This window comes from Pieris brassicae, chromosome 12 (assembly GCF_905147105.1).
Source record: "Pieris brassicae chromosome 12, ilPieBrab1.1, whole genome shotgun sequence".
Taxonomy (NCBI): domain Eukaryota; kingdom Metazoa; phylum Arthropoda; class Insecta; order Lepidoptera; family Pieridae; genus Pieris; species Pieris brassicae.
In genome coordinates, this window is record NC_059676.1 from 3439471 (window position 1) to 3511559 (window position 72089).

General features: G+C 32.7%; 1 protein-coding gene across 2 annotated transcripts; it reads right to left on the reverse strand.

Moving 5' to 3' along the window:
• Positions 1-4059: 4059 nt before the first annotated feature.
• LOC123717497 (Down syndrome cell adhesion molecule-like protein Dscam2) lies at positions 4060-43835 on the reverse strand. Of its 2 annotated transcripts, none has more exons than XM_045673507.1 (34): positions 43705-43835; positions 41608-41815; positions 31953-32098; positions 28496-28654; positions 28062-28190; positions 27697-27802; positions 26907-27111; positions 26478-26697; positions 26024-26171; positions 25590-25756; positions 25138-25228; positions 24523-24701; positions 23929-24074; positions 23201-23336; positions 22635-22754; positions 21844-22029; positions 21340-21484; positions 19638-19795; positions 18877-19111; positions 18471-18610; positions 15885-15955; positions 15513-15756; positions 13698-13879; positions 13064-13187; positions 11667-11796; positions 10985-11169; positions 10441-10617; positions 9845-10074; positions 7629-7941; positions 7188-7416; positions 5954-6057; positions 4893-5030; positions 4538-4609; positions 4060-4197 (listed from the first exon to the last, which is right to left on the reverse strand). In XM_045673507.1, exons 1-34 carry the CDS (start codon positions 43733-43735, stop codon positions 4169-4171), a joined length of 5283 nt encoding a protein of 1760 aa, XP_045529463.1. In that variant the 5' UTR covers positions 43736-43835; the 3' UTR covers positions 4060-4168. The 2 variants fall into 2 exon arrangements, with proteins under 2 accessions (XP_045529463.1, XP_045529464.1); XM_045673508.1 differs by having other exon boundaries at positions 4131-4194.
• Positions 43836-72089: the final 28254 nt, after the last annotated feature.

Genomic DNA, 72089 nt, shown 5'->3' on the forward strand with positions numbered 1-72089 from the left:
GTCAGATTTGTCGTGAAGCGGTAACGATTGTACACTTTCAAATGTAAATAGATGTCACAGATATCTTTAAAATAATTTCTATAAGTAGTAGATTCTTATTATATTAGTAACATGTTAGAATGTAGGCACGTTCCTTAAGCGTAGGTAGTGTGTTCGGTCCCCGTCTCTGCATGTGTTTATTTTGTAGATGGGCGGAATTCATACTTATTCCGTCATTCGATCAGTCAAACGTCTATGGCCCAAAAAAGCAAGTTGAAATCGAATATAAGACTTCCAAAGCTATCCATTAACCCACAAAGTAAATAAGTAACCTATAAATTATGTAACAATACGCCTGAGGCCTTAAAATACATCTGTGTTCCATTACGTCAACAAAAATAACACAGTCATGCGTCAGCCAAAGCCTTATTTATATCCTTCTCGTTAAAGATCGCATTATACAGTTATTTTTGCTATTTGATATTCCATTTCAATTCCTGGATAAGACGAGGTATGGAAAACAGATATTCAAATACGGTAATTTCCTTTTATATTTTTGAATAGCATTTTTTCATTCAAAAAATATGAACATGAACATCTAGCTTAGTATTTAAGTGACAATACCAAGTGATCATATTTATAAGTATATGAGATTTATTGTGGATTTTCACTAAATTAATATTCTTAAATTGATAAGTATTGATTAGAAAATTCCTAACTAATTCGCCCGCAGGAAAATGATGCCGATGTATGAGAGTTAAGAAATAGACAGTTTACATGTCCACTACATCTCCTGGTTATATGTCATGTCTGAATAAAATTCATCCGCTTTAATCGAATCGGTGGGATAAATTATAAAATATCCCTCGGGCAGCATTTATATGAGCGTTCGTATGAGGGAACAAACTTTTGTACGGTTTTCGCCAATATATAGGATTCTTGAGTGTTGGAATTAGAAAAAATTAACCCTAGTTTAATAACTTATGTACATCTCTAGTTTATGTTGGCAACCCTAACACATCACTGTTTGTAATAGTCTATGATAAAAATTCTCTCAGAATAAAACTACGTTGTCTAAAACCAAATTCGTTATTTTTCATTTAAATCATCATTGATGAACTTTAAGTCATTATATGTATATATGTAAATTGACGATTATTGTTGAATATGACGCTAAATTTACTACAAACCACCATAATTCGCCAGTTATGCCGTGAGCGGAATATTTCGTAATATAAAGACATCTATATAAATTTGGTTTCTAAGTAACACCGTTCAAATCATTCTACTATGCCTAAATTTCAAAAGATGGAATGCTGTACTGCAGTGCGCCATTAGTAAAACAATTTTACAGCTTTCCCACATGTTGCAGTTAATGTGATTCCAGTGTTCAGAGTACGCGTCTAACACGTTGTAATGGAATCCTTTTACGAATATGAAAGTATAACATAGAAAATTCTATGAGTAATGCATTTTTAAATACCAATGCACATGCTTGCATTTATTTATTCAGACTTACCTTATACAAAAAATACATATAAAAAAACAGGTTACAAAAGCAACGAGCGGCCTTATCGCTAACAAGCGATTTCTTCCAGGCAACCCTAAATGGAACAATACAAAAAAGACAACAATAACTAAAAAGAAAACAAAACAAACTTGTAACGCTAACTTAAATAACTAACTTAAATAAAGTAAAATCTAAAAAAACAAAAAGAAACTTATAATCATATATACAAACAAAAATGTACAAGCTAATCCAAGGGTTAACTGAGTCACAATTAATATATATAATTATAGGTTGGGGAAAAAGCTTCTTCGCAGTTTTTAAGAAAATACACAACATTTTTTAATATAGTTTATTTACATTTAACCGAAGTATGTAGGTACCATTTTGTTCGATCACTTTTTGCCATCTTATAGGTAGGGACATGATCCCATTGATATAGAAATATTGGGGGCTTCTGATCAAAATACCGACAATTGGTTTTGGCAATCCTCTCGTGATATTAACCTAACAATGCCTAAAGAATTCTGATGAGACCGAAACAGGTGGTCCATTTTATCCGTAATAGGGCGGGCGACCAGAGCGACGTGCATCTTTGACATTAAAATTTCCGGATTGAAAATGCTTAAACTAAATTTGTGCTACTCTCACAGACACTGCACTAGGTCAATGCACATTGCATTTTCGGCTTCACATTCGCGGCTTGCATTGCATTTTTACCTTTTTTGTAGTAAAATTTTAAAATGTATCGAATTTCTTCGAGATCCACTCATCTTGATAGTACGAAAAGTAAATAAAAATCACACATTTTCTTAATTTGAATTTGGAATTATCTTCTTTAAAATGTAAACTTTTAATGCTACTAAAACCAGCCAGATACAAATAGCCAAAAGTAGAATTTACGAAGCAGGAGAAAAATTATCAAAAAGAAGAATTTAAAATAAATTTAAAGACTGAGCTCGTCTGATATAAATTGGTAAGAAATTCCATAGCAGGAACATTTGCACATTAAATAATTGCAGAGTAATGCTTGGATGAGAAGTTTCATTTTAAAATATTTAGGCAGACGAGAGACAGACCTAGTTCATAGACTGTGCCCCACATTTCAATTAGTCATAGCTAGAATTGATTATAACCTTCAATACATTACCATTGTAATTATAAATGACAAAACTATCATAACAGAAGGATCAGTGCTTTAGTAAGACAGAGTTATTAATTATCACTGTTTTTCTCATGATTACAAGAGTAAGTTTATAGGTCAGCCAAGCGCGTTAGGGAAAAATTATAAGAGTTTTTTTTTCTATTGTTAGTGACGTTTTTTCTACAAACATAGAATAAGGCGAAAGATTATTTTTTATCTTGTTCCGCCAAATAAGTATAACTTCTAACACGTGTACATAAGTATACACACCATTTTTTATTTTATATATTTTATAAATAAAACAAAATAAAACTGTTGTTAGCAAAACCAAGTAAGCCCCGTCAACCTTAAAATTGGAAGTCGAGACTTAGAGTAAGACTGTTTCTCTAACGTGATTGTTTTTTTGACATACGGAAGTCATACTTACGGTATGCGTGACCGTTATTCTAAGATCATAAACAATCCGTTACACTACAAGATTTGGTCAAATGACCTTCAAAGGAGTTTGTTTTATGCTATCAAATAAGCTTCAGTTGCATTAAATATGTATCTTATAATAAAGGATAGGAAATCTAATTGGATAACTTGGTGTATTATAATAGCATCTAGAAAACTATATAGATGCAATTTAATGCATGATGAATGATGCAACCAATGAGATATTTATTTGTTTACTCGTAGTGCGAGTTACTCCGATGTCGTTGAACATTGTAACCGCTGACACGTTTGTGCGTCCTAAAAATTAATAACTAATAGCGTGATACATGAACTGACTTGACTAATGTTATATATGTGGAATTTAAAGTGTATTTTTAATATTAAAAACCAGTAAGGACGTTAGTAACAAGACAAAACAATTCTCATATGAGAATTTTCCTCACAGTGTTGAAGATTCCTTCAAGCTCTTAACTCATGGTGGTGAACCCTTAGGTTTGACGGTGCAAAGATCTCGCAATCATTTATATTTTTAACTATTTATGATATAGGATTACGACTGTATGGCTATATATATGGCTCACATCATTAGTCGTTCAAATTTAACGTAAGCACAATTACTGCAATTTATCCCCCCCACCCCTTTGGTCAGCAAAAGTAAGTAAAACTCTGAAACATAATAGTAAACGTATTAATTTTTGTAGGAATCCTTGAAAATGCATTTTATTTTTAAGCATAGACAATATAGGTAAGGGCATTAAAGAAACGTATCAGATTTAGCCTAGTAGACTACAATTGGGACTGCTGATGGCAACGTGAATCTCGTTCGTATATATACATATTAAGTTCCTCATGTATATAAAATACATTTTTTGTAATGTGAAATCAAGTTCATTAAACATTAAATGTTATGTGTTATCTCATTTGTTACATATTTGTGTATATAACATATTTCACAATGTGTGGATAGCAAATTGGACAAAATGAAACAAAATTTAATAGAAATAGATAATATAATTGTAAAAAAATTGTATACATATTAATATGTATAACAGAATTCGCTAAGTTGACTAGATATTTTCTAAATATTCGGCAGTGTGTCCTCAACTCCCCGAGTCTTGTGAACAACCTGCTAACAAAAGATAGGCCTTATATTGCATATAACACTATTTATTTAAAAAAAAACCCTATATTGGTATCTGCAATTATTTGTGTTTATTATTATTTTTCATAATTAAAAACCATGTATTACATAATAGGTTGAAAAATTATGATCAGCTAGAGTACTTCCTCAGACGAGTGGGCCCGAACGTGGCTGGCACATAAATGTCATCTTAGATATTTTACTATCAAATCCAATTGAATCAAAGCGAGCGCTCACCTCACTCGTTGACTATAAAGAAGATTTGTATTATTTATGTGATTTTAATGAAAAATTACGCTTATTAATTTAAAATGTATTTGAATCTTACCATGATCAGTGCAATAATGTCGTCTGCGCCTGCGCCTTCGTTGTGCTTCATAAGCGTCCAAACATGTTTCTTCTATATTAGGTAAGATAGTTAGCCATCAATAGGGGTTATTATCGTTAAATATAATAAAAAATAATTAAACGAAAAGTTGTTAAATAATAATTTTGATATAATCAAATTATGAACGACCTTTTATATCCAGCAAGAAAATATCGTTTGGAAATGAACTTGAGTCATAAAGGTTAAATACCATGTATGTGGTACCACCACGTACCACCTTTTTTCTAATTTACTTGTAAAAACGTATTGGCAAAAATATTGTATGGCAGCTTTATTCTTATAAACTTATTCTTACCGTCAGTGCTGTGTGGTGGCGGTGCCGCATCATCGTCATGACGAGCCAGGGCTCGCAGTTGCAAAGTGTATGCTCTAGAACCCGGTCCTACACCCTCACCACCCGCGAAGGTTGCATATGGACTTATCTCGTAAACATCTGTGTAATACTCAAGCTGTTACTATGAAACTTACAAAAGCATTACCAATTCCGACGGAGCAGGGTGGATCTTTATAAGATCGCACAACTAAGTTAATGATTGTCGTACAGAACTTTTTAGAGTTGTGTTGGTCGAGTTTATAAACACTTACAGCTTTATAAAACTATATTTAAAAGAAAACTTACACTGTCATTTAACTAACCAATTTAACAAATTAAAACGAAAAAAAAGTGTTTTCTGTAATCATATAAAGAATTTCCGGCTTATACAGATTCAAACTACACTGTCTAGTTACAATCTGTTGAAAACAAATATAGAAATTCAGACAACTGATTAATTATACCAGTATAATGAAGTCAAATCAATTATTCCAATTAGATCACCTAAAATGGCCCTTTTGAACGTTTAATAAAATATAAAGATGATTCTAAAAGGTAGTTTTGTATGGAGTATAATGGGCAAGAAACTCCAATCTTACTCTTTTAAAATAGGATTTACAATATCAAAACAATGTACTCCTAGAATAAAACTACTATACAGGTCAATTATTGAATCGTGAGTATACATGTTCCTCACATATTTACAAATATCGAAACCGTAGAATATTATGCATTAAAGAGTAATAAAATACAATAAAACAGTGTGTGAAATAAAAGTAAAAAATTACAGTTTTTAGTATTATAAAATAAAAAAATATATAAAATTAGATGATACTGTTAAGAATAATTGGGAACAAATACTAAAGTACTGATAATCAAATTTTCTCTAATTATAAATTTGTGTATGATTGTGAATGAATGTAACAGAGATTAACTGCTTTAAAAGTGAACATTTGTTGTTTATTAAAAAAGACGTATATGTAAGTCCTCTTTTGCCAAACCATTTATTAAAAGTTTAACATTGCATATATTGTATGAGTTACCTGGAGGATCGGGAAGTAGTTTGGGTGTAGAATGCGGCGGTCTGTACGTGCCACAAGCTGTCTTGTCGGCACTTGTCGTCACCCGAGGCATGGCACCATCCGTCCTATGCAATAAATCTTACGTTAAATTGCAAGATCTAAATTAAACGTACTTTGCTGTTTACATAAAACAATAATTTCACTGAAGATGTCTTAAATACATTCACTAATAATGTTCATAAACATTAGTAAATTTTTCATTAATAGGAGCTTATAAGAAAGTTGTACAAAATATAAATAAAACGGCGTAACACGTAAAAAATTTGTACATATTATAATAATTTCTATTTTGCTAAGTCTGATCTAAGATAACAGATGAGAAAACCGAATTCTCGTTTTCATTTTTTAAAATTGAAAAGACGACTTCCCAATCGGATTCAGTTTTAACACCAGCACTCGTACTCTGTAACTTTAAATGGCGATGCTGAATTTAATGTTGAGTTGTATGTAACGGATATTAAGAGAACTGAATATTTATATCGAAAATGTACACAAAAACGTAGGAATCTGTATCACTACTGTCATAGAGTACCAAAGCTATAAAAAGCTCGGTATGAACTCACACATACGTTGATTGTGAGACGATATGAAATAATAATTAACATTCAATAAAAATAAAATCCGTTTATTCTGCTTGGAAATAATGTACGTTCTAATATTCGGTTTCCGAGAAACTCATTTTGAAAATGTAATAACCATCATCACAAAGGGACCAAGTTGTTGTTGTCATGGTAACATCGAAAATTGGAGACCTTCCAATTAACTTATTATTTGCTGTAATTTACTGAATTGGAAAAAATATTTGACAAAAATAAATACGCGAAATCTTATTACGATTTCTGTAATATTTTATATTTCTCGGTTGTAATTTATTATAGTGAATGTCTCAGTATCACCAGTATAATACGCAAATCTAGTAGTAGTAGTTGCGACATTATATCTTAGTTTTAAGTATCGTCTTATACTCTATAGGGGTAGGCCTAATTCATAAATTTGTCTGATTGCTCTTTTAACTAAAGTACTTTTTCCGTCAAACATCACAGGATTAAAAACAGGTTTATATTATATGCAGTTAAACTCGATATTAAAACTTGCAAATGTTGTTTTTTTGGTTGGATGTATATTTTTATTCGGACATATCATAAAAATAATTGACATATTTTTTCTAATATAGTATATGAAAAATCTAGCAAACCTTTTTCTTCTGAGCAAAATAGCAAGTATTGTCAGTGCCGCTACGGAGAGAGCCGCACACAGAGCGAGCAATAAAGCCAATTCACCAGCTGTAGCGGGAAATGGCGCGTCTACCTCTTCTGCGTAATCTCCTTCTGGTGGACTTGTAGTGAATTCATAGACTTCCCGAGTCCAGCCAGCTTCGTTCGAAGCACGGGCTGCCACACGGTAACGTGATCCCGGAGAAAGGCCTGGTAAATGAAAATTACTATGAACATTATATTTTCTAATCTTCATTACTTTTTAATAGAAAATTTTAACCTAAATATCTTTAACACCTAGCGTTAAAAAAAAACCTGTAATTACAGTCCATATTCCGACATACTACTGTTAGTTGTTTGAGTCCTGAAAAATTATAAATTAAGCAGACATAAAAATGCTATGCACCAAAGAATTTACTCACCTCCCAATATGACTTCACCACCAACTGGTACATCCCTCGCTCCTGCCACACCTGACCCAGCCCACTCCAGTTTCAAGGCCACAGGACCACACCCTCCATCAGACCACATGCTGGTATCAAACTGCGCATGTGTAGCATTGCACCTGATCCATCTATTATCGGGTGGGGATACAGGAGGACCCCCAGAGGTCCGGATGGAAATCTCAGTGCCGGGTGGACCACCGGCCGAGCCATATGCCCGGTATGCTGACCCACATCGAAGGCCGGAAAGAATGGCTGGACCAGGACTCACAGTTTGCACCCTCCATTCGCCCTGTTATTGGTAACTTATTATGGCAACTATTCTTTTGAATAACGTATAACCCTATATATTTTTACCATGAAAAAGTCATAGTTTGCGGCGAGCTTTGGTCATCAAATCAAACACCTTAAGTCTTAATTTAACTATTTAAAAAAATTACATTCGACAAATATTGTTATTATTTTTTTACATCATTTATCAATCTATTATTACTTTGAATGAACCAGTCATGGTTAACTTATATATTGTCTTCTATAACTCCAAAAGCTAATATTTAAAGAATTAATCCTAATGTAAAAGACAGGAAATTATGTTGTCAATGTCAGATGAAGTGAAGAGAGTATTTTAAGGAAGCCAAAGTACTAAAGATGCTTCGTATGACATTATTTCAAGTATCAATTCGAGCCGTTTCAAAACGAAACTTACAAAGTACACAGTAAAATAAACATTTTATAGTCAAGAATAAAATTAGAGAAATAAAAAGATTACGTTGTACTAAATTATTTCTTAATAAGATACAATTTCTCAGTCTCTTGAGAAGATTATTCAAATTGACTGAAAGTAGGGCAGAACTACATTTTAAGATTCTTGTCTTTATGCAAATCCAATTGATGCATTAGTAACGACAACTAGTATTATGAGTGCTATAATTCCCAAAGACGGACAAAATTTCTAGTTTTTGTTCATAAATATACAAAATAAAAAAAAATTTTGTTTGGTTATATCATAAGCCTGCTGTCATTGGGAAAGCATGATGTACTTTGTTTTTTTTCAAATACCTCGAGAAGTACCACTTTATGATATATTAATCATCTTATCATACACATGACTTGACTGACTTAATGTCCTATAACCCCTAGGTGGGGCAGAGGGCTTCCACAGTGAGTCTCCATCGCGTTCGGTCTTGAGCCTCGTGTTTCACCTCGCTCCAAGTCTTTCCGGCTCTCTTTGCCTCGTCCGCAACTGTTCGGCGCCAGGTTTGTTTGGGACGGCCACGCTTCCGCTTTCCTTGCGGATTCCAATCAAGCGCCTGCTTGGGAATATGATTGAGGGGATCTCATTTGGGAGGGGATTCGGAGTGTATGGCCTATCCAATTCCATTTGCGTCGCTTGACCTGCTGGCTGATCGGGGTTTCTCGACAGCGCTCCCAAAGTTGCTCGTTAGAGATCTTTTCAGGCCAGTAGATGTTCAGAATACGGCGAAGACAGCGGTTAACGAAGACTTGGAGTCGGTGCGAGATGTGTTTGGTGACCTTCCACGTTTCACACCCATAGAGCAGCACAGATTTGACGTTGGATCCGAATATTTTAACCTTGATTCGACGCGTCAACATCCGTGACTGCCATATAGGCCGAAGTTGTGCAAAGGTTGCTCTGGCCTTGGCAATGCGCGAAGTGATGGCCTCTTCTGTACCTCCAGTTTCAGACACGACGCTTTCGAGGTAAACAAATTGTTGAACGCTTTCTATGTCCTCTGCACCCACCCGCATAATATTTTTACATTTTCATGTGTATGAACACATGAAAATGTAAAAATATTATTTTATCTTTCTTCTTCTTTTTAAACACGGTCTTTTTAAGCATTTACCATTAAAAATTATGTGCACGTTATGTGATGAATATGACTGTGAAGATTTGTTATAACTGTACTCAATAAAGCCCCATATTAGAGAATTTAACATACCTACTAACATAACTACATACCACTTGAAACGACAACTTATTCCGAATTTTGATATACCCATAACGTAAGTAACATGCCAACGGTTTCATTAACAAACTAAATATATTCAACGATATATTTATTACATAATTATCAAATCTATAAAGTCTTATTCGCTAAAGGCGTAATAGTAGGTTGAAAATTTACAGATGGACAATAAATTTACGGATATAAGACATGAAGGAAAATAACCTCAGGTGCAGCAAGCCTCCAATGCAGTGTATGCTCTTTAGGGATGGCATGTCCTGGCACTCTTGGAGAAGCTCTGATCTCCAGTTCTAGCTCTCGAGACCTGGCTTCAATAAGTGCCAACCCTGGTGGAGACGGGGGTCGTAAGACAAAAACCCGCCACGTCACTGAGTCTGACCCATGGGGGTTCTCTGCTACGCATGTGTAATTGTCGGCGTGTTGGAGTTCCAGGTCTAAAAATATATTTTTAAGAAATCTTTGATACTGTAGATAGTAGAATAATAGGACTGATTTTTGTTTGCCTTATTCTATGAGTGGTATGCCGTGTTCCCAATAATTTGTTTTTAAAGATGTGTGCTTTTGCTCGCTTTGATTACAATAAAAAAAATTGGGGTTTCGACTACGAGAAGATCGGCATATAAAATAAACTTACTATAAATTAAGATCTAATATAGCTGCCTAGACAGGTTAAAAATAGTTTTCATATATATTCTGTAAAGTTTTTGGTTAATATTAAAGTAAATTTGTCCCTTTGTATGGCATTAAAATTAGAATTAATACTAATGAAAATTATCTTAAGACAACGTATAGTTGCTTACTCCTTATCATCAAAGCATCTCCATCCAAATGGAATGGTGTTCGAATGTGAAGTGGACTTCCACCACGGAGCCATCGCTTGGAAGGAGGAGGGACTCCGCCCACAACACAACGAAGCGATAGGGCACTTCCCGCTGTTCCTGCAGCTACTCCACCGAACGATGAGATTCGGGCTGGAGCTAAATCGCATAATGTTTAGTACAATAACTAAATTGAAATTAAACAAAGCTTCATGAAGGACACTTTTATTTATACGTTTTTCAAAAATCATGAAAAATATAAGTTGACTTGAGTTGTGACACAGATAATGTTTAAGTTGTCTTTATGGTTTCATTGAAAGAATTTACGTAACGTAAACACTGAATCTTTTTACAAAAGATTCGTAGCTGCAAATAGACTGACTTAAGACTAAGGAGTAAAACATTACGAGTACGAGTACATTCAGTACAACATTCGTGTCACAATATATATAACGGCAAAAACCTTATCAGCATTATATGCAAGGGTGTTCCTACATTGTCTTCTGATACTTTTGTTTTTACTAACCCAAAGCAGTCGTCTGACACTCTACCACAGTGGAGGTAGGTCCCTCTCCAGCACCTGTGGCAGCTCTAACCCAGGCTTCATATGTTCTTCCTGAACGTAAACCTCTTAATGTCTTCATACATTCCACCGGTGACCCTTCACTCTCCGTACACGAGTTCACTCGGGTTAAGTTCGCTTCTTGGGACCTTGTTGAAAAAAAAAAGATGTTTTTTAAATTGATAAATGAGACCTTTCTTTATTCAGATAACCTTTAAACAATACGTTTTTATTAGAGCGATTAAATTATTAATTTAACAACATACATTTTTATATATGTTCTTTATGCATAATTTATGTTAGTTGTTGAATTACTCTTTATGACTAAATTTTTTAACATACTTGTACAATATTCAAAAAAGTTTGTGGTTCTGTTATCTTAATGTAAGGTGGTTATAGTTATATAAATTATCATGTACTAGGTTATGTTTAGTTACAGTAAATAAAATATTCATAGATTTCCTTATGTTTATGGTATGGTACTTTAAGGCTTAGTATGTCAATATGTGTAGTAGAGCTTTAAATGTGGTTTGCCGAAAATGAATGTGTCTAATTTTTTAATAAACTTTTAATGTTTATTATTAATTTATTAAAATAGATGCGTGATTCGACTCTATGGTGATTTTGTGTATGCGGCGTTCCTTACCCTGCCAGATCCTTGAAATAGAGCGAGTAGTGTGTCAGCCTTCCATTTGGTTCTACGGGAGGAAGCCAGGAAGCGCGAAGAGCTCTCTCACTTAGAGCAATCAGCTTGATGCCACTCGGTGCACTTGGTACTACGAGTATTAATTACATTGCTCCAATTATAATATATACAATTACATTGTATAATAATTATTTATGTAATTACGAATATGACGTACCGATATCTTTGAGGACGACAACTAACAAAGACAATTCAGTTCAATGATACTTCATTTCTCAAAGAACAAAATTCACTAAGTGAGAAAATTTAGAGTAGGTTAGTTATGTACATCATGTTATGAAATTATTTGAAGATAAGCTATATAAAATAAAAATAATACTTGCTAACAATCTGTACAATATTTTTTACTGTACAGGTAGGTCGCCTGTTCGTTACAACGGGTTGTATGACTAATTGTAATAATTCGTTAGGCGTCCATACATAAAAACAAATGCTAGCAGTGACTTTTTATGTTTTGTAAATACATATTTGTTCTATTAATTTATATTGAACTTTTACAACACAATTGTGTGTGTCTATAAAAATCTGTTTGGTATTGTATAGATTGTTTTATCTAATTATATGTTGTTTTAAAAAAAAAAATTAAATTTATAAAAAGGTTTTTTAAACTGGATTGCAATTTACTAAATATTTGTGCACCTTGATACATTATATTAAGTTTTCCGTAATTAGCCCTTGGTTGTATCAAACATAATTGATCAATATTTCGTTATTAATATTTTGTATCTAGTTTTTTAAGGATAAATTTATATGAATTAATTTTAATGTTTTTAATGATTAAGTTGTGTGTTGTATGTGAATGATTATAGTCTAAAATACATTTTGAAACATCGTGCTCAACTCGCTTAAAAACTTTTTCATAGTTGAGAGTTTCATAATATATGCTGCTTTGTTTCTGGCGATAATTGCTTTAATTCTAGATATATTTGTTTGTGGTCCGGCATTGCAGAATCAATAATATCTAAGTAAAAGTTATGTTCCTTTATGTTGGTCGATACGTGGTTTATTATTATTATGGTAGGAAATGTTTCGCGGGTGCAGTAGGATAAATCCACTTGATTATGAATCCATTTTCATTAATCGTCTCTGTATAATTTACTGTAGTATGATCTTTTTTTAGAAATAAATCAATAATAAACAACAATTTCTGGGTCCAATGGAATGATGTGTTTTGTTAATGTTAATTTGTATTGTTAAACTCGGAGCCCAGGAAGTTTCTGTTGTATAATATAACCACAAATCCGCTTTTGAATAGCTTATAACTTAGTATAATAATTGTAACAAAATTATTTTTGTTTTTTAATTAATTTAATTATTTAAATTGTAGTGCTTCTTACCGTCTTCATCAGTCCTACAGATTTGTGCTGGAGATAAGAGGCCGTCTCCCGCAGCATTGTGTGCACGGACTCTTATGTCGTATTCAGCAAATGGCGTAAGGCGAGACACTGTTGTTTCTTCGCCCTATTATATATACATTGAATGTTATATGTATGTAAATAAAACAATTATTTTTATTCTTATGGTTTAAATTTATGAATGTCAAATAATGACGTTTTAATCTTAACGAGTAATTTTTTTCATCTTATATATAATCGCGTAATTAAAGTATATTACCAATTATATTTATAGGTATATATAAGTTTTTCATATATTTTTATTTTACTTATTAATAAGTGTTGGTACATAATTAGAATAGGCTAAAATCTAATAGGTTTAGATATCACATATAATGTGTACTACTAAAGTGTAAATCGACAACCATGTACCTAGCATTGCAAATGCTTCGATATGATGAAGCTGAACGTGACTCTACAAGAGCTAAGTTTAAGATACAGATATTTTCATTAAAATTAATGAGATTTATTTTAAATTTTGTTTTTTAATCTGTGTCGCTTGCGATGCAATGCAACACGTCAATTTTATAATTACTTATTAATATAAGCATATTCTTTTTTTTAATTTAAATCATACCTGAACACGTAACTGTGCATCCTGCACTGGCTGTAATGGATCGGCATCGCGCCGTGTGTATTGTAGAGTGTAGTGAGTGATAAGCCCGCCCCTTGATTCGAGGGCGGGCGGCCGCCATGACACGCGAAGCGATGTGGAACCACTTGAAACGCATGCTAGGCCTTCTGGACTTCCATTTGGGGCTATTAAATATATTAAAAAATATATTTCTTTAATCCAAATAAATCGTGGATAAGCTTCCCGACTCTATACGATTAGCTATCTCTCTATCATTTTTTTAAACTCTTCTGCATAAACATTTCATAACCTTATCCTAGCCTGATCAATCGTGACTTATGTAATTCTTGTTTCTCCTTTTCCTTTGTATTTCATCGCCATTCATGAAAACGATTTTTAGCTTCTGATTAGCTTTTTAGTTTGTTTTTTTTTGTATTACTTTAGATTAAGGTTCTATATATTATTTTATATTTCATTTGGTAATGCACTTTTAGCACTTTACTCATCATTTTTCGTTTTTTACTAAGGATTTCTCTTACTAGGGTGGACTGCAAGAGATCGCATGTTTGCGATAAGGCCCCATATATTTTTTTATGTATTGTGATTTTTTAATGCAACGAAGTGTGAATAAATAAATAAATCTGTAAAGAGCAGTAACTTGGTAGCTTTCGATTTAGACAGAAGAGGCTATGATTCATTTGGAATCTCGAAGTAACTGTACTTGGACATTACAACAATCATTTAAAAAAATCCTATTATATTATATTATGCAATTCTAAAATTCGGTATTTATAATTAAGTAATATTACCAACGTCACTTATTCTTTTTAGCCTACTACGAGGTTTTTATTCTTACATCAAATATTACGTTTAAACCTATTTCAATATATCTCTAGCAAGCTAAATATATATTATTATATTTGTTAAAATAGAATAATAGCTAAATTTAAACGTGAACTTTGGCATTTGGTTTGAGTATAAGTGACTAGGATCATAAATAACTTAGCAAGAATTCAAGTCACGCTTGGAATCTGACATCTTCCAAGACAGTTTCCGTTTAAACAGAGCCAAAGTGGAAAATGTAGAGAACTATCAGTTACAAAGTAATTATGAAGCTGTCTCGACCTTTATAGAAGTATGAAGATGTTCGGTTATGAAACTATCTAACTTGTTTCTGATAATATACATTTAAATTTGACTTTATCAGGGCTAAATAATTTTATAATATATATAATAAAGGATTTTTTAATATCAACATTATTTTATTTGGTTAATGTCACTCACGTGTACTTATTTGAGGTTTAAGTTTTTACAAAAATGGGTTTTTGGTATTCTGGAAATAAAGTATATATATATTTTTTTAGTATTTTACTTCGGAGTTACAATTGGTGATATATTCCCAAATTTATAAAGCGGGGTATCCAGAGTATATCACTAAATTCCAATACTCATATATTGGTATAACAATTCATGAAAGAAACAATTTAATGTTTAAAAATAAAAGTGCTATCAATTTGTTCCGAATCGTTTGACCTGGATCGAAAAAGCCACGGTCCAATTAAGCCATTTTGCATTTTGATAGGAAAATTTATGACGCACGTATCATGTCTCTGACGTAGATATATTGACGAGGAAATAATACGGGACTTTTTGTATTACCGAGTTCATCATTTTTTATTGTCTCAGAGATTTATGGTCCAGAAATTTGGTGCTATGCAAAACCAACACAAATATATTTTACATAACATGTTTTAATTAAATTTAGATAAGAAATAAGTTACAAATGATATTCAGTTATGCGTAAAAATATACACTTACGTGATTCCAAAGAATGTCGATAGTGCGGTTGTGATGTCGGCCCATTCCCCGCTGCGTTATATGCTCTGACTGTAACACAGTATCGTGTAGCGGGTTTCAGGCCTCGTATCGTCGTACTTGTCGCATCAGAACTCGCTCCACTTTCTGAAGCATTCTCCATACTGCCTTTGCCTTCTTCCGATGCCTCCCACCATCGAACAGTGTAGCCTAGTAACGTACCATGCCAGGATTCACGCGGTGGAGGCTGTGAGTGTACACGCGGTGAACAGGTAAACTAATATAATATCTATATTATATTAATATTTAACGAGTAAAATAAATTGTACAAAAGAAATTAAGAGTATACTACAAAGGTAGAATAAACATGCAAACCTGCCAAGTGACGAGTAGCTCTCGAGCGCGGAGGGCTCTCAGTGATATGTCCCGTGGCACTCCTCCAGGCGCTACAGATTTAAAATTTTGTTGTTACGTCAAAACCAGTTGTTATTGATAGCTTGGAAAATTTAATATGAAATATTTCCTAAAAAGTATCCCAACAAAATAACAGGTATTGCTTAGATAATTCCTCAAAATTTGATAAACGGCGCTTATTACTTCCTTAAATTTATCAAATGTTTTCAAGATTCACTTTAAAGCATTGCGTCTATATTACTTGTTTATTTTAAGGAATTGATTTGTAATCTGTATGCTATTATCACCTGATGAATACGATACTAAACACGGAAAGGATTTTATATAGTTCAGACGTCTTCGAGATGGTCAACATATCACAAACAAATGATTCCGTTAAATTGAAACTCTTCTTTTTAAGATCGTTAATATAATGAAATTTATTTCAAAGTTTTAATGAGTTATATGAATAAGTTACGCTCCTAATCAGATAGTTCGGATTTAACCTTCAGAAAATCTGAAATTCTTCTTCTTTCAATTTGTACAGAAATCTACCTCTTTCAAGTAAATCCTTTCAACTTAAACTCTTAGCTAATTAGTGAGAAATTTTAAAAGCGTTATGAACGCTTATACCTTGAACTTTTATTTATATTAACTCTAAATAACCATTCATAAGCTGTTTATATTTAAAATTAAATGCATATATTTTTATCACTTATTAGTCCCATATTTTATGAATATGATTGTAGGTAAAGATGTTTATAAAATTAAAAATATAACAGGAAAGATATAACATTAATTCTCAATTTTAGGTATAAAATATAGAAACTCCTTTAATGTCTCCTAAAAAAAAAATCGGATTTTTTTAAAAACGAATGAGACGGTCTTTTGATATACATACAAAACAAATGCACCCTCTTCTAGGTACATCGCATTCAGAATAACTCCTTTGACTAGCTAACGGTCATCGTCAAGGTTAATAAGTATTTAATAATAAATCCATAGCAAAGAACGTGCTATTTCGTATTTAAAGATAAAAATTTGTTCTTGGTAATTTTGAATACTTGTATATACCCCCTCATACAAAGACTTTTTATTTGTAATCACATTATATAACTGTTCTAAATGATTTTATTATCTAATGGAAAATGGAAAACTAAGATTGTAATTGAAACAATTGTGACGTCATTGAATTACCTGCCACGAGAGAAATTTTAATTAACACAATTTAGAAAATATACGAATTTAAAAAAAAAATTAATTTTTTAATTTATATCTCAGGGATAAGCCGCCAGATGTTAAGTAGTGTTGGCCTAGTGGCTTCAGCGTGTGACTCTCAATCCTGAGGTCGTAGGTTCGATCCACGGCTGTGCACCATTGGACTTTCTTTCTATGTGCATTAAACTTTTCGCTCGAACGGAGCACCGTGAGGAAACCGGCTTGTCTTAGACTCAAAACATCGACAGCGTGTGTCGAAGGCTGATCACCTTCTTGCCTATTAGATTAACAATAATCATGAAAAAAAATACAAAAATCTGAGGCCTAGATTTAAAAAGGTTGTAGCGTCATTGATTTATTTTTTATTTAAACCGCCAGTTGTTCTATAAAAATATACAAAATCCCATTTGCAACTGAAGTGGCCAGAGGCTTTAATCATTGTATACTTTAGTGCCCGTCTAAGCTTCCCACTTGTTGGTGTCAAAGAAAAATAAAATCGTACCAAATCTGTTTACTTTTATCTTCACTAGCAAATGGTGATATAAATCGGAGAAAAGGTTTTACAAAGAAAACGTTTTTGGTGAAATTTTATCGCTTTTTTGTATATTTGAAGCGTTTTTTATTGATTTAAACGTTACAATGATTTTGTACAAAATACATGTTCATGGTCTGTTAAATAGAAGACCATTTAAATATGAAATATGAATATATTATAAATTATTAGCTGCTCCCGCGAACTTCGTTTCTCCTTACTGTGATTTTACTTAGCCTATCTTTTTAATACTATACCAACATGGAACATTTGGACAGTATTTGGAATGAAAACTTATTAGGTTTTTCTGTGAATATGTTTCTCTATATAAACCTCAAGTGCAAGTCATTATTTTCTAATAAACAAATAAAATATAGAGGTTAATAGTAGAGGGGTGAATATTAAGGGTTGTATGTATTTTTGTATGTTGTAATATAAAAAAAAATATATTTTATCCAAAAATATAAAAACATTTTTTTGGGGTGTACCCCGTAAATGTAATAAAGTGAGGTTTGTAATATAAATAGTAGCCGATTCTCAGACTTACTGAATATATAATAGGAGTATGGGAACGAACATTGTGACACGGTAATTTTATATATATTCATTTTTCAATATGATACATATTCAAAAATTGCATTACGAAAATAACTTTTTTAAAATACATTGTCTATTACTTTACTCAACGAAAAATAAATAAAAATTTATCAGTTTTAGTTTACCCATATTTATTATTATGTTAATTATATCTATAACTTCACACTAAGATGTACAATGGTCCGTAGCTCTACTACGGCGTAGCGCTAAGCTCTACATACCTTCTTCTCTAGTAGTAAATTGTAGAGGTGTTGTGAAAGGGGAAGCTCCGACATCGTTGTGGGCGGCTATTCGTAGCACGTAGCGAGTATCAGGATATAATCCGGACACTAATGCCCCTGCTCGACTTGGCCCTTCTGACCTGAGAATGATGTAGTGCTTTAGTTTATATTTTCAGAATAATATGCTAAACAGGTATTTATATTATAGAATCATATATATTTATATTGTTATTAATTAATGCACTCTAAAAAAGTATGTAAGTTGTTATGACATTTTAGTAAATATAAAGAAAACAGCCTTTTTAAACTATTTAAAAATCACTATAGAAACTATGACATAAATATATTAGTCACGGAATTGAAATCCGTAGAGCATTAACATATTCATAAGCTTGAGCAAACTTACGCGACATGAAGCAAATCCGAATTAGCTAGCGTTATGTTGAGGACTTCAAGTGAGTCCCACGTTTCGAGAGCGGGAAGCGGAGCGTTTAGCGGAGCATTTGTGAGGTCGCGAGCGAGGGAGCGGTACTGTAGTGAATAATGAGATACTATGGCACCGCGCGTCACACGCCATGTTATGCGGGCCTTTCGCGACCAGACCTCTGATATGCGGACTTCTTCGGGAACACTTGGACGTTCTTGATACCAAAAATAAACCAGTTAAAATGTCAATAGTGTTATTTTGACGTTCAGTTTTTATATATTTATATATATACAAATACAATTTTTGCCTTGTTTTGGTCGTGAAAAAATTGCTTGTGAAATATAACTATTTGTTTAATAGTTATTTAAAAATCGATTAATTATATATAATTATGTTTTAATAATAATTCTTATTAAGATTTAACTACTAGCGTAATAAAGATCGTTATTGGCTAAATAAAATAACAAATAACTGTTAAGAAAACACTTTTTAAACGGATTGAAGCTATGCATTATTATTATAAACTTATAATTATTTACATAGTTTTAAATTTGAATTATTCCGACGTTTCACCGTGACCACGTGACCACCACCACGCTGTAAAGCACGCAATGGTTTCTTAACAGTTATTTGTCATTTTATTTAGATTTAAAAGTGTTTCCTTAATGTGTAAAAGCCATGTTAACAAAAGACAAAATGACCGTACCGTGAATTTAATATGTTTATTTTTAAGGCTGTACCTTTTACAAATAGTCTGAAGACCAGTTCATCGGTGCCATACAAGTTCCTGGCGAGGCATCGATAGTCGCCCGCATGTTCGGGCCCAGCGTGAGTGATCGTTATCTCGGACATCATTGCACCGTTACCCAAATCGCGCATCTCTACGCCTCCTGAACCACTACGATAAGCAATGTTTAGATTTATACACCTTATTGACATTATATTATATAGCAGTGTTGGCCTAGTAGCTTCAGCGTGTGACTCTCATCCCTGAGGTCGTAGGTTCGATCCTCGGCTGTGCACCAATGGATTTTCTTTCTATGTGCGCCCTTAACATTTGCTCGAACGGTGAAGGAAAACATCGTGAGGAAACCAGCTTGCCTTAGACCCAAAAAGTCGACGGTGTGCGTCAGGCACAGAAGGCCGATGACCTACTTGCCTATTAGTTTAACAAATGATCATTAAACAGATACAAAAATCTGAGGCCAAAAACTAAAAAGTTTGTAGCGCCATTGATTTATTTATTAACATTATATTTTTAAAGGAGGACATTGTGAGATAGTTAGACCAACAAATAATAATATGCTACTAGACTGGTTGGAAGTTGTAAAAGGAAGGTCTTCTGAGAGTAAATTCTTCTATCCTTCTATTATAACTGAAGCTTCTTTTATTTTATTGCCATATTAAATTTATACTAAATTAAGTTTGGTAGTAACTACTAAAGAGTTGACCTAGGGGCTTAAGCGTGTAAATCTCGAGCTTGTGGTCGTGAGTCCAATCAAATCTTAAGGTAAAGGCAAACATTGCAAGCGAAAATCGAAATTTAAAAAAAAATATATCAAAGAACAAATACATACTTTGGCCAAGACATATTATGTAATAAATATTAATTTTATGATTGATAATTATAATTAAGAAATAATTAAAGTCCAAAACATTATTCCCAAAGTATATTTACGTCTGACGTAAACTATAACGTATTAAAGTACCATTAATGTTGACAGAAAGAAAGAAAAATCTTACGGCAAATGATCTAAAATAGTTTAAAGGCAAAGTACGCTTAGATAATGTTATTAAACGTGGGTAAAGTACTGTTGTACTGTTGTAAGTAAAGTAGTGTGTGTGTAGGAGTTGCACCTGCGTCTCACTTAAATTTTCAAAGCTTCGGCCGTTAGGTTAGGTAGAAATTAGGTCATATCCGTCGCCTGACACTAACCCTCTTAACCACAAAATTCATCACTAGTGTACCGGCTCTAAACTATATTTAAACCTAAGCTAGTACTTTACGTAGGAGATTCTAAGATTTTAATGACATTATTTGATAACTGAAATACCTTGTGTATACGCTGATAACACAACACAATTTATAATTATTTACAGAAACTGAAAGTCAACAAACACAATTGGTACTTGCTTCTAATTTTTATGTAATTTACCTTTGGTTTCTCTTAAATTGATCTATGTTTATTTATTATTGTAATATTTCAGTAATAAAAAAAAAATAAGAATTTCACTCATAATTTTATTTTTCCTGCATAATGATGAACAATGAAAAAACTCGTTTTCTGTATTACAACAAAACGAAATATTACATAAACTTTTTTAAAAACCTATATGATAGTGTTATGTTTAGACCTTTCTATTTAAAATATTACACTATTATTATATTATTAACAAATATTTACAATTTACTACATATTAATTACAATACAAGATTCTTACTGTAAAGCAAGTGGTCGGGAGTCGTGTGTCCAATGTACGTGGATCTCGGGTTCCCCTCTGACACTACAAGTGAGTCTCGCTGGAGTGCCGCGCACTACCCACTGTGACTCCCCAGTCCCACTGCCTCGGCTTAGCTTGGGTGGTTCTGTAATATTTAGCTATCAATAACCAGGCCGATCATGATCTATATTTGCACCTTTATATTAAAAACAAAACGAAAAGGACAAGAAAGCTGAAAATAAAATATTATAAACTGCATCTTAAAAATCTAATCTGTCATATATCCTAAAATAAAGTTATTCTATGGACACTATATCTATCGTCGTCATTTGTTGTATCAGGCTACAACAAATGCTTGTATGATACCGTGAATACCTGGATTCAATAATGCAATTGAATTTGACACATATGTTTGTTAAAAAACAACATACATACAAACATTATATGTAACATAACATTAAAATCATCAAAATTATTAACTATTTGTGCGTATGTAAAGTATACCTCTAACATCCAAAAAGAACACATGATGAAGAAAAGAATGCTGGACTCTAGCAGTACACCTGTACCACCCCTCGTGGTCTGGAGTTGCAGCACGTAGCCACACCGTACCATCCGAGAGAATTGATCCTTCACTAAGCTCATTAGTTTCTGACTGACCCCATAGGATGTGCCGCCAGTTTTCGCTATCTACATATAAAAAACAAGTATTCATCAGTTTCTAATTAACGCCACGAGTCGTATATTAATTAAATTTATAGATCCTAATCCTTGGGATTGATTAGCTTGAGTTCAAACAATTTGTAAGACTCAAAACTTGACAATTAAAAAGAGTGGCGGAGAGTTTCTTGCCAGTTCTTCTGGCCCGCTCTACGCCCTTAACTTGCGAACTGGTAGTAAATGTAAATTTAGATATTTTCTGTTGACATTCCTAAGTGTACTTGGTTACCTATATTATGAATAAAGTTATTCTGAGTTTGAGTTTGAATGGAACTAAATATATGACTTTCAGATGTATCGATATCTGCACCTGAATACCTTTTGAAATATATAACGGGGCTTAATTTAATTGTTTCTTAATAAAATAAATTATTATAACAAAAATGTCAAAAATAAAACTTCATCAAGTAAACGTAACAATATAAATAATATAATTATTATATAATTATTATTAATATAACGCGTTGCAGTAACAACTCTTTTCCATAAACAATCGAAACAATTAGTATGAATAGTGTTAGACTTAATGGATGTTTTGATATTTATAACGATTTAATATTTTATACAGAACATACCAGTAGAAAATTCCCAAGATATTCTCGGCTGTGGTTGTCCCTTGGCGGAGCATGGTAGTAGAACAGCTGCTCCTGCCGATACTGAAGTGTTCTGTGCACGCCACACCCACAACGGTGCCTCTGTAGCGAAACTGTTTCGTTTATCATCTCATTCTTATTTTGAATTTTAGTTTTACATGCCTTTCTGTGAGTAAGAATTGGGTCAATCTAGGTTTTAACAAATGGAGCTTTTTGCTTTTGCGAACTCTGCGAACAAAAGAATGGCGCGGCAACGGAGTTATAGCCTGCACTATACCGAATCTTTTTTGACATATTCAACTTCGTCACTGTTGAAACTTTGACGGTTTCATATTTGAAAATTTTAGTTATCGGTGCTCGATACTAACAAAATAAATCACATTATAAATTGCTTTCCTCAAACGGATATAAACTCGAATTACCTCATTTACTAAACAAAAAAAAAATAGTATTTATAAAAGTGTACTTGGTTGAACGTAAGACAATATATCTGTTCTAAAAATAAGATGAAGTTTAATTAATATACTTAGATACATATTATTAAATACCTTTGACGACTAAAGCAGCCGAGTGACTAACAGTTCCAAAATCATTTGTGGCCCGACATGAGTATTCTCCACTGTGCATTGAATTTAAATCTTGTATCACCAAAATCGTGAAAAAATCCATATTTTTCTGTTCAACCTTTAAACGATAATGTAGTTACGGCTTTTATCATTGATAATAAGTAATTTATTTAACAATATTTAGATAAAATCTTGTAAGCTGGGAAATTACCCTTTTAAAAATAGTAGTAGTAATTGAATCTCTATATATATATAAAATTCTCGGGTCACAATATTCGTTTCCATACTCCTCCGAAACGGCTCGACCGATTTTTTTTTTGCATATTAAGTAAGTCTGTGAATCGGATACTATCTATATTTCAAACCCCTTGGTGATAAAAGGGTGTCCACCACATTTTTTTATTTTATATTTATTTTTTTATGATACAACATACAAAAATACATACAGCCTTTAATTGTCACCCCTATTTTTTATTATGGTAGATAGTTATTTTTATTCAACTAAAATACTGTTTCCTATAAATAATATACATGGCAAAACGACGTTTGTCGGGTCAGCTAGTATTTATATAAATTTGACTACCCTCATAGCCTAAGTTGGAGTGCATGCGAGCAAATAATTAGTTGATTCAATATAATAAAGATAAAGGACTACCTTCAAAGCTAATAATTAAATTTTTATTTGACACTAGATAAATAATTAAACTTACTTTTAAAACAGAAGGAATAGGTAAATTATCTTTATGCCATGAAAATTGGATCGGTTTATCTCCTGATACTAGACTGCACGTTGCTTGTGTGCTTCCTCCAACTTCTAATTCCTCAGGAAATTGAAAAGGAACTATTTTCGGTGGTTCTATTAAACAATTAATTAGCATTGTTATCGAGAAACTTATAGTCTCACTCATATAGTTTATAAATCTTTTACGCAATGATACTAAAATTCTGGGGTTAAATATATTTTGTGTTCCAATATCCGTCATTTTTTTTTCATAATTCAGAACTATTTATATAATATTCAGTATATAGGTACTTAAATGGTGTTTCGATTATGATGAAACTTTGAGTAAAATTATTTCAAAAGTACACTGTATTACGAGAACGAATTATATAGCCGTTGCTTATAGAAAAGTAAGAAAGTGAGGGTAGACTGAGGATAACGAACCTACCCACATAGCCTTGCAATGACTGATTATTATCGATTATTCAGAATTGTTAAACAAAAACCCTTAGATTAATAATGTATTGCTAGTTCTATTTAGAATGAAAAAGTGGGACATAAAAAAAATTGTAAGCTTACTTACTATGCACTTCGATTCGAACTGTCCGTCTAGCCAACTCCCCACTTTCGGCTCTGACTTCACATGTGTACCCTCCCCCTGTGGTACCTCTCACAGATGTCAATCTTAATAAACCTCGTTCTTCACCGGATTGTATGGGTGACTCCACTATAGAGCCATCTTCACGTCTCCATATAACTTCTCTGAAAAGTTCCTCAGCAATATAATATGCAGATATGTATGAATTATAAAATAGTGTATAAGGTTTATTCACGAGCCCCAAAAACCAAAATACCTATTTACGATTTTTGATCGACGTATATCTATAAATCAAAACTTATTATAGTTAATGGTCTTTATTTGAATCATCGCCGATTATACCTTTCAATATATAGCATGCTAGCATAGTCAATTATTCGTTTTATTGCGAAGTGAAGTAAAATGTAAATGAAGCACTATCCATACTTCCGTATTACCGTTGAATATTATTTGTTATTATTATGCAAATATCAAACAGAACAAGCTGTTGTTTTTAGTATCCACTGTTATTACTGGATACATATTAAGAAAGAAAAATGGATTAGTATTGAAGTAATACATATTTAGCTAATTATATAAATGTTTTATGTGTGTACTTACTTAATAGGATATCCAGAGTAAGGGCAATTTATTGTTACGTCAGCTTCTACTTTAACGTGCATTGGTGGTAAATATCTAATATTTGGGGGACCTGTAACAAGTCAATCGTATTATTTGCGATCCATTTACTAAGGTAATAATAAAATAAAGAAAATTCAATCTCTTTCACATAATTTCGTTTTTTGATATATAAATATTTTTTGACATATAAAACTTGCTGCTGCACTGTTCGCGTGTCCCTTGCAACATTGTATGACGTTAAAGGTATGAAAACATATTTATTTATATTTCTTTTAAACGGTCTTGACAGTGTTATATAAAATAATATATTTTTATAATTCACGAGGCAAGCGGGCAAGAAGCTCACCTGATACTCAAACTGCCAGAAGGATTTACTAATTTTTCTAATATATCTAATAACACGTTACGTATAAAATTATTATAACTTTTACCAAAAACGTTAAGCCTTGCGTAGTGCGACTGCGACCCACCAGAATTTGTTGCATTACATCCATATCTCCCACCTTCATCAGCAGTCCTAATATTTATATTTAATGTTGATATGATACTCCCCTCCTCACTCCCAGGGAGTGACTCTGCTCTTGTATTTACTGTATATCTTAAAAGGTAAGCCACAATTTAATTTATAAACGAAAATGGCCTTATGATGTACTCGATGCTATTTTAGATTATTTATTTATTTACACTTCGTTACCATATACAAATTTATACATATATATATATAAAAAAATATAAGTTACAATTAGAGATATTATGACATATTTAAAAACACATTTAATTGTTATAGATTCTTTATAATATAACGAAGTCGTATGTATATTAAATAAGTTGTATTATAAGAACGAGTTATATTTAAAATTATTACTTTTCAGGCGCTGATGGAAGCGGTATGTCATCTAAGGTCCAGAATATTCTTGGTGGTGGTATACCAGTAGCGGCACATCTTAGAGCAATGCTTTGTCCAACACGAGTTATGGCCTCACTGAACGTTGTTACCAACCTTGGAGGTCTGTCTAAAACGTAGTTAATATATATTTGGTTTGATTTAAAAAAATAGTTAATCATGAGTAAGTTTATATGTTTCGATTAGTAGAATATATTTATTATTGTGTAAGCTATGATAAATCTTTTGTTTATTGCAGCAATAATCCTCATACAAAAATTGTAATGTTTCTAGTGGGGTCTTATCTCTAGTATGTGATCAAGGCAACTTGAGTAACTATATACCTATTAATTTTTTATAGAAAAATATTAATTGATTTGAAAAAATACTGTCGCCATACAAGGTCATACCAAAAACGAACTGTGCAAAATATTACCAGCAATAATAAGTTCAGCTCCAGATACGGCTGATTCCGAGTGATCATATAATGTGCATTGGTAAAGGCCAGCGTGGTGAGATCTAACTGGTCCCAAGGTAAGCTTGGTTTGTAGAGAATGCAAGGATCTGCCTTCATGCTGCCAGCATATAGTGACCCTTCTACCTCCATTTCCGGATACCGAACAGTTAAAATGACCGGATCCTCCAGTACCTAACATCTGAAAATGGTCCGTTTTGTCCTTCTAACTATAGCTTTATATATCAATTTTCATTCTTTAAAAATCTATGTTTATTCCTATATACGATGTTTATCGTTCAATACTGGACGAGCAAATGAAGTACAATGTATACTTTTTATAGTTATATTAAATCAAAGAATTTTTTTAAATTAAATAAAATATTTTAATACTGCAAACATAATATTTACCAAAGGGTTTGGAGTAACTGTCAAACTTAACGGCTCATTTACAATCAATCTCACAATAATACGTGGTGTGCTTTCAGTGCCGGGAGAGCATGCGTATCTGCCCGCGTGATGTAATCTCACATTAGGTAATATTAATGCCCCACTACGAATTACTCCATCCCCTGACGCAGTCACCCAAACTCCACTCGGATCTTGTCGTTGCCATCTGTTATAAAAAAAAATCGGATTTCAAAGCGATTACAATACTTGCGTTGTGCTTCACTCAACGAAAACTCTTTGAAAAAGTGCGCCTCTACTGCGTACGCACAGTGTGCGCCACTGTGACATAAACACGCTAACACTCCTCTACCGCTAGCTTCACGAGATACCGAGAAATAATAATCCAATTTTTCTCTCCATACAAACCTTTCTCAGACTTCAAGGAATAGATCAATTAAATTACTTGAATTGGTCCAGCCGCGTTTGAGTTTTGCGCTTAGTGACGTATTTTGGAATTCATTTGTATATATAGTAATGTAATGTAATTATTATATATATTTACTGTTTAATTCTGAGGATTGGCTGTACATTATATGAATGCATTTTTGAGGAAACATTTTTTTTAAAGTAGTATGACGTCACATCTCTATATCTAGTTTGTAATTCATTTTTGTTATATTGCTGATTAGACTTATTTCCTAACAAACTTTAACCTTTTAGCAATTGAATATATCGGTAACTGGTTTAAATTACGATATTTAGTACAAAATAATGGATTACAACCACATTAACCAGGAAATAATATACTTACGTAATAGTATATCTGTTGATATGTCGAAATACACACGGCAAAATGGCTGTATCACCAACGCGAGCTACAATGGCATTTACTTCAACACTTTCCAACCAGCTGCTTTCTATTAAAAAAAATCTCTTTTACTCACACATTTCAATATCAAAATAATCAATTCTTTAAGTTTCACATGGAACCTTTTTACGCTACCTTGTAGCTTTATCTTAAATATTTAAAATAAAATTGATACACATGAATGAATTTATGATTTTTTTATAACTAGTTTAGTTCATTTCAATTTTGAATGATTGTGAAGTTTTTTTACGGAAATTACTGTGAGGTTTTAGTGAGCTTAACGAACACACGTAACAATTAATTCTTACCATCTGTAGTTAGTTTTGATGTAGGACTGGGTGTGTCTATCGCAATACATGAATACTCTGCCTCCACGTCAGCCTGTGTCAAATCAGACCCTAATAACAACTCTCCAGCACCTGATATCCATCTGGTATCTAAAAATAATTAAAACACATAAACAACTGAGAAAAATATTATTTTGCTAGCTGCGGTTCCTTATGAAACGGTAATTCGGATTTGTGCCTGGATAATATTATCTAAATAATGCAATAATCTAATGTAACTTTTGGTTAAATACCTTCTTCCGTCTTTAGGTTTACACAAAATGCATTAAACTTAACTAATTTACAAACAATAAATTATTACCGTTTACCTGTTTACTGACTGCCAGGCAAGGATCACAAATAAGACTACTATAGCAGCAATACTGACTCTCTTGCTCATGTGCAGTGTTACCTACCTGTTCCCATGTATCCTGTTGTAAGTGGAAGTCCATCTTGCAGCCATTTGACAGCCGTGAAACCTATCTCCAGCGACAATTCACATCGCATAACTACAGAGCCACCTAATTTCGCTGGAGTTAGCTGCATTACCGTGATAGCGAGAACACTGTCATCCACTGCGAAAACAAACATTATTTTAAACAAAAGAAAAATTTGTTTAATCTCATTCAATTATAAATATGACGGCGATGGTAGGTAGTTGGTACCAAAGGACAGCGATATCGAGTGCTAGCGGCACGTGCACCTGACGTCATCGTCCCACTACGTTTCGGGGTTTTATAAACCCGTAAGAACAAAAAAAATTGGCACGCATGTCTCTGGTTGCGTCGAGGTGCACGGACCGCAGTCTTAACCGACTGTCACCTCTCTTGTTGTATTTCGTGCTTTAATGTTCATGTCTGAGCCGATTCCGACAAATATATATTTTTTTATTATTCATTAGTTTTATAACATAACTATTACTGCGTATAGCACGCACACATAATAAAAGTTCGCGAGAAAATCAATGAATATGCTTAAAAAGTTACTCAGTATTAGAGGCAAATACCTCGCTCCTATATTTATATACTAGTATATTCTTCGTTATTCAAAAAGTTTATGATTTAAAATCAGTGACAGTCAGTTATCAGACGAGTATCAATATTAAGCAGTTCAAAACTACTCAGTGCTTTCTTTCTTTGGTGCGACACAAATGGCGCTACAACATTTTAGATCTGGCCCTCAAATTTCTGTATATTTTCCGTACTCATTGCTAATATGCAAGTTGGGGATAAAACTTCTGTGATTGACACACACCGTCGACTTTTTGGGTCTAATACATGCCGGTTACCTCACAATGTCTTCCTTCACCTTTTGGACAGCCGGGGATCGAACCTAATATCTCAAGGATATGTCATACGTTGTAACCATTAACTTTCAACCAATTTGAACTTTCTTTATTTACATTTCAATTCATCATATTCATATCATTATTATAATTAATAATATAACATGTATAATATTTTAACAAATTTACCTTTGATAAAATAAGTTACAGACAAATTAAAAGCCAGTGGCGTTTCAAGTCTTGATATTGACCTTATAAGTCTGTATATGTTTCGTAATTATTGTTTTTTTACAATAGATAAGTGACCAGGCTTCAGTGCCTGATGCCGTCAAACATTTGGGATTTAAGGCTTCCGGTTTCCTAATGATGTTTTCCTTAACTGTACAAGCGAATGGTAAATGTGCATATGGAACTAGTTCTTTGGTTCACTGACTGGGGTTCCAACCTACGACGTCTATGTACTAGGCAAACAGTGCTTTTACTGACAAAGAGGTATCTGTTCATTTACTTTAAAATACATTTTATTTTTGCTTATAGAATAATTGTTATTGAAACAAAAAATAAATCAAACGTTCCATTGTGTTTTATCATAGCAAACAATAAATCGATTCAATTGTATAGTGTTTTGTCTGGGAAGCCTCATTATTGTGTATTGACGTCGCCCAATTATTGATACCTTTTATAGAATTTTTCATGCCAATTAATCAACAAAGGCTTTATTGGCAATTTTATCAATGGTATATATTTCACGATATCCCGGTTTATTAAGAGTTTTCTTGTTCTCTCATTCACTATAATACGTAAAAACAGTTTTAAATTTGCTTTTAGGTTGATTATAGAAAGTCTTGTATTAGTATACGAAGAATGAATGCATCAAGTCACACGTACATCCATAAATAAATAAAAAATGTGTGGCGCTATAACCTTTTTAGGTCTGTCATTCGTCAATATTATAGGCAAGTAGCTACTGTACCTGACACACGCCGTCAACTTTTTGGTGTAAGGCAAGCCAGTTTTCCTCGCGATGTTTTCCTTCACCGTTCGAGCGAATGTTAAATGCGTTTATAAAATTCTATTAGCAAACGATAACTACTTAGTTTGATTGTAATTAGTCAAGTACATCTACCCGTTTTTTATGATATAGAGAGGCCATAGAAGTAGCTGCTAAAGCCCTTGGACCCCCATTTTAATGGATGCATTGCCGGCCTTGAATAGAGAGAGTAGTATCTCCCAAAAAAGCCCGTAATGGAAGTCGATTACACAGCTCGCCACTTTGTTAAAGAAAAAGCCTAGAGAAGCAGATTGAAGAATTCTTCCAGCCATCGAGGTAAAGCTGATGAAACATGGAATTATTTTGAAACTAGGCAGCAGTTCATACGATTCCTTAGAACACTCTCCAAACTACATTATGTAAAATATGCAGATGCAGAGAGATTCAGAGAGAAAATCAAGCCGTAATTAGAGATTGACAAACCAACAAGATCTCCGGAGAATTTAGTCAAAACGAAGAAGCGCTGGTATTTGGGTTTATACAGTCATTAACAAACGTTTTAGCGTTGTTTTCATGTTTAGTTGCAAAATTAATGATCTAAAGATAACTATATTTTATTTAAAGCCGTCTGAATTTAGGTAAAAAGTGAAACATTTTATGGGGTGGTAGGATTTATATATAGGACTAAAGAGGACCAGGATCGCGAATATCCGCAATCCGTCTCCACGCAACGTTAAACGATTATGTTTTCTTATTTTATAATATTAATAATCTTAAATATACTTCATTCAATTTTGGTAAGGAATAATAATTTTTATTTTAAATGTTTACCCATTTTTCAAGTTCACAGGATGCTACAAGTGTATGATAGTAATCTGGTTATGTGACCACTTGTTCAATATTTAGTGATATAAAATTACGAAGATAACATTAAAAGCTCTGAAGTTTGTTTTGAACCATTTTAAATTTTTCCTTCGTTCAAAACAAAAGACTTCACTTGTTTCTAACTTCTTGATATGCCATTTTTAATCCTTTAATTAAAAGTTTTATCCCTGTAAAAACTCGGGGCCGTGGGCTGTTTCCATTTTATTTTGTATTTCCTCGGATTGTAACTGAAAGTTAATTGGTCTAACTCGGCAAAGTCATAATTTGTTTTGCCTTTCTTCTACATTTGTATATTATAATTTTATGGTTCAAAATGTTGAAATAACTGAAATAATAAGAAGACTACGTCTATAATAATATTCTTCTACTAAATCATCTACGTAATACGTATGCATCATGGCATAGACAAGTTTCTAGAGCACAGAGGATGTAAAACATAAGATGACTTAAATTAGATTGTGATTGAACAGAATTTTGTCTAATAACGGACACACTGTAACTTTAAACTATTTATAAACAAATGAATCGTGCTATTGTTCTTTGTTTTACGTTTCACCTAAGTTTCTTTTACATTTAACCTCAGTTTAAACTGTTAACTACGTCTTAATACATACGTTTCTTTGTTCATTATTACTGTTCATTTAATAATAAAGTAAATGTCTTCATATAATGATATCTCATAAAACTTAAATAACCACTACGAGCGAATTACCTGGCTCTAAAAGAACCGGCCGAGATAGAGTGACACCAGCCCTATTGGATGCTCTACATCGAAGGAAGGCGCCGCTCCCTCCACCACCAGCATCTACCATGGACCGACGAGCACCTACTACTAATCTTCCATCGCTCAGAACATGTCTGTAATCAAAGAAAACTGTTAATTATTTATTACTTTTACCATTTTTAAAGATGACTGTTAATTATTTATTACTTTTACCATTTTTAAAGCGTTAGTCACAATATATTTGCTAAATTACAAAACAGTTATTAATACTAGTGCCTTTAGTGGGGATGGCGATCTAGACCTTGCAATGTCATGTCATTTTAGACAACATCTATTTGTCTATACTACTATGGCTTTCAGAAAAAAATACTCAGTAAAAAACGTTTTTATCAAAAAAAAACTTTGGTCACTTTTTTAAATATTTAGTGGCGTATACACTCATACAGATCTCACTTAAAGAGCTCTAAGCCGTTACACGTTTTCTTGCCCTACCACGGTTGATCGAAAAGATTCGAAGCCATTAATAACAAAAATATATAATAACGATAACAATTAATAATATTAGGTCCTTACATATGAAATTGGCGTTTTGTCGTACTGGCCACTTTGACCTCAAATACCTCCTCTTTGGTTAGGAATTTCAAAGCTATTTACTCATGTATTTGTGCTTCGATGACCGTCATTCATTTGTTTTTTTCTGTTTGCGTCACTCATGTTACAAAATGGAAAACTTAAAGTATCGCATTATTTACGAGTACGAGTTCCGCTGTGGCACTAGTGCTGCGGAAACGACTCGAAGGGTGAATGATGTGTATGGCGGTCATCTTGCAAAAGAAAACACAGTTCCATTTTGGTTCCAACGTTTTCGTTCTGGAAATTTCGACCTGCAGAACAGGAAGGCGGGTACCTCACGAATTGACTGAAGCAAACCGGCAAACGCGCTTCGACTGCTGCGTTACAATACTGAACCGGCACAATAATGAAGGTATTTTAAACCGAATCCATTACCTGTGGTGAAAAATGGATTCTTGACGATAATCGGAAGCGCTCAGCGCAAGCTAGCGGCTAAACAACCTAGGCTGGTCAATCGCTCCACGCCACTGCTACTTCACGACAACGCTAGACCACACACTGCACAACAGACGGCTACCAAATTAGAAGAGCTTCAATTGGAATAGATATAGAATAGACATCGTCCGTACTCCCCGGACCTTGCTCCAACAGATTACCATTTTTTTCGAAATTTGGACAACTTCTTGCAAGGGAACAAATTTAACCCTGATGGGGCAGTCCAAATCCTTCACAGATTTTATTGATTCCCGTCCGACTGTTTTTTTTAGTAAAGGGACCAATGAACTACCTATGAGATGGCAAAAGTGCATAGAAAACAATGGTTCATACTTTGATTAATTAAAAATATTATATTTAAAAAAATTCGACTTTTTGTTCCTCCCATACAAAACGCCAATTTCATATGTAAGGACCTAATATATAATAATAACAGTAATAATTATATTACAATTAAAGAAATTCTGTAACAATCTTAGTAGTAATAAGGTAAAATGAAATAATTGTATTATTTGTATTCATGTCTATATTAATAAAAAGCTTTTGTTAAATTTTATCTAATTTAACTTTATTTAACCAATTTCTGTGAAGTTGCATACAGTAGATCATTTTTCTAAAAATAAGTTCATGAAGAAGTTTCACTTCTTATGTGTGTACACTAGTACACGCACACATTTTTTTTTATATTTTAACGATCTGTTACGTAACGGGCCTGTTTGACCCTTAGTTCAAAAGTAGGTTTTAGATTTTAATAGTATAAGAATCTACAATAATAGATACCAGCCATAGAATACGTTATAAATTAGAAATAGGTTTTGTTATTAATTTTTGACATCTACATATAGACACAAATAGTTCGTTAACTAATATTGGAGACGGCCTGGCAAAAGTATATTTGAAATAGTATAAGTATATTATGTGAGCAAACGTTAGAAGGACATAGATCATTAAAATATATAATAATACTAACAATGCTCCGCAGTTTCGCTCGCGCAGATACCGATGTCCTGAAAAGTCCACCAAGTCGGACTATAAATATATTTATGTTATGATAAAAGTTTTATTTTACTTAGATTTCTTAATCTTTAATTACTTCCTTTATTATTTACACACTTACATTCATAATATAATCAATATACAGATTTTACTTTAAATTCGTAATATCATTTACGTGGAATGACCGACATTAGTAAATTCAAAAATACACTACAGGTAAAAATTCAAAATGCAAAACTTTATTTTATAATATTAGTGATGATTTTTTTTGTAGAACCTCAGTGTCTTAGAACATCCCTATACACAAGGATTTCCGACTCGGGATAGACCAACATACCAAAAAAACATTATTTTTGTAGATATTGATACTTTCTACAATACTGTACAACGTTTTTTTTATTCTATTATTAATAGTTTTCACAGCGCACGCGATAATAGATTCTTTTTATAGATAATTTTTACCTTCGGTTATATTACTATTTTTTTAATGTAATAAAGAATTTGTTACTCAGTTTAAGTATGGAAATATACCACCTACAAAAGCAGTACAGACATCATTTTAATTCAAGGATATCGAGTCTTCTATAAGTATATAGGAATAAAGTACCTTTTCATTTATGGGATAGCGGTATCATTATGATAATAAATATCGATTATACCCGTACTTATAAAATAACGTCAAGACAACACTGCAGAAGTAACTCGCCGTTAACCGCTATTCAAACAATACAAGAATAATAATGGGTCTATAATGATCAAACTTTTACTATTAAGAGCTAAGGTATCCCCGCAGACATTAATGTCTTACTTTCATACAATCCGTAGATTTATATACAATGAATTTATACTTTTACGTTAGCTTCCGACTTTTATTTAGGTAAGTTACACAGATTAGACTTATGTATGCTTGCAAGCCAATCCCAGAACTACGCAAAACTTTAGCTATTTCAATAGTTAATTTATTTAGTTGCATTGGTATTCCTTTAAAAAGTGCGAGGTCAACAAAAAATATCAAGAGATATAATTTTATTACGTTTTTCCCACTTAGATTACATCCTACTGCACCTTAGCCATTGGGGGATTTGGGCTGGCCAGCCACTGGCTACAGTGGTCGGGGATCCACCCTTTATTTTAAAGGAAATGCAGCACCTTCCTTCCTCCGCAAATTATAATGAATAAGCCGCAACATCCTTCTTTGCACGACACACATAATCTTTAAATAAGACACGCGAATTGAGTTCGGTGGCGGTTTTTTTTTGCAGCGGAGATGTTTAAATAAAGCTCTTTGTGGGTGGGTAACAACTAACTTTAATGGTTTAAAATATGAACTCATAACTAACACTACAAAAACAAACTTGGTTTATCTAAGGGTTCATAAATCTAAATGACACTTATGATATTGGACAGTATCGAAGACGACAATGTTAAATTACAATAAATATTGGCTTCAAGTGTAAGATGATTGTTTAATTTTAGTATACGTAACATAACTAAAGTTGGGTTATATAACTCGCGTGTCCTCACTGTCACTTATAATAAATAAATAAAACGGCAATCAAATACGAAAATCTATTGGTACACAGCTGGGATTTGAACGTACGACGTATGGTTGAGAGTTGAAACCATAATATATATTATAAACCAGTTATATAGTATAAACCAGTATTTTTCTGATTTAAATCTTAATAAATAGTACAACTTGTTTTAACAACATTTACGCGATCACTATTCGGATCAATTCCTTATATAAATGCTTTACTAGAATTATTCGATACTTCAGGCTTTAAAAGCCCAGGAAGTATTGAAGACACCTATGGGATTACAGATAATAGTTTAATACTCAACGTTGCAACAGTTATTTGACTAGTTGCCATTGAACGGATTAGTCCTGGTAGGCTTCAGTGCGTTGTACGGAAGGAAATACTACCGTTTGTAGCAATGAACTGCAGTATACTGACGTTTCATATATTAACATTTCATGTGTTCATTTGCCTGGAATTTATTTGAGAATGACCTTTGGATCTAGACGCGATTAACACTGCTCCTTAAGCCGTGCCAACAAGGGATTTATTTGTTTAGTTATTTACACCTTATTACCTTATAAAAAACAGGTTACATAAGTTATTAGGCAACGGGCGGCCTTATCGAGAACACAAAATTTGTTCCAGGTAAAAAGCTTCTTGGGGTTGTGAGTTGGTGAAATAGTAAGATTTATAAAAGAGTACGATCTTATTAGATTTACAGCAAAATGTTGTAAATCAAAAATTCTAAAACGTGTTAGCATTGTGATTAAGCAATCTATCCTAGAAGACTTTGTGCGTTCCAACTCCGGCTGGACACCATTTTTAAAAAGTTTTTAACACATACTTAAACGGCCCTACTTAAGTGAGCGCAGATCACCGATTTTCTTATGAAAAATAGATGCAAAAACGTGACAGCCCTCTCCTTATAGGCGCTAATATATTTATCTACATAAATAGTATAATAGTTGGTATAACAACGTCTGAATTCTTATATGAGTATGCAGCTATGTGTTACCATCAAGCATCATTAGACACGGCGTTAATTAAGTCAATTTAAAGTGGAGTTTCCCAGAAGTGTCCAACTTTAGCTTACCTTAGCTAAAGTCAACATTGCCGTAAAGCCGAAGCGACTAACTTTATTTACTTTAGCAACCAATTTCGAACTTTATTACAGCGAGCTTCAGTCCATTTTCCGATACAGTACAATCTGTTACCACCTATTTCATACTATCTTGAAGTTTCAAGTTAGTTACGAGTCTAGCACGCCATGTGTTGCGTTTTGTATAAACTTAGTAGACTATTTCTTTTATGATTTAAGGGTATTAACTAAAAATGGTCATTGATCATGTTTATTTATAAAGGTATAGACAATTTTGTAAATTGGTAAGAAAAATAACTTGACTTATTAAAAATAACAAGTAAATAATTATTAATTAATTAATAAAATCCATAACTAAAAATATTGTGTTGCATAGATCATTCACAATGAAACGGTTACGATATGTCGAATTGTCGATGATCTAGAATGTTTGTAAATAATGTAATTGCCTAACTAATTCTAATACTTGCTTGCATTAAAAATAACACATCCTTTTGCAAACTAGAGAACTGGTGGGGGTCCCACCTGAAGTCGATACCGATCCCTAAGAGATACAAAGTAAGTGGGTACTTCTGACTCGAAGGCCGGCCGCGCACTCACAAAAATGCGATCACTGCCTTTTTGGATATCCCATAGGCTTGTTTCAACCCCCTCCCCTTTTCTGGCGGGTTCTTTAAATTGTAAATTTTTAATTATAAATAGATTGGATATTATTCCAAAATTCAATGGATTAAATCCAAATTAGAACTAAATATTTTATGAACCAAAGCAATTTAAAATTGATTTACTTACCAATATTTGTATTATTATAAATTCATAGTTTTACGCAATTCTTGTAATTTTATAACTGTCACAAAGAAAAATATTGCCGACACGTATTTTAACAATTTGTTTCTGCTCGTTTCATAAGTCAACTGTCACCATAATCGTTTATTTCATACACGAGATCGTTTTTCTATTCAGAATACGAGAGTAAAGGAAAAAGCGCCGACCTAAATTGGTATTCGGGATTTATTTTGGTGTACTAATTCAGAAGGGCGTCTATAACCTACTGCGAATTTCATTTTCAATACTTTGTATAATTTTGATATAGACAAAGTGATTTAAATATATAAAAGAGTTGTCTTTACAAATCTCAAATTGAAAAATTATTTTCAAATCGTTAATAATTCGTATCAGGACGTTTTATTGCTACTAAAATTTTAAAATCCACGGCTGAACAATTTTGTATGACAATTTCGCAATCCATTGGGCAAATAATTTTGTTTTAGTTTTATATATTTGCTCGCATATTTTATTCTTGTAATCACTTACTGTTAAATAAAGGTTTTGTAAGTCACAAACATCAATTTAAATAAGATGCACGCCGCATTATTCCCGCCACTGTTCTAACTGAGGTCAATTGTCAACTGTCAACTAGTCATGCGACACTTCCGCCGTGTTAAATTCGTGTTTCGCAAAACGTTCATACATATTGAATTCGGGTCTTCGATTCGTGCTAAGTGTAATGAAATACCTACTTGTGATGTGTGAAACAGTTTAATGTTTAATTTGTAAAATGATAATAGAATCATGGAAATGTTTTACTTATTTTGCAAATTGTAATCTGTAATCTGTTTTGGCTTTCTGTGTTGGCTAAGTATTTTGTTTTATAATGTGTATGTTAGCTGTAAGATTATAAGTAATTAAATAATTAAATAAATAAAAAATAAAAGTGGCTTCCCTTAATTAATCGCCATTAAAATACCTCGCTGTTCTACTGAGATTAAACTTCTATTGAATTTATGAATTAAAATAAAAAAAAATACATAAAAATATATTTAAACATATCATATTGATACTGAGCCATAAAATAAACAACCTACAGTAGCACTTGTTATATTGAGGTGATATTGGTATGCAATCTATGTAATGCAAATCAGTTGAATACTCGATAAACGATCAATTCAGTTCTTATAACAGTCATAAAATACAACTCACAGTATATTCCCAATACTCGATAACAAGGGACAAAGAAACTTTGGTAAATTGTGACCGTTTCAATATTACGCCTTTCAAGTAGAAACTTTAGCACGTACCGACGCATCGAAACAACGTCAGCGAGAAACTTTGTAAATATATTCGTAAAAGCCATGGACTCACAACTTTTATGCTCGATTGTTTTTTTTTTATATTAGTCGGCATTTCATGTTTTAGCTTAAATTTTGAATCTATTTTAGGATTTCAATTAACATCTTAGAAATTCTAAAACAAGTCAAAGTAATAATCTATTCAAAATCATGAAAATTACAGTTTCTTCGTGTTCAATATTAGGACGCGACTTGGGAAACGTTTGAAGCTAGGTTATCATCGTAGTCTTTTTATACTTTAGTATCCCGCCAAACGGTTCTGCTCCCCTTGTGCGCAACTAAGCAAACATGGCAGCGTTCAGTGTTGTCATTGTAAAAAAAGTTTTAAATTTTACGATAACTTTGCCACAGTCAATGTTTAAAATTAGAGATAAATTTTTTTTAATGAAATACTATTCTAAAAAATACTATAAATAAAATCAAGAAACGTAACAACAACAAAAAAATTAATCCATAATAATGTACTGAATAAGAGCAATATAAGGCCTAAAATGTTAAACCAAAATCAAAGTTTTGGATGTTATACAATTACTTGCACCGTAAATCAAGTATTTTTGATAATTTTGTTCTGATACTTTGGATAGTTTTTCTGTTAATAACTGGCATTTACATAGTATGTAACTAAATTTCTTTAACAAAAAATTTCAAGGTTCTAATTTTTTGTTTAAGGCTTTGCTTGGATTAGTAAGGAAGAGATAATACATAAAAATATAGCATAGTTAATTTCTATTAAATAAGATGTTAAATTCTCTAAACAGTATTGAAACGTTTGCGTCAAGTTTTCGTGCTTGTGCTAAGAGTAAAGTAGATCGATGTACCAATCGTTAAAAATAACATAATACAACCGCTTTAACTTAAACTTCATCGTAAAATTGGATTGGAGAATTTTATCTACTATTCATATATAGAGGTATCGTCTAAATAGTTTGCCAAAGTACGCGTTGCTAATTGAAGCTTCATATAGGGGTAAAGTTTCAAGCTCACACACGTTCGGACACGTCCCAACTTCTGACCACTATTGGAAATTGGAAACTAGCCCAATTTATTAGCTATATGAGGAATTAGTTGTGCGCGATTAGATGACTTTGATAAACCTTAGACAGAGATAATTTTGCGACACACCGGAGAGTTGTAAACTGAATGAATCCTGCGGAGGTTTCACTTACCCTAAGTGATCAAAAACACAGGGATCCTAATCTAAATACTGATCACAAAAATCTTACATCTTCATCCAAGGAAGGACTAAAATTTACCAATTAAATAGACGCAGAAACCAGTTTACCCCGTAACAGTGTTTGGAGATATCATACATTTGAATACACATATTAGGATAGCATATCATAAAATATTTTATTTAATAATTATTCTGTTAAAAAATACTAAACTACATTTCAAATTAGTTTTACTTCAAACCAAGCCTTTGGTACAGTATTGCTATCCGAAGTCTTAGAACATGCGCTTCAAACAAAAATAACATTTTGAGGTTTACACTCAATATTATTATTTAATTATCAATGATTGTATTTAAGAGCAACAAGTTTATTCTAAATTGAGACTAATTTGTAGAAAAATGTTCACATTTTTGCATTTAAAATAACACAACCACACAAAAGATACCAAATATTAGCATAGTTACGGAAGTTTCAAACCTAATTGACCACCAAAAATGAAGGAAAACTTTTGCGGAGAAATTGGTGAATTGTTGTTACAATTTTTTTATTCTAATGAATAAATTTTTTTAACAGCAGTTTATACAATATTACCTATATATTTGCAAAGTCTAATTGCGAGCCGCCTGTCTGTCTTATATGTTCTGTTCTATTTGTGAATGAAAACAATTGTTAACAAAACACTTTTTAAGTTTATAATAATAATACATAGCTTCAATCCGTTTAAAAAGTGTTTTCTTAATGTGTAAAAGCTATGTAGAGCAAATAGAAAGAAACAAAAATGAGTCTGACTCTTGCCCTACTGGGTTGTTCTGGGACTTCAAAAAATAAACTTTAAATGATAAAATAATTTTCTAAACCGTAACTTTCACTCCATTTCAATTTCTCACTTGAATATTTGAGTTACATTTTCAAGTTAAATACCATCAAGTACCTACTCTGATTCCACGGAATTGAATGTTAACTATGCTAGACTTGTCCATAGTTCCTCTGAAAGGCCTGATCTTGGGAAACTCTATCTAACTTAGGATTGTCTGGTATTTAACTTAGGAAGTAGAACCACAGTAGATGCAATAGGTGATTTATAAAATCGACGATGTCTTCTAAGTTAAACGACAAATGACATGATCTGGTCTGATCTGATCTTTAAATGGTAATAATAATAAATACACTCTAATTATTTAAATATTTTTTTCAGTTTACAGTTTAAAAATTCATATATTATTTTATAATAAGGCCTTACATTTCAACGATCGTTTAATTACTTGAATAAGTTCTTATGTTACTCTTTCATTCAAATCGGTTTTATAATTAAAATATCAATTATTACAAACCGTAGAATAATATGCAGGACTCACAGGAGATAAGGGAATTCAGTGAAAAACAAAAAAAAAGATACAAAAAGGTATGTTTGTGGTGTGTTTTAACAAATAAAATCCGTTTTTTCATTAGGCTGTACATCGGCATAGGCATGTGCCATTCATCTCATTCAAATAACAAGCTAGCCTTCGATATACCATCTGTAAATCATCAATAGAAACAATGATCAAAAACAAGATACTTTCAATAAACTCTGATAGAAAAAATCAAAATACCTATAGAAACAGTCCCCTGCTCAGCCAGTATATTTTAAAAGAATTTGAAGAACAATATCCTTACCTTAATCCCGGTATCGTAGTAAGGACCTGTCCCTCTGCGGTGACCCAATGAATGTCTGGTGTTGGATGGCCACTCGCCCTGCATACCACATAGGCGCCCCTTGTGGCTGGCCACAGCACCCGAGGGGGTGGCTCTGTGGTAAAGTGTGGCCGCTTGTCTGTACTCGCGGCCAGACCTATTGCTAATGCCACCACAACCACCGATTGCCCTGAAATTATAATATTGAACTAGTATTGATCTCTCTGAAATTGAGTCTCAATTTGTTACGATTACATATCATAGTAGAATAATGTTCATGTTCTAAATTAAGCTATTAACAACGTTTATTGTTATCTCCCAAACATTGTAATCTCAACAAATTAAAAACCTTACCACTTTAGTTTGAAATTGGTATTCCATCAAGTAATTTTTCTTTTATTAATTAGTATTTGTGCTGTATCTTCTTAGAATTACTATTAGTTCTTCTCTTCAGTTATTTCTTTAAACTATGTAATTTCCATGTAATATATTTGATGTGTATGTGTATAATTTGTAATTTATAGTTAGTAACTTTGCATTAAGCATGAAACAATAGATTATGTCCTTTGAAAGTTATACCTATTACATGTATTAGTTTCGTGATCGTATTTTTTCGTAATTTTGATAAATACGCTACAAATTTTATTAACATACGTTATTGAGTACACGCACCACGTAAATAAATGTTTACTCACTCTCATATTACTGTATTATTACTGAAAATATTGTTAGATTTCGTAAATTTATTAAAACTAAAAATATATTATACTCGCATAATATAGACAATATTGTGATATATATTGTTAAACCTGTATAGAAAATGTCAAACGTCTCGTACTTCGATTATCTTACTGTTCTAATTTTGAATTCATTTTGTAACAAAAAAAGCGCAAAGCGCATTTCCTTTTGTGTGCTGGATTGGTCTTTATTGGCTCAGTAATATTAAGGTGCAGTTTAGCGCTAGTTCCAAATTACATAAAAACAACCGAGCCAACCTAGCGCTTTCTGGATCCCCACTTTTGCTATAGCAAGTTAACAACACTAGTTATTAAGAACAATTCAAGAGTGTTTTTGTTCTAATAATCCATTGTCTAACGATGACGAACCCTTTAAGGCTTTTGTAAGTCCACTAATACCGAACTCTGCATTTACAGATTTAAATATGTATTTTTAAATAGAAACACATGAAACTAGCCGGTAACATTAAACCAAGTTTTAATAACACCGATACTTAAACTGAAATTAACTACATAATTTCGTATCCCACTGCTGAAACTCAAAACCAAAAAATAATTAATGATATATTTTTATACATCACACTAAACGTTACTTGAACAAACAAAAGGATATAAATTAACATTTTCGTGTCCAAAATTATTTAACGTCAAAATTTGTGATTTAATAAATTAGGAAATTTATCAAAAGAAAAGTATGCCAGTTGTTTGAACATTAATTTTAATTACATGTTTTTAATTTATTACCTAATTTTAGAATCCACCATGTCTCATTAGGTAGAAAATGAATGTCATCATTTTTGGCAAGGCATTTTGGGACAAAGAACAGTTTTTGGACGAATTTATTAATCGAAGAAGCTTGAACATAAGATTCGTTAACAAACATAATAGTAGATATCTACAGATCTAGGACTAGTCAAAAGATATTCCTTGAATTATATTTCCATTGTAATTGATTGGAAATATTTTTTATTAAAATCATATTATAAAATTTTATTTAATAAGTTAGCTTACAGACTTACTAATAAACTAAATTATTTATGTGTGTTAAATTTGTTATGGTTTCAATTTTTTCTTAATAAACGAATTTTAAGTAATGTGCGGGCTTCGAGTTACCGATTCCTATTTGAGATTGTAATATGTCTGTATATGGAAAGATTTTTTTAAAGTAGAACCTTTATTAAAATTATTTTTTAACTTTAGGATTCTTTTGTCACTTATGGCTAATTTTCTAGATTAAAAAGAGATATATTACTGTGATTCTTATGACTACCCTCATGTTTATAATTTATTAATACTTATTGTATAACAATTTATGTGAATAAATAAAACTCAAAATACTAACCAATCATTCCGTTAACACTATACACATACATTCTTGTCAAGACACATTGTTCACACAGTTCTAAATTTATTTAAAGTCATAGTTCGCGTGAAGTTTTGAAACTCTGAGAATGCACGATACGTCTACGCTGTATAGAGTTCCCGCGCAGACTGGTTTCCTAGGAAGAGCGGTCCTGTGGGTGGGTATCACCCTCTCGCTAAATGATAAGGCTATTATAGGGTATTATAAGCCTCTCTAGATTGTATTAACGTAATCTTAATATAAGCGCTAAGTGATTTTTTAGTTTATTAAAACATTTACAAAAATATAAATAGCAGGATTATTCTAAATTGTTTAAAGACTACGGCCGCGTATAAACGATGAAATTCTGTCTTTATATAATTTTTTAAAGTTATAAAATAGATGGTTTTGTTGGAGTTTTTCTGTGTTGTGTTATCTTTTTAAAGCTAAGTGCTAACAATTGAAATATTATGTTTTGAAGTTAAATAAATACCATGTCGTAAAATACAGTACGCCTTGTAAATTTACATTAATATGAAGTCTTGTAAGTCTATGTATGTGTAATTAAGTGACTTGTAAAATAAGTGTAGTCAAATTTATAATAAAGATTATTTGTTTTAATAACGTTAATTTACAATAGCTATTTTGTTGAATTGTTTGTCTTCTGTTATATATATATATATACAAATAATTTTCTTAAATTTAATTTTTTTATGAAAAAAGATTTTTTTTTCTATAGAGTATAGAACAGGAAACGGGAGGCAGGCTCACTTGATGTTAAGTGATATCGACGTACATGGACATGCCAGAGAGGTCGCGAGTGCGTTGCGGAATTGGTACGCTCATTCCTTGAAGGACCCTAAGTCGAATTGTTTCGGAAATACTTCAGTGGGCAGCTGGTTCTACATAGGCGCAAAAACTGCTTTAATAACGACCAATTGTGGAACGATGGTCTAGTTGATACGCGTAGAATTTCGTATGCTGTTTTGACGTCCCACGATGAAACTTAACAGTAGGTATTAGTCCAACCTTGAACCTTTGAAAAGTTGAACCTTTTCAATGATAATTGTAATAGAACCAGAGAGACACCACATCTCTACCCAACGCCAAGGGATTGAGCCACTCAAAAAGGGATTTGTTGTCGACGATTCCGCTCTTCGATGAATCCGGTCAAGTGGAAGGAGATGGTAATGGGAAGCCCGCCCAGAGGTATGAACTTCATGTGGGACCAAATTTGCGCTTTATACAATTGCAAGCGATGGTCCGGAGAGAAGTACTGTCCTACTTTTCCGAACACATAAACCTTCTTGGGCTAATTTAGCCTTTTCCTCTAACTCACCGGGAAACTGAACGTCGTTCGATATAAGCAAGTGCAATTATGAAGCAAGTGCTACACTTTGGTTTAAAATTCTATTGTCTGAAATGACCAAATCTATTTCCTTTACACAAAGGACATTTCCACGAAAGAATAGAGAGAGCTTATTTCGAAGTTTCATTCTGATGGCAACATTTAATTGCGTTGCGAAATGGCCGACGAACGTTGAATTCAAATTGTTGCATAACCGTTATTACTGTAGCTATGACATATGATATTTTTTTACGTTTTTTTGCCTTGGGATAATTTCATATATACTTGCAAGTATTTTCAGGCATTAGATATGAGAACCTGTTTGTAAAATATTTTCAAATGGTAATCAATTCATGAAGTCATTAACATTTAAAAAATAAGAAAAGTTTCTACTAGCCTCAGCCCGAAATAAGTATTCAGCTGGAATCAAACCCGAGACACCCGCAAGACAAGACATCTCCTTGTCTTTAAATACCTACTTTATTAATATATTAAACGTACAATACTTTAAAATTATACCCTTACATATTTTATGCTAATAGAAATTAGCTGAAAGTCCATAGAGCTCAAATTTATGGAATAGATGTCGATTAGAAATGGGCATAGACAAAAACATATTTTACAAATTGGCACGTTTCCAGTTGACTAGCGTTTGGACAACTGGAAGTCATGAATATATTTTATATTCTAGTAACACTATCTAACTATAATTTCACAAAACTTTTATTTACTAATATATATTATGAGAGATAGCTTATTACTTATTATAATGTTTTGTGTATATGTATAGTTTGTGATTAAAGTGAATGTTATGTGCTAGTTTAACTCTTGATTTCCCAGCTGTCAAACATCACGGTCAAATCAAGTTACGAGAATACCTCATAAACTTGACATTATAGTCAATACAGTGATTTATTGTCAAATAGTGTTAGACTATCTGCTTCACAAAAAAATATGGGAAAACATTAGGTGATATTCAATTTTTGACAGCTGCTGCAAAATATTTTCGTTAAGGTCCCGTGCAATGAGTACGCTTTAGTTTTATTAATTTTATTGTTTCGTCATATTTATTCTTCCGTCTTGTCGAACAACATTTTAAATTTTAACGTTTCGTACATTTACGTAATATATTATGTAATAATAAACAATATTACTGAAATTAAAGCAGTTAATAAATTAAGTGATTGTAGTTTTCATACAATACCAGTAAATTGTTGCGAAGCTTTTAATTTTAGTTGAAGCACGGATAATAAAAGCAACTGAACGATAACGAGGTTTTGATTTATACCCAAATAATATAATTTCTAATTAATTTGTTTCAAATCCTGTACTACATTTTAGATTAAATTTTATTAGAGCTTTTATCATAAAATTTCACTGAATAATACAAACACAAACTATATATTACTCTTCTCACAGTGATTGCCTGGAAGAGATAGCTCGAAAGCGGCCGCCTTGCCCTCCTTATTATTTAAATATATTCACTTTTTATATTATGCGCAACGACGTCTTAATCAATAAAATAAATAAATATTAATAATTGTGTAATCTGTAATCTGACCTCGTTATTATTTATCAATAGATCTATCAGTGACAAAGTAAAATTAATTGAATTGTGAAATAACAATATTAAGACAGACCACATAACGCTTTAGATTGTTATTTCAGATTCTGTGTTTTGAATTTATAGTTATATGTGCATTTAAGGTAAGCCTAATAATAACTACAATGCTTTAAGTGTATGTGGAACAAAATAAAGAAATGTTTATACATATCTTATAAAAAAATGGGCAGTAAAAACCCTGTACTGATTTATTTTATTCTCTAGGATCATTTCATTTTAAAAGTTGGTTTTAAAATAAGGTTTGAAACCAACATATAACCCTTTTTAAAGTAAATATGTTAAAATTTCACCTTTGAAAAACTTTGTTTTTAATAATTTGATACTCTTCAAGGGCAAAATTAAAATCCTAAAAACTAGCTCTCATTTCAGATCCAATCAACCAAGGGCCTTCATTTCAGCGAGATAAAATCTCTTAGACCCTTTCAATCAGCTGGAAATTGAATTTCTAAATTAACCTTCAGATCTTTTAAAAGACTAGCTAATAATACTAAATTAAAAAAAAAAACATCCAAAGTATAATGTTCTATTTGAAAACTATCTCCAGTGGCATAAATCGAACCATTGTTGTTTTTATTTTACTTCAAACATCGATTTTTAGATTAGGGCTCATATAGATACATACTTGTATAGTCTCTACAGGAATTATCGCCCATTTGAACTACTCTTCTTTGTTATATACCTATGTGAACTAGTAAATAAGCAGTATTAATTTAATGAGGTTTATGTTACTTGTATGACTAGGACCGTAGAAAACTATAGACCGTAATTATCCAGTTATAATAATTTTAACTATAGACCTAAAGGGTGGAACCCTGACTTGTCTAATTACTTACCAATCAGCCTAATAGCTCCGTTGGCAAATATCCAGAACGATCACGCATTTTACCTTAACAATAAGCGTTGATGTTACAATTTTTGAAGTGAAACTTCTTTATCAGCGTTGGCAAAAAATTTACGGTCACATTTTTCGGTTACGCGTCACATTTTTCGTTACGCGCCATCTTTTTCTTGTACCTACCACGGTTGATTCGAAGAGTACTTTCTCCAGCGGAGTAGGGATAGCATGTCGTTTAAGCGGACTTACTCCCACCACTAGGCTTGACCGTTTTTCTATTGCACTCTTTTTTATTTCTAACACTCTATATAAGCAGTGTTGGCCTAGTGACTTTAGTGTGCGACTCTCATCTCTGAGGTCGTAGGTTCGATCTCCGGCTGTGCACCAATGGATGTTGTTTCTATGTGCGCATTTAACATTATCTCGAACGGTGAAGGAAAACATCGTGAGGAAACCGGCTTGCCTTAGACCTAAAAAAGTCGACGGCGGGTGTCAGGCACAGAAGGCTGGCATAACCTATATATATATATTTTAGTAGTCCTCGTAATTCCAGTGAATTAAAAAAAAAAGTAAGTAGTTATATCTCTTTCTTATACTTGGGTGTATGGTATTTATTTTTTTCATGTCTATGATAAAAAAAAGTATTTTGATAAACTTTATCTAATTTAACTTTATTTAACCAATTTCTGTAAAGTTGTAGATCATTTTTCGAAAAATAAGGTCATAAAGAAGTTTCACTTCCTATGTGTGTACACTAGTACACGCACACATTTTTATTATTATGTATCAAATACTCCCGAATTACAACGGTAAAGTTCTAAATACAATACCAATCCATTAGATTAAAAATACGCCTATATCTTTGTCACACTCACTATTAAGGTTTTATGCAAAAAGTAAACCTGAAATGGATCCTAAACTTTTGCATCGTTATTTCTGAGTGCAGCTGTGCGCCTCAAAAAAATGCAGGAACAATAACCTCATGTTTATTTCACAACTCTTTACTGAAGTCAGTATTTAAATTACTTATGATAATGTTACTTTTTATCCTTTACATATTATTTTAGTATAAAACGTGAATACGAAAAATATTGATATGTAGTTAACTACTGAACCGGTCTTAAACATTCTTCTACTATCATACTAAAGATGCATTTTTAGCAATTAATATTAGATTTTAAAGATAAAATATTAGCTTAATTAATTAAATATATATCTTAAGTACTACTACTTAAAATACTTAATACTTAAAATCGAACTACGATCTACGTTAATTATTAACGGGACTAATCTCGGCACGGCACGGCCTGTATTTTATAATTTAAAAAAAAGATTACCTTTATTCCATTTGCTTACCGTGGCTTGACATAAGCCTGATGACGTGGGACGATTCCCGGCGAAACAATGATTAGGTTAGGTTGATAGGCACAGATGGCCGATGAATGATCTACCCACACCCTATAGCTATGAAAAGACGCTAAAATGTGTCTGGCCCATCCCCATTAGAAAAAATGGGATAAAAATATGTAACTTGAAAATTATTCTTCGTAATTTTATTATTTCAAAAATTACTTGTTCATCACCAGAGGATAAAAACAAAAATATTGTCCCTTGAAATGAAAGTTATGCTAACATGAGAACTTAACGTATAATCTAAAAGGCAACACTATGAGTTTAACAATATTTTTCAATAATATGAGTTTAACAACGGAATCTGAATACCTTTAACAGTTTGCAAATATTTACAGTGTATGGCAGTGGCAGTGTACCTATAATGCTGGCAGCATTTTCTCGCTATATTGCGATACTTATTCTTTGAGGTTCTCTGTACTATCTATCAGGTGCCAAATAAAATCTTTAATAAGGGAGCGTATAACGTAACGAATTTGGGGGGGGGGGGGGGCTTCTTGTAAAACGTTACGATGCGGGGCGGGGAATGAATTACGCGTCATTGTTAATATTATTTTCGAGTTTCCAGTACTTTAAACCACATATTGATAAGTTTTAGGTACAAAGAGTCACTGGGGGGTCGACATGAAAGGTTCTACTATTGGGTACAGGAACGTTACGGCGCGTTTTATGGGGGGGGGGGGGTCAAGAATCTTCAAGAATTGCGTGACGTAATACTTGAACGCTCCCTAAGCGCCTGTGCACTTGAACTCCACGGCCCCAGCCGTTTAATATTTAATTGTATTATTCCAAATGTAAGATTATACAATAATATATTTTTACGAATAGATAAATAACTTGATTAATGACAACAAAAATTCATGTTAGTAATAGGTTTCATTATAGTAGTATATTACCAAAACAGTGACGCGAACCACATACAGCTTCCATATTTTGGGCCAAAGCATGGCGGATTCCTCACAATATTTTCTTGCACCGTAACGACTAACGAGTTTTAATTAGTTTCACTTATAAAAAGAAAACCTCATTGGTACATACATTCGAACACATAGTGCGTAGAGTTTAGAAGTCCACAAGCCTCTAGAGTCTAGGCAAACACTGCCTCTTTGTTTTACGCGTTTTAGAAAAATCATAGCCTATTTTTGTACTCCTATTTTACTTAAATATATATTTCGTGCCTCGTATTTTTAAATGGCGGTGGCTTTGAAAAGTTTACTGATTAACGAGAAAGCCGTCTTACTCAAGGAATTCATGCATTTTATTTACTATGTGATAATAGGACCAATATTTTAATAGTAATTATTATTTTTATTATTGTATAGTTAAGTTAAGCCTGAAGCACTTCCTAAGTTTTGTATTAGTTAAGCGATACTTTCGCATACAAACTTTGAAACATTGAACTGTTATCTTTGTTAATATTATTGTTTAGCTCTTCCAAGTTTATAATAATACGCTTCATTTTATGTGTTTATAGAAATTAACCGCGATTTAAATAAATTTAAAACTAATTGGTCGGAAGTGTAGTGGTGACTCGGTTAAAAATTTTCAACACAGGTTGAACGATACAAATTTCAAATTCACGAGTTCTATACGATTCCCATAGAAATATATAATTACATAGAATTTGTTATTTATTTTAACGTTGACTATTATTATTGTTTTATTATAATACTATTATTATTGTCTTAATTAGTTAAACCTTCTTATGATTTAAGAACGCAGTTTATTATCAAACTGTTGATATTAAAATATAGAAGACCTTCGATATGGCCGTTGATACACATTTTCTATTAAGAATAAATGTTAACGTATGAGTGTATATGTGTGTGTGCTCGATATATCCTTGAGTTAACTTGAACACACACACAAAAAGTTCACAACACGCACAAAACACTCCAAAATTATAAAATTAGAAGTGTCATTAATACAATCATGATCACCAAATATATAACAACTATCTGTGCTCGGCGGTTTCTCGCATAGATATCGATCTCGTGGTAGTAGAAAGTCTACTAAGTCGGACTAGTTTTGTTAACATAAACCTTTTATTTCACTTAGTGTTCTTAGCTTTTAATTACTCCCTTTCAGATAATTAGATACACACATTGAAAAATTCTTGATTTAGTCCAGGAATTTTAGCTTGATTATTATAAACGGTTAAAAATAAAAATTCTAATGCAAAGCTTTCTTCAATAATATTAGAGAAGCGATTTATTTGTAGTAATTCAGTGTCTCAGAACTTTTGATCTTGAACATCTGACATAGTTTTGTTTTGTGGCAGTAAAGTAATTTCATGTTTTGGAGTTCCCACTCGGGATGGGCCAACATACAATTGCCCATCGTAACTAAATGCCGATCAGTTACTACATATGTGCTAAAACTCTGTTGTGCGTCCTAGTTGTTGTTAGTTACCTTTGCATCTGTGCCATAAGCCTTTGTGTGCGTCTACTTGTCATACTTGTCCTATGACTACATGTAGGCAGTCGCGGCATAATTATTTCGTGAAAGATAGTTCTAAAAAGAAATTTTGATGATACCTACTTCCTTAAGAAAAGTATGAAATGCTATGAAAATAAATACATATGACTAATAAATATAGTAGTGCTAAAAAGTACTTTTTAACAGAAAAAGTAAAAGTTGATAAATAAAATAATGTACAAGTAGTTCTGAATAGAACTTTTTAACTGGAGAAAAAACAAAACATTCCATTTCGTTTGCGTCCACTGCGTAGAGGGCCGACTGTGCAACGCATAACAACAGTACGGTATGTTTGACTTTTTTGTAGATTTGAGATATTTTTTGACACGTTGGGTTATATAATTGAATTTATAGTAGGTAGCCCTTTTTGTTTGTAAAACATACATACAAAATACAAATGATTCCTCTTTATAACAATAGTCTAGATTACAAAAACCTCTGACCTAGTAATTCAAAATCAAAGAAATCAAACGTTGCGATTGGCTGTGTCAAATAATGTTAGAATACGGCAAAGTGCATTATCCTAAACAAAATTAATAATAAAATTTCATAATACGAACACAAGATATAATCGTTGCGTTGGTAAGTTATTGTCTTCTGTCAGTTTGAGAGGAACGTCCGATACAAACACATGCATACCGCATAGAGTAGTAAAATGCAGAGTATTTTACAGCTATGTAATGCGAATGTAATCTTTTAAAAAGCAACATTTGTGTTAGCAATTGATATCCAAAGTAGTTACTTTTTTCTACCTTTAGTTTATCTAGCTTCTAAGGATTACTAAATCATATTCTTAGACATAAATTTAAGTAAAAGATAATTTGTCTGTTAATGAAGTTAATTGATTATTTTTCAAAACTTTAAATCAGGCAGACTCATCCGTACCTTTTCCTAAATATTACCGTCTATGGCTCTGAAAATAATATTCAGTAAGGAATGAAAAACTAGAAAATGTCGAAAACATTAATATTGTTATTATACTTACAATTATTAATATTCTAATTCTAAATTTTAATTTTTTTTTCGACGTTTCGCGTACTTTTCAGTGTGCGTGGTCACGGTGACTGAAGACGAAAGGTGTTAAATGTCAAAAGTATCACAACTGCAGAGAAAGTTGTTTTATCTGTATTTATTGCCCCGAAGTTGGTATTGACTAAAAGATGACGGGTTTTTGCAAAAATGGCTCACGGTGTCCTCTGTTTTCGCGGATTGTTTGTCTTCGGGTTTTAATTTGGATATTATTGGATCCCAGGTGTTTGATAATTTTAGGCCATCTTCTCGAAATTGTGGTGTTTTTTTATTTCAATGGCTTCGCGTATCAATCTTGGGAAGAATCTTTTTTCTTTCGCAAGTACTTTCGGTTGGTCAAAGCGTATGTAATGATTATGCCTATCTAGTGTCCGTTCAAAAAGTGTTTTTCTTAATGTGTAAAAGCTATTTTAACAAAAGACAATACTTCTGAATACATGTTATTATATTGTTAATTTTATAAATTCTTTATACTCTGTGTATTTGCTGACTAGCCCAAGAGACAGCGTAGTCCATACACCTTGTAACTTTAACCAAACTACACCTAAGTGACAGCACAACTATGACAGAACTTATCATAGTCATAAACTTTCTGTGAAGTTTGGCGTAAACTCAAATTTGTGTAAATGCAAGTAACTATTTTAGTTAAATAAATAAATAATTCATTTCATTCAGTTTTATCGTAATAAGACCTTTTTGAAAATGCTGGTTGCTTCATAGTCGTAGTAGCTTTTAATTAATTTATGCAAAGTGAAATTAAGAGTGTTGGTGATGGTCCCGATAAAAGTATTCATCAAATTTAAAATCTTTAAAAATCCTAATTATATTACTTACATTTTTAAATAAAATCCATATCTAAAAATACGAATACATTAACTCATACGCAGTACGTATGAACGCTTTTCAAATAGCAAAATGTTCTTTGTCGTATTTCTTCAAATGAATGATTATGTCTACATAAATATAGAACTGAAATGCCTGAAGCTACAGTATGGTGAACATATTAAAAAGGTATTTTTATAAAATTATCCATTTCGTGCCCAGGTATAAACTGATATTTTTATGTAGGCCTTTTTGTAATTCTATTTTCCTTAAATTACTACTTGTTTGAAACAATAGTCTGATAAACATTCTTGATCTGGCTCAATATTTAAATAAACAAAATAAGTCTGCTTAATCTAGAAATTTATAAAATACAATTTAAATTTTAAAGAATAGTGGAAAATGTGTAGCGTCTGAATGCCACCATTAAAAAAAAATAGAACGTCGCCCGTAAACTCGCGCCAACAATAACGTCACAGTTTGACACCTGTAAATGACAAAGGGCAGAAACAAAAGAATCTTTACAATAGACACAGGCAGCAGATAACGGTCGTGTGCGAGTGCTCGCTTCCGGACCGGTCGAGAAGGAAATGGTGCCACCCTGCAGACAACCTTCATTTCCTGTGCAGTCCTTTTACTTGAAAGTTTGTTTCAGACCTTAAATACTTTAATTTGTGATAAAATTTCGTTGAATGTAGAATAAAATTTATTAGTGTTTTATCAACGTTAGTTTTTCTTTATTTATGCAGTAGATACTTCACTAATTCTAAAAATTTACCTAGTTCTAGCTTTAGCTACTATTTGAGGATTTTTATAACGTCGGTGAAGGGGTAAATTCAGTTATTATAAAAGATCTTCTATCTCTGGCTAAAACTGACCTTTTCTACATCACAGACTACAATATCTCTTATCCTCCCTACGTATAGATTACTATCGATCAGCTTAATAGACCAGTTAAGCGTGCTCTTCCGATGTACTTATACACCAAAAATGTAAAAAAGCCTAATTACACAAAAAACAAACATCGTAAAAGTTGCCTCGCACCGTATATCAGAATAATTTATCAGAGAGCCTCTGTAATTTATGCAAGAAGTGCGGCGTTCTAAAATGCCATTTTTTGCTACATAAATTCTGTTTGTGTAAGTGAATGACGAAGAAGTCATTTAAGTTGTAAATGGTTTAGTAAAATATAACCTTCTTAGAATGAGTAAATTTTAACTTAATTATTAGTAATCTTACAGCTAACATACATATTATAAAACAAAACACTTAGACAACACAGAAAGCCAAAACCGATTACATAAATTAACAATATGTATGTAACAGAAAACAAGTAAGTACTTTAATGTACAAAATATTTAAAAAAAAATTGTTTTCATAAACAAAGTAACCTGTGACTATCAAATGACGTAAAATTCTGTTATTTGTTTAGATAAACTTACTTCAATGTAAAATATCATTTATGTGGCATAGTGTAATGTAGTGTCAATAGTAACACCCATACCGATGCACACCGATTCGTGGTGAAAAAAATTGTGTGACACCAAGCTGATGCTTAAGTCAAGGTGATCCTTGACTTAAATAAAAGAGAAAGAAAGTATGCCTATATATCAAAATGAATATAGGAATTAGTCCGATACTTCGGTGAGGAAAATGTCGGCATTTCACACATTTCTGCAGAGCTCAACGGCTGAACGAACAATCCATGTCAAAGTGCGAAACAGGATGTCTCGCAGTGCTTTCATCTGTTAAATTATCGAGTTCCACCCTGACAGTAATGACATTTCAAAGGATTCAATGGTCTGAAAGCTACGAATAATATATTTAATATTGTTATAGAAATAGATATTTATAAGATCCAGAAATTTTCTAGGATTTAAGAGGAAACCCAGTGACTAGAAGTAGACCGATGCTAAAATGAATGGTGATAATAAAATAATAACGTACCAAAATTGGAAACATTTTGCCAAAATGCATCCTTAACATACACTGATCTATGCTTGTCAAGGTCGATTTTAGATGTATTATCTATGCCATGTCAAAAACTGTTGTATGGGTACAATATCTAATTTGATACGCCGAATTATTTTTGCATTTTAACACGATTGTGTGGCGGTTCTTTAATTTAAATAAATAATTGAAGCTATTATGGAGAAAAGCGTATTTCTGAAGAAACCGTTTTAAACGCAGCGTGTAATATACTTTCCTTCGTAGTATATCGAATATCGAGATATTATCAACGATGAGGCAGCGTTCATTTACTTTTTCTTATGATATTGAAGTCTTCGTAAGTGGTTATTTCCGATATCACCACTCGATCGCATATCAGAATTATCTTGTTCATTCTTGGAACTTTGCCGTTACCTTTATTTTATAAATAGGACACGTAGTGATACAACGTAACTATTCTATGATAATTATATAACAATTTGTAGATAAAGTTTTATTATAAAAACAACGATCACCGACGATTACAACACTCGCTAATACATTAAAATTATTTTATTTCATTTGTGGTTTGAAATAGGTTTGCGACTGACTTTTAACATATCGCCTCAAGTACACGATGTTTGTATCAACTTGTAATTTACATAGCATTATAGTAGTATCCATCTCGTAGTTTTAGGTTAAAATACTTTGGAATGTTAATTAAATTGAATAAATAATGGGATTTTTTAATAGAAAAGGCGGCAAATGGGCAGGAGGCTCACCTGGTGTTAAGTGATATATGGACAATGTCAGAGGGTCGCTAGTGCATTGCCAGCTTTTAAAGAAGTGGTACGCTCTTTCACGAAGTGGAATTTGAAGCGAATTTTGCACGTACTGTACTGTACCTGTACATAGCTTAATGTTAAATATCATTTGGACCAGCCGCGTTCTCGTACCTAATTACGTTACGATATAACATTCTTTTTTTCAGGACTTTACGCAAAACGGGCTTCGTGAGTCAGAGTGAGAAACTGAGTCCACCAAGACTTCTTCTGCATCAACGTTCAAAATGTAACGTTACTAAAACCAGCTCAAATTAATATAATAAAACGAAACTTTATGCATTAGATATTCTTTAAACCAATTTTCAAAAGGATTCATGAAAACAATTTTTCATTTGCGGCGGCAGGTGGACGGAGACCACTAAAAGCTGTTTCGTGTTGGGACGATGCGACGCGAATCTCTCATTTAATACCGAATTTACAAGCGCCATTACGCTGGAGTTAAATAGACATGGTTCAACTTTGAAGGACTTTTATGTCATATGACGCGGCTTGCGCGTTTCCCGTGTACAATATTTTTTTATGTAATAGCAGGCAAACGGGCAAGAGGCTCACCTGATGTGAAGCGATACCACTGCCCATGTGAGTTGCCATTGCCAGAAGGCTCGCAAGTGCGTTGCTGGCCTTTCAAGAATTGGTACGCTCTTTTCTTGAAGGATCCTAAGTTGAATTGGTTCGGAAATACTTCAGTGGGCAGCTGGTTCCACATAGTGGTGGTGCGCGGCAAAAACTGCCTTAGAAAACGCTCAGTTGTGGAACGACGGACGTCGAGGTGATACGGATGGTATTTTGTATTTTGCCTTGACGTCCGATAATGAAACTCAGCTGCGGGTATTAGACCGAACAACTCTTCTGAACACTCCCCATGGTAAATGCGGTAGAAGATGCAGAGGGACCCAACATCTCTACGCAACGCCAAGGGATCAAGCCGCACGGAAAGTGATTGGTCGTCGACGATTCGAACCACTCTTCGTTGAATACGGTCTAGTGAGAACAGTATTCCATGTGGGGCCGAATTTGCGCTTTATAGAGTTGCAAGCGGTGGCCCGGAGTGAAGTACCGTCTCGCCTTGAGCACACCAAGCTTTTTGGAGGCTAATTTAGCCTTCCCTTCCAAATGACCGCGAAACTGGACGTTATTCGATATGTCAACGCCCAATATTCCGATGTTAGCTGAGGCTTTAAGGAGAGTGCCTTCAAAGAGGGGAGTAGCGACAAAGGGAGTTTTTTTAGCGGAAAACGCGCATACTTGTGTCTTCTTGGGGTTAAATTGGACTAGATTTAGTCTACCCCAGTCCGAGACTCCACGTAAAAGAGTTTTAACTTCACACACAAGTTTGTTCCGGCACAAAATGATTTGCAAGTGTAAGTAATAGTGATATCCGGGTTACCAAATACGTATATGTAAGTTATTAAAATACCTCCAGCGATCTTGAAAATATTGAAAAAAAGTAATAGTGAGAAAATTTACATTTAACTATTACTCTTTATTCCATTTCTAATTCAGCATAGTTATAATATTCGAACCAATTCGACTTAGGGTCCTTCAAGAAAAGAACGTCCTAATTCTTATTAGGCCGGCAACGATCTCGCGAATCCTCTAGCTTTAAGAGTGAATATGGGCTGAGTGGCATATTACTCGTATTTAACATAAGGTGAGCCAACTGCCCGTTTGTCCCCTTTATCTGTTAAAAAAATGTATAAACCTTTAAATAATTTTTAGTTATGTATAAAATCTTTCAATAACCGTGATATACAAAATAACTCAAGTGTTGTTAAACACAGCATTTAATGTCTAATAAATTAAATAATGTTTATAAAAACTAACGTATAATAATTAATACTAATGGTGACTAATTAATTTATATAAAATGCTTAAAACGACGCACATAAAACTAAGAAAATGGTGAGCTGTGTGATTGAATAATCATTCACTTAATGCTCAACGCCTCTTTTCTATGAATTGCTTTAAAGTTGAAATATCTAAAAGTGTTTTTATCAAACGTCTTCCATAAAAGCTAAGTACTACCAGCCTTTTAAAAATAAATAATGTATACTCACGAGTAAAATCCGCAGTGAAAGGCTGCCCCTGGCATTTTACTCATGTGTACAATCTAGGCATTGAAAGAGTTATTTCGCAGCCAAAGAGGCTCACACAAAGAGGCTTTTATCGCAACGGACGCGTGTAACGCCCAACTGAATGCCGCAAAAGATATATAAGGTTAAGTGGGTAAGCGGGTATTTATCTAATACCTATAAGATTATTCTACTCTTTGAAAGTCTATATTAACATCACGATACTATTTGTAGTAACTACCTCCAGTAATGAGATTATTTCTGGTTTATATCGATTGGTCTTGTCTCAGAGTATTCCTTGTAAAACAATATTTATTATTACCTTTTAAGTAACTTTTTTAAGTCAGTATTGTAAGAAAACTCCAAACCTAACTCTCGCAACAATTTATTTGGGTATAAATAATAAAATAATACACACTTGGACTAATGAAGACAATAAGAACCGGAAATCTATCTATAATCTATAAAATAAATCATTGTTTTCGGGAAAAACAATTGCCGCTACTTGTGAGTCTGGAATGGAATCTCGTTGTTTGTCTAAAGGGTCTTACAGCTTAGCTCGGGCTGTTTTGTCAAGCGTAGCTCAATCTAACAGTATTTATAACGAAAACAGATTAAATATACAGAAATCTTAGGCCAACGGTAAAGGTTTTTATCGCCACTGAATTATTTTAGATAGGCCAATTCATAACTTTCACATTAAGTCTCTGGCCTCCACTTCTTCATAATATCATGAATATAAGAGAACATTAGTCGACATTCGCTTATGAATTTGTAGCCTTGAATTTAATGAGGAGTTATTCATAGCCGTTTTGAGAACTTTTCATGCAATCAAATTCTTTCGTAACTATGTTATTCACTTTCATACGATTCACACTTAACTTTTGTATAAGTTGAAACAAAATGATCTTGTATCAGCAACAATTTCTGCTTTTAGAAATACGCTTTCTCTAGCTATAGAAGGTTTGACTTAAAAAAAATGAAATATCAGTTTTTATATGAGTCTGATTCCAAAAACTACAAAAAAATATAATTATAATTAAAAAAATGTTCTTAAAGCACGTGTGTTAGGCACATTAGGCTGATCACTCTCTTGTTTAAGAAAAATAAATTAACACGAAACATACAGAAATCTGAGGCCCAGACCTAAGTAGTTGCTGCGCAACTGGTTGGTTACGTTGGATTCGGTGAAATAATATTTACACAATTATTTATTACCCACCTCTTTCTATGACGAAACATAAAAAGAAAACTAAAATTTCGCATATTGTCGTCTAAAAAATATCGTAAGATGCGTATGAAGCAATGTAAAATCAAAACACTTTTATACGTAATAAGCACTAAAGCGAGATAACTTAATGAGATTCTGTATTCACCCTCATGATTATCCATCTTTTAATTTAATTATTTCTACATACCAATTTATTTAGCAGTGTTTTACTAGTGGCTTCAACGTGTGATTCTCATTCCTGAAGTCGCACCAAAGGCTTTCTGTCTATGTGCGCATTTGACAATCGTCATGTCTTAAACCCAAAAAATCAACAACGTGAAATAGCAAATGATCACAAAACAGATACATAAATCTGAGGCCTACTCTTAAAAGATTGTAGTGCCACAGGTTTAATTTACAAATCTATTATATTTTAAGGTGTGGTAAAAAAACTTCATAAAATATCAACGCTTGTGTCGTTTTATTGTACTCTTTTAAACAGTTATGCAATTTGTTTTAGGTACGTATAGCTGCGTATATTAAAGTCAGATACACTTCTAATCTTTGAGGTCCTACGATTGATCATATTGCAAAGTACAATGTTACAAAGTAAAAAAAACAATTAATTTTATTTTTTATAGATTTATTTACACATTTAGACACCACTTTATTTAAAACAAGCGGCAGACATTACCACAACCTACGGAATTTGAACTCTCACACCATTAAAAGCTTGTAAGCAGAAGACGATAAATGAATGAGACGAGTGTAAAAAGGTTCACGTCTCCCCAATGTACAAATTCTTACAGTAAATGGTGCGTTTTCCGAATACAACATCTTATTTAAAAACAGGCTATGTATGCATGTGTGACTCCGTAATCCTTAACAGCGTATTCTGGAATGTCCAGAGTTCGCAGCTGCCGGGTGCAGTTCGTAATTAATGTATATAGAACTCCAGGTCTCATCTGGAACTTTTCTGTAAAAAAAATCAGCTCATAACCATATTAATAGGAAGGAAGGTGAAGCGAGAGTCGCGAGAAACCGTGGTGCCTCTGGCGAGTAAATATTTAAAGAATATTGTCGGATAAGTGGCTCGGCCGTCTTTTTTCTTATCCCGCAGCACCATCAAAAGTTGTAAGCTTTAAAATATCCTGGACTAAAATTAAAAAAAAAAACATTTACTCTCAAAACTAAATATCAACATATCACATCTAAATACATTGTTAATCCAAAGATAGTCATTTTTCAGTGCTCTTTCTCAACATTTCTACAACATATATGTATTAGGATGCAGTAAGGTAAGCACGTTTCAGTTTAATGCTAATAGTTTCAAGCTCGACTAATGTTTTTAAATTGTATTAAGAAGTAAATAACAAACATAAAAAGGTTGTCCTTATGCTAAATGGTTAATTTACGAACCTAAATTTATTATTATTATTCTTAACTTTTTGTAGTTGCCTCTGCGGCAAATGCCTTTCTTATGCTTCTATCTTATGCAAACATATTGCATTATTTTATTGGACAATTATTTCGAAAATATATAATATACATGCATATATACCTATCCCATACAAAACCATTTTGTAATATTTCTTGACCTAAGCGTCATCTCTTAGCCCTTGTATAAAATGTGTACTCGTCAAGAAGGTGTCTGCGGATATTACTTAACACTATTTTAGGGGTAATGTACATAAAATGTTCTTGTGAATAGTTGTAGATGGCGCTAACATCAATAATATTATCATATTTTTTTAGGACAATACAGGTAAACGTCCCATTCCATGTCTCATCAAGGTTCCATGAATAACTATTTCTACTAAAACTCCATAGATGGCGTGCTTTTACGTAGCATTTTCAAATTTAATACTACTTGTGGAAACACCAACTTCTGCGCATGTACGTGATGTGTCGTATTTTGGCGCCAATTGAATTTAAGACTTTACAAAAAATCTAACGACATTTCTGTTAGATTTAATTACGTTGAATTGGTGATGTATTGTATTTGTATTGTTGTCTAAAATTATAAAAGCGAATGTGAAATTTTTTACAGTGACCGATGTTAATGGATTGATTTATTCACTATTTTAAGGATTGCCGAATAAGGGTATATACTCTCCTCTAAATACTAATATTGAGTTTGATTTGTTAGACGAGATTTTTCTTTTTTAAATACGTGTCACAATGTTGTTCTTTATGCACTAGTACCTATAATTATGATAAGACAATACTATTGCATGTACTTTTAGCCTAAAGAATGATGTTTCAATCCTAACCTTAATAACTAAACTAACTAAACATAATATTTAATTACTATACATTGTAATTTAAATTCTTGCGTCCAGTAAACAGTTTTTAATATGTAAATGTCTGTTTATTACCGCTGTTGTCAACAACATTTTCATTAAAAGTCTTAAAGGGAATTGTGTAATAAAACTCCTATCGTCCTTTCAAGTCTATGCAAAAAGGTTTAAACAAGGGCAGAGCTCTCAAATGTTACAAAGGGTAATGCATTTCCTCTTGTAACCGAATGGGAAAGAGGAAAATCGTGCAAGACCCTAACAACGGTTTCCGGTAATCAAAAATGAGCCTACGGCCGATTTTCACGCTCATCTTATACTAAATTATTTGTGATATATATTTTAAAATGTATATGTAGTAAATACAAATTTAAATGCTGAGATAACTGTATAATACTATGTATGAACAAAAGTTGGGTAACTTGACTCCAAATTGACTCCGCAGAACAATTTACGTTGACACTTGGTCATAATCAGCTATTAAAGGTCACTTTAACGGCCAAAACATTAAATTACTTTTACAAAACGTACGTAATACTATGTATGAAGAAAAGTTGGGTAACTTGACTCTAAATTGACTCCACAGAACAATTTACGTTTTATTCTGGTGACACTCGGTCATAACCAGCTATTAAAGGCCACTTTAGGCGGTAAAATATATTTTACCTTTGTTCATTGAAGCGTTAAATTCCCGATATTTCGTGTCGCAAAACTTATATCACTTTTCCACATCTATACTAACTCTTAAAAGTTATAACTTACGCTTTATATTTTCAGAGTTGCAGTACAGACATCTAATAGCATACAAATAATGGATCAACACAAAGTTTATTATCGTGGTATATAGTAAGAAAGCCACGATAAGTCTAATAAGTAAATATACGCTAAGGATCTCAATTTTTTACTGACATCAAAAAAATCCAAAGAAAAAAGTTATCTTCTTCGCCCGTGATGGAATTAATTTAATTGTAAGTTAAGATGCATCATTCAACTAACATTTGCATCATTATTATAATAACATGGATAAATTAACGGCACCGACTGCTAAAAGGCTAGTCGTATAAAATATTTACTCCACGTCCAATAATAAATTAATTATCGTTAAGTACATTTAATTATCATGGTGACAGGATCAATAATTTAGTTTAGTTAATTTAGTGTAAACGTTTCTCTTTTTTACAAGGAATTTTAAGTGAGTAAATTGATGTCTATCGACGATAACATGGAGCTCGGAACCATCAAACAAAATAGATTAAAGATTATTATCGTTGAGTATTTTGAGATTATATATTTAATGAAACCCCCCAGACATAAACCAGGGCTTAGCATTCAAATTTCACTTCTTTCGCCTAAGCAATATTGCAATAATGAAACGGAGTACACGTCATAACAGACAGAAAGGTTGATATGATGCGATTACATATTCACCCACTTCCAAGTTCAGGTTGAAGGCTTATAACTCGGCTACAACTCCTTCTACGTGCTCAGAAAACTTATTTGATTTATGCGTTGCGGTACGACTGTAAAAAGGTTAAAAGATCAATACTGCGCCTCTCAGAATTATGCTGGATATTATGTCTTTTGACAGCGTAGGCGGTTTCTATTTTCAGATTTATTTCTATTCAATGTTTTCACTTCAGTAACTTTGTTACATTCTGACAAGGTTTATTGTTTTAGTAAATTTCGCATAAATTTTGCGAAAACAAACCGTAAAATCATATTTAAATAAAATATAGTGACTGTACAATCCTTAGCCCCAGATTTAAGTTTTCATATATTTGTTTGTTGATAATTTTTCAAGGCCTTCTGTACCTACATATGAAAAAGTAAAAACTGCGCACATATTTTGAAAGTTTTATTGGGCCACAGCTGCCCTTCTAACCACATAAAATTGTTGATAATTGTACTCAAGTTTTTAATAATATTATCAGTTATTAACATAATATTTAATTAACAGTTGAAAGTTAAAATATTGAATATAAACCTGTACTAAACGATTTATTGCGGAAATCCTTTAGGAATTATTAAACGATCTCACAGTTGAAGAATTCCGAGCGCAATCAGTGTGCAAAGTGTAATTTTTTATCACTTTTAATTTTACTTCTCGGAATAAGAAAAAGAAGTGTACTAATGGATTCCCTAGTAGATTGGTTCGATATGGTAATCTCTCGGACCAATTAGCTAGAGCAAACTTTGACTAACGTAAGTTAAGACATTTTTACTTTTAAGACTCACTGGACCAATTTGTTATTTACATTAAATTCTAACTGTCATTGTCAGAGTAACTATCCATCTTTTTTTCTTTCAGCGAAATAATGATAAGCGTTAAGATATCCTAATGTATGATCTATATATTGATGTAATTTTTGACATAAACGTAATTGTTTATTTTTTCAGCTAGTCTGATGTATATGGCTCACTTAAATCTGTCTTGATATTAAAAGAGCTGTCATCAACAATTTTTTTACATTAATATAATAATGCATCTATATGAATAATAATGATATTATTGTACAAAGCGCACGTCTATTGGACAATTAAAATTAACTTCAGTCTTCTCGTCATAGAATTTGTTTTTATATTTGAAAGTAAATTTTAAAATCGATTTAATATTTGAATATTAACATTTTCTATGTTTTCTTATACAAAGCAGCTTTGCTTTTTATATTGATATTTTTGCATGCGAGTTTTCTGCTTCTTTCAAAAGGGTTGGATGAATAAACTTTGTGTCCGACCACCTATCAAATCTTAACTAAGTCGAAGGCGTTAACCACATCCCACCTTTAATCTAACTTCTATTTAAAGTTTTAAGCTCCTTTCTGAACAAGCTATTTTGGGTACGTATTTACACTTGGGAACTACTTGCTTTTAAATGTACCCTACCTAACCCTTATCTACAGGGAGGTATTTGAAGATAGAAAATAATGAAATTTAATTATTTTAGATTTTGTTTTTAGATGTTACCTATAATGGGGGTGTAATCTAAATAAAATTTAAATATTGTAGTGGCGAAGACAAAGAAAAGTAGGCCGAGGGGCAAGTGGAATGCGGCGTAAAAGTATGGAAACACCACTCACCTATAGTCCTCCGTCTCTTCACCTGTCTCCGTGGGAGAAGACCACAAATAAAAGTATAAGCACAAAAAAGCGTAAGCGTAAGCAAACGAAGCGGAACCTCTTAGGCGTAGGAGCATGTAGAATAATCCCCTCCTCCTACACTTGAAGATGGCAAAAGAGATAGAGCGGTGTTTAGGGAATTGGTGCGGTAAGGATAGAAAATGTGAACATAGAGGACTATAGGTAACTGGATGGCGTGAACAAATATAAAGAAATATTTCCACATTAATCGAATCTGCATCTTAATAAAATAATATTTATTGTAATGTGTAAGTGATATCACAAAAGTTATTTTGAAAAAGTACAGTCAACCTTTAACATAATTTGAAAATATAAATAGAATTGCTAAACTAGTCAAATTCAAAGTAATTACAGTCAAAATCGGTTATAACGACATCGAAGGGACTCGTATTTGGTCATAGAACCGATATTCAGTACCTATTTGATATTGGTGAATATAACCGTGTTCTAAACAATGCTGTCGTAAACGATTTGGCTGTATTAACATGTTAAGACAAATCCGAAATAGTAATGTAAAGACATTGAGTCCTCGAATCCGAGACTGTCTCTCGTAAATCTGTTAGCCCGTGCAAATACGTGGAAGGTATGTGTTGACTTACAAATGGACTTACTCACTATTTACCCGTTACTTGAATTGCAGAGATCTCTTCATTTCTATATTTGAACCATTTTATTGAATTTGAACTAGAGATGAACAAAATATTTATTAAGTAAACACAAACAATTTAACAATTAATAAGAAACTTTTTACCCTCGGGTCAGAAATTACTTTTCGTTCGATTACGTTTTATGGTTTTTGTTTAGCTTGACGCTTAGCCGGGCCTCAGACATGTCCGTCTTATGATTTTCAGGTCCAGGATCCGAATGCGTCAAGAATGAAGAGTTATACTGCATAATATTACTTATAATTAATGATTTTTGTCTGATTAATATTTTTATGCAAATGTGATTTTCTGTGGTCGATTTTGGGTCAAACTAAAATCCGATACGTTTTTGATATACGGGAGTTATACTTTCCGCTAAGTCCCTTAGGCCAAAGCTAGATATAGGCCAATCTATTCAGGATGTTTTTCGTCTCGAAGTACATTATTAATCAAGCATATAGGAAAATAATCATAGGTGTTGATGTTTGTGGACGTTGAACGCAAGAACGCAGCGAATGATATGTACCTACCTTCATAATTCTGAGATATAGAAGAATTTAGTAGTAAGTGAACCAGATTGGAATTTTTATATATTTTCTGGTTTATATGATGCCTATTGTTGAAGATTCTAACTAAGCATAATCTATTTGTGAATAATGTTTTAGTAGTTTTGGATAGCGTATTTAAACACGCGGCTAGGTAGATAGAAAAATTATAAATTTTTATAACTTATTTCAAATTTCGCACTGCAGTCACTACTGATATATCAAATGCATTTTTGTAGAAATATTTTAAAGTTATAACTTACTTATATGCAAATACAGGGGTCTAGGTTCCGAATATAATTTTGTCCCATTTGGTGTCGAGACCCTTGGTCCGTGGGGTACTAGCGCTATAAGGCTTTTTTAAAAAGCAAAAAGGTTAGTCGACGTCACAGGAGACCGAAAAGTTGGCAGCTGCCTCGGACAAAGAATTAGTCTAGCTATTCAAAGGCTGCCAGTATCTTCGTAACCATGCTCCTTTTAATAATATATTTTAAGGTTAGTTAATGAGTTTTGTTATATTAATTTATGTAAGCAGTAATATGTCATTTTTATCTTAAAGGTTAACGTTATAAAGAAATATAATAAAATAAATAATACTTCTATGAAACGGTAAGGACTTAGTACTTCCGTGAAAGTAGTACCTTTCTCAAATGGAACATCAGTAAATAATATTTTCCAGGACTTATTAGAAACACAATAATTATAAAAATATAAACAATTTAATGATATATTGTACAAGTATATGAAAGACGAAAGCTTAGCTAACACACCTTACCTTTCACGTACTAAATGATAATTAATCGAAATCCCGGAAATTTAGACATTGTCTAAATTTCTAAGCACTTAATAACTCTTGATAAGTTAGTTCTAGGTAATTAAAACTAACTCAATGGACAAACACGAATTTATAACATTACCCAACCCGACGTTTCGAGGCCTTTTCAGCGAAAGTGTTTTAATTAAATAATTAAAATGTCTTATCATGTAACATTAAAATAAGCTATACATTAAAAAGATATTGAATTACATCAAATAGTAAATATAACGAGTTACCTAATTACAATAGTCAAATCTTAATATTTATTTTGTATTTTTTCGAAATATATATAAATGTTTCATCTAATTTGATGAAAAAGTAGTAGCTTAATATAAATTCTTCATAAAATTGTAAACTACTCTTTGAGGAAATGACGTGAAAGATTCTAGCTAGATGTTGCTAGCTGTAAAAATATAGTAAAGCAATATGATTACTAAAAATAAAATAAAATCTAAGAGTAACAGTACTATACTAATTACATCAATGTACTTAAGAATACATTAAGATACATGTGACTTTAGGTATACATATTACTGTCAGTCATCACTTTTTTTAACTTACACTTGTCAGTTATCATGTTTTAGAACATCGTTTCACTCTCAAATTATAGATATTATGAAAGACAAAACAATCTCTGTCTTTTGATGTTTGATACCTTTGAGCTTTTACGATTCTTGAATATTAATTTTAATGATCTTAGTCGCTTTAATTATTTATTAACTCGTCACTTTGAGATTACGATACTTCGAAGTTATATTTTACTATTGCCCGAGTTTCTTCGTTCAAATAGAAACTGGAAAGCGTACCTTAAAAGTGTTATATAGAAGTTTAATATGTTTTTATATTTGGTATTTTTTATGTTCTAATATTATTGATGTGTATTTGTTTTAAACGTCATGTCTTGAACTTATTTTTAAGTATGTTTTAGACATTTATAAATCCAAGACGTTTTTGACAAACGGGAGTCATAGATCTCACCACAGATTAAAGTGTGTACAGAGGTAGAAAACAGTTTGTATTATTTAACCACGTTGTGTATTGAAAACCAATTCGAAATCGGATACGTGATTTAACATACATTGGCGATCAGACGGCAGAACATATTTCATATTTTGTAAAAAAAATATTTTATAAAATGAATTCGATAAATTAAATACGTTATATTGAAACGGTGTATTTATATATTTCAAAATCTGGTGGTTACAGAATCTTAATTGTTGAAGTGAGATGAGACAACCAACCCGATCCCAATAATGAGTTTTTCTACCGTGCTATATTGAACTTACATACAATAACGTCGGGATCGGTATCGCTGTTGATATAGAAAATTAGTAGAAACGCAATAGGAAAATTTGTGTGCCTTGTCGCATTTCATATTATAGATGAACAAACTGAACGAACCGAAACGAACGAACTTATAATTGAAAGTCCACATTTAAAAACTTATAAACCCGTTGTATTTAACGAACGCGGAAGCTGTAGGCTTGCAACTTCGTTCATATCTCGCAAAAAAATCTTACTGAATATTATAAATATACAACCTTGACCTATGTGCGAACAATTAAGATTTTTCCAAGTATTATAAAGAACCTACTTATCTAAGTGAAGCAAGCAACACATGCTTTCATAAGAGATACTTATGCGTACAAAAAATGTATTTCTTTAAAAAAACGGCTCTAGAGTCTTTCCTCCAACTTCGATTTTGTTCCCTTTGGAGTAGAGCCTCTTGTGCCGTGGGGTCCAAGTGTACAGGCGCTAATTAAAGAGTTAATTTGGCGCCTGGCATTCCTTGCTCAACGAATAAGTACACTGCCACTGAGACGAAACTTTTAAAATGTTTTAATTTTGTTTTTATTAAGTTTTAATTATTTTTATTATTACTACGTAGGTTAAGAAAATTGTAAATACTGTATATTCTTGTAAAAAGCGGAAACTACAAGTAAACGACAAAAGTATGACGTTGCCCCCTAGGGGTCTTGTTATCAAACCACGAGCGGATGAGTCTTTCTTCTGACTTCGGATTATTTTTATTAGACGGGATCCCATGGGTTGGATTTATTCATGTTTTTCTCGGTTGAATCTTAATACTATCTTTCTGCAGACGGACGGTCTAAAGCTAAGATAGGAATCAGAAGCGTTTTTGGGTTACTATTGTGTATTTTTTAAGTAATATATTTTGGAACATTATTAACATAGTGTTGTAGTAAATTAAATTCGTATTATATTATTATAGTTGCTATTTAAGAACAATGTACAAGTAGATTAGTTGCAACGCATTCTTGTAAAAATTCAAAATTGTCTATAAAGGACACGGCTTGTAGACCATATGCTAATACTTAGATCGTATCAATTTTTATGTTTGCATACGAACACACGGTTCGGTAAAGTGAAACTGTCAAAAGTCGGATTTACTACATAAACTATTCTGGTAGGAGCCTAGCAAATTGCCGACCGACCAACTTACTGTTATAAATATCGGAAACAATGTTCTGATATAGTTTTCTCATGCCACAGTGGTACAATATATTAATAATAATCAAAGTAACACACTGGAAAGGCACTTAACTGACGAGCTTAAAGAAGTTCGTGAGGAAGATTGGCTGACGATAGCGTCTCCATCAGAAGGCCTTGAAAAAAAAATATTTTGTATTAATTTATAGGTTATAAATGTAGGCATGTGCGTATTTTTTGTAAATTGTGTTATTTCAAGAAATTAATGCAGCTTAATTATTATTATTATAATTATATATCTTTATTTACTTTTGTTATAAGGAGGTTTTTGAATCTGAAAATAGTTCCCTTCTTCAAAACAAATAATCCCAACTTTAACCTAGAAAGTAAGTAGAGTAAATATATTTCACCTGTATGTTTGAGCAGTGTTGGCCTAGTGGCTCCAGCCTGAGACTCTCATCACTGAGGTCCTATGTTCGATCCCGGCTGCACCAATGGACTTTCTTATTATGTGCACATTTAACATTCGCCTGAACGGTGAAGGAAAACATCGTTAGGTAACCGGCTTGCTTTGACCCAAAACGTCGATAGCGTGTGTTAGGCATAGGAGACCGATCTACTTTCCTACTAGATTTACAAATGATCCTGAAACAGATACAAAAATTTGAGGCTTAGACCTAAAAAGGTTGTAGCGCCACTGATTTTTGATTTTTTTGTATGTCATACAATATTTAATAATAGGTCGTGATTTCAACAGTTTTGTCTAATCCATGCATATTTTCATATATTAATGAAGACATTGGAAATAATTGTTGTCATACAGAGCGATAACAATTTTATTGAACCTTGTCTGTATACTAATTGATTCTACTTTACTGGCAAAATGTAAGTCTTCTAAAATGTGCCAAATTCAGAATTTATTTAATACCAGCAAACTTCGTTTTGCCATGTATATTATAAGACTTTTTTAGTTCAATAAAAATAACTATCTACTATAATACAAAATAGGGGTTGATCATAGAGGGGTGACAATTAAGGGTTGTATGCATTGTTGTATGTTGTATCATAAATAAATAAAAACAAAAAAAAAGGCCTGGACACCCCTTATCACTAAGGGGTTTGAAATATAGATAGTAGCGTTGCATCGTGACACGAGCATTTTATATATGATATTTGTTCAAATGCCACTAGTCTAGATATATGTACTCTTAGTTGTTCTTTGAACATTATCGGTATTTCAGATACTAATGCTCCAGAATCAAACTGAAATGAATATTAAAGTAATTGTACCAATGTATAATCCGCGCACTGTGGTATCATTTAGTATTCCTGTTGCGTGTGAGACTCGCATAGCATTTCATTGTAAGAGACTAAATCATGCACTAGTTATCCCCTGCCAGTTGCCGCGAATCCTCTTCAATATTTCACCGAAGGGACTTTCGCTTTTATGTGAAAACTTTTTGCGTATTCTTCACGTTTATAACTCCACAGACATTTTGCTTTCGCACTTCGTAATGTGTATTTAAGTTCTCTGTATTAAGTGTTATTTTATTGTCAATACAATAAGTTTATTCACGAAGTTTTAGTGTTGTCGCTTTGAATCGTGTGATGTCAGTGTGTATTTTGTGTAAGCGTGATCAGGTGAAGGACAGATAATCATATATGTAACAAATAATTAAGACCTTATTTACGAAATTTTAGAGTTCATATCATAAGCTGCATAATATATGCACTACAGTACGCCTAAGGTAAGGTACATTCGTTACGAAAATGTTTAAAAAATGAAAAACGGCTTAATGTAGAAAGTTGCCAATACTTTTATTGTTTTTCGAAGTAGTCGCCGTTTCTCTCTACACATCGTCGCATTTGATGGAACCACTGAGAAAAGCTGTGGGTCCATTTTTCCTTAGGGGTCTCTTCTATGGCATTTTCGTACGCTTTTACCGCATCTTCAGGGCTCGTAAAGCGAATAACTCGATTTTTATTTTAGTTCTTGGGAATAAATAAAAGTTGCAGGGCGCCAGGTATGTATGAACTGTATGGCGGATGACTCATTATCTCGACACCTGTCGGTTTTGCGGAGTGCGCTGAAGCATTGACGTGGTGAAGGAGGATTTTGCTTCGAGGGCGCTGCTGTCGAATTTTTTTCAACACAACAGGCACACAGCGATTGACATACCAGTCTGCAGTAACTGCCCTTCCATCTTCTAGCACAACTATCGCGAAATTAGATTTCCGACCAAAGAATGAGGTATGACTTCTTCCTTTCTTTAACTTAGGTGGCCGATTCTCGAAAGGAAACACCCACTGAGCTGATTCTGTTTTGGTTTACGGTCCGTAGTAATATATCCAGCATTAATCACCGTAGTGACGATGTCAAATACAGCATTTGAGTCACCACTGTTGAACTTATCTAACGTTTGGCGACACCAGTCCACGCGAAGGTGTTTCTGGTCATTGGTTAATGTATAGGGAATCCATCTGGTACAAAGACTCCTGACGCCTAAATGTTCATGTAATATTTTTTGAACTTGACTCATACCAATGCCTAGGCTTGCCCGTATCTCCTGATAGGTCACTCTCTTATCTTCCTCTATCATGCGTCGCACAGCACTGATGTTATCTTCAGTAGTCGCTGTTAAAGGACGTCCCTAACGCGGATCATCATTGAGATTACTACGTCCACGCTTGAACTCGTTAAACCTATTGTGAATAGTGGCGCGAGATGGGGCTTTATTAAGAAATGCTAATTGCAGCCTATCATAGCTTTATTTTTAAGACAACGGAAGTCGTTATAAATCATTGACCGAAAATTTTCTCGCGTTAGGTTAATTTTCACATGTAACAAGAGTTTTAGATTTGCCCCTAATTCTCAAAAACGAATGACATTGC

Coding starts and splice junctions, on each gene's coding strand:
- LOC123717497 (XM_045673507.1), bottom strand. CDS start 43,735: ATGTATGTGTATAGTGTTAACGGAATGATTG. Junction 13,188..13,697: donor ATGCACAGTTACGTGTTCAG/GTATGATTTAAA, acceptor TATATATAATAG/GGCGAAGAAACAACAGTGTC. Junction 10,075..10,440: donor AGATGCTTTGATGATAAGGA/GTAAGCAACTAT, acceptor ATATATTTTTAG/ACCTGGAACTCCAACACGCC.